The sequence below is a fragment of the Cibotium barometz genome, chromosome 18 (genome assembly GCF_041138505.1).
Source record: "Cibotium barometz isolate CiBa-2024 chromosome 18, ASM4113850v1, whole genome shotgun sequence".
Classification (NCBI taxonomy): Eukaryota; Viridiplantae; Streptophyta; class Polypodiopsida; order Cyatheales; family Cibotiaceae; genus Cibotium; species Cibotium barometz.
The window spans coordinates 48256809-48328897 of NC_141063.1; the positions used below are offsets into that span (position 1 = coordinate 48256809).

The following is a 72089-nucleotide window of genomic DNA, read 5'->3' on the forward strand; positions in this document are numbered from 1 at the left end:
CACTAAAGGATTTTCTTGTTTGCATCTGTGGTGTTCGATCTGCGTAGCCTCTTTATGGTGCTGGTGCTACTTGTGATAGTCTGTTCTGAGGTATCTGTGGTGCTCACTTACATGCATCTATGGTGCTCACTTACATGCATCTGTGTGTCTTCCCCACTAAAAGGTTTTCTTGTTTGCATAGCGGAGGAATGAATTAAGCAGTTTTTCTTTGAGGTGTTTCCCATCTGATAAACAATGGTGGTCAAGTATATCGAGCATTGTTTTATTTGAGTCTCTACTAGAAGATCAAAAGGACTGGGCAAGAGCTATTCATTCCATTATTAGTGAGCTCGTGTCTATGAAAAAGTGTTGCATCCATTGTAGGCTTTGGTGTGATCGTGGGGTGTGAAGAAGCTGTCGTAGCTTGAGAAAGATGGTGGAATGCTGCTGGGAGCTGCCTCTAGGACTGTGTTGCTGGGAGCCGCCTCTAGGACTGATCTGCAGAACACAAACAAAGGGCATCTCGGCCTTGATGGTGTAAGGTGACAAATACTCTTTGTTGAGTTCAAATTTATATTTGGTATACTGTGGTGTCATTTTCGGTGGATATTAGGAACCTGTGAATCACTCCCCTGCAGTTGTGAGCAGGTTGAATATGAGTGTGGAGGTGTTTCCAATCTCTTCCATCGTGATGTGTGTATATGAGAAAGCAAGTGTAGGTAATGTTTGAAATGGTGGGATTAATTCCCATGATATTGTGTTTACAGTTTTTTGGTTCTCGAAGAATGTTTATAATTGAGTGTAATTCCATATCTTTTCTTGGTTCTAGAGTGGGTGTAAGGTATCTATGAAATTTATGTTTCCAGCATCTTGCTGGTGGTGCCCCCTGTCTTTGTTGTGTTTTCCAAAGCTACTGGTGGGTGGGTAGTTATAGAGGTAGTTTCACTTTTCTAGCCTTCCCACAACGTCTGTCATTTTAACAATTAGATCTGCTCTTTTCAAATCTGGTTTACCCCAGTTTTCCCAACATTATTTTGTAATAATGCTCACCCCCGCTCCTCCATACAGGATAGCCAGTGCTTGGTACCCGTTATGATAGATTGGGATTGTAGCATTTGTGTCATCACTCTCATAATATCGGCCAAGTTGATTGACAGGTATTTTGATGAATCTGGGAGTTCTCACCTCCACATGCTCTAGGTTTTTCTTTGCTAGAGGTGACTGGGTCTCCTCTGCAGTGGACATTGGGTTTAATATTCCCTCTACCCAATCTTTTATGTCTACCCACCACAATGCCGAAGTATTGCATAACAATGGTCCCAATGGCATTTTAATGGTGGTGGACAGTATGGCTGCGAGACTACCTATGTCACTTGGTTCCCTGGGGCAAAAGTGAGGGCTCCTTTAATGTGTTTTTTGCATACCCACCCCTAAGGAATGAATGAAAGGATAAGTCTTGCTCTGCTTCCTCAAACATTCTTGCCATGAATTCACTGTGAGTCCCTTCCTCAAACTCTTCTGGAATTGAAGTAGGCACATCCAATTTCCTTTCCTTTATCAGTTCATTTCTTGGATACATTGTATCCCTAGCCCTGTTAGCCCTTAATTTGGCTTTGTGAATTCGTTGGCACTCCTCAACCAGGGCCTTAGTTTCTTCAAGCTTCCTTATCTCTTCTTCAGCATTTGGATATTCGTGAATCCCCTTAGGAGTTGATGGTCTGCTAATCGATGAGATCCACCACAACCAAAACACTATAGTGTCTCCCTTCTCATAGTTGAGTTTATGTCCTTACCTTTCCATTGTACCGTGGTTTGGAACATTGGCACTGCCGTGTTATTCTATAAGACATAAAACTCTGGTGCAATCTCCGTGGCCTCCTCATAGTAATCATTATTGATTTCTACCCCACACATGACTTCACCCTTGTCCAAGGATTCCTCAATCAACACCTGGTGATTTTAGGCTATGGAGGTTGTGCGGTAGAACAGGTGGCGCGGCAAAGATAACATGTTCTGTATCCAGAACATCCCTCTTGGTAAGTAGGCTGGGTTTGGCTACCCCACAGCTGCAATGGTTTGTACTAGTGGTGATGGTAAGGCTTGCGACACTCTGGGTGTCGACAGTTATGCTACAGGCTAGACCCTCAGATACCTTCACATGGAAGTGTCATGGTTCGCTAATCTCACACAATGAGCATAATAGAGTATCTGCCTTACTCTTAGTTGAGGGCATTCGGTAGTGGTGGTGTGATTCAGTCTACAAAGGGAGCACCAAACCATATCTCTCTGGGGGTAGAGATAAGCATGCCCTAATGATTCTCTCCCATCCTTGACTTTTAATTTATCCAGTATGGCATTACTAAGCTTATCCATAGTCATATTTCCAGTATGGCATTGCTGAGCTTATCCATAGTCATATTTCCAACTTGTTTGCTCCGGGTTCCTGTGTCCTTGTGACTTGAGACTCACGATGTTGTTGCTACTAAAGATGCCTTGGCATCTTCAGGTTGTGGCAATTCAAGCATATTGTCTTCATATTCTATTGCCAGCTTACAACATGCATCTAAGGTGGTTGGTCGGGCTAATACTAGATAATCATGCATTTTATGATCTCTAGAAGCAAGGCAATAACTGATCATCTATTAGCCTCTCTCGTAGCTTGCATCTTCAATTCAAGTGCTTGAGTTGAGATACATAACCTTGCATGGACTCATTTTCTTTTTGCTTGATAGTATGAATCTGAGTCATAGGACTCCATCTGTCACTCACCACTTCGAGTGAAGTTGACTTTATCCTCTCGGTTTAGGGTTCGATACCATTGATGAGCCTTTCCTTCTAGGGTCAACAAAAAAGCATGGATCATGGTCACATCACTCATTGGCCCACAGGTTTCGCAGATTGACGTAAAGATCTCAATATGTTGGATCGCGTTTCCCGTCCCCCGACAACTTTTGTACAAGCTTGGAAATGATATATCACTTCATTTGGGATGGTCTGGATTCTAGAGCGGTGCCTTGATCCCTAACCATTCCTTGGTCCATTTTCGCGGCCATATTTAGCAAATTCGTCCTTGTGACCGAGTTAAGATCTGCATTTGGATCCACAATTGGTCTTTGAGGAGCTACTCCCCCCCTACCTAGACCTCTTCCTCTTCTTGCATTGATTCTTCTATGTAATTTGGGTCTATGGCTAGGTCCAGCCAACTCCTCACAGCCTAGCTCATTATTAGCAGCCTCAGCTCACCTCTGTTGGATTAAGAGCTCCATGCCCTGCAAGAATGTGGGATCATTGATCATTTGTTGTATGTCCTCCCTTGTATAAAGGCTATCCTCATCTTCTGTAGATTCCCTAGGTAAATTATCCTCCTCATTTTGTGTATCAAGGCCTTCCTCTGCCCTTGCCTCTTCATTGATGGGTTCTAGAGTTGGTATTGCTCCTTCAGGCATGCCCATCCACATGCTATTTGTGGCATTTCTAGACATTTCTAGCTCCTTGCCACGTGTTTAAAATGGATTTACATTCTCCATTTTCTTTTGTTATGCCCTTGTTCGTCGAGTATCGAGCTCTTTTTTTCTTAAGCTCAATAATCGCAATTGTCGCTCCACCTCAACCCTCCTCAAGTCTATTTCTATTTCCTCCGATGTGGGGAAAAAGGCTTGACTTGTCCTGGCCGCACTTTCCTTATCTCTCCTAACCCTGGGGGTTGTTCCATTCATCCTCACAGTGTTAGGATCCCTAGAACTTGAAGGTTGGGTTGGTAATTCTGTTCTTAGACCATGTCCAACGCTGGTTGACAGGCCCATGCCCGCAAATTGCGTGTCATCTTATGTGTTGTGTTGAAGAGACCAAAAAATCCCCTAGCTATATCAAAGATTCCACTGGATCTTGTAGGGGAAAATGGTTTTTCTTCCTCTCCAAAGCAAGAGAGTCGTAGCCCTTCCTCCATAGACTCTTCACTACTTGTATTAATGGTGGTTAGATTCCTCTGGGCTGAAACACTCAATTGAGTGCATGCCGAATGGCCTGAACCAAAATTCTTTTGATAGGAAGATCCTGGGTGATTGGATGCACTTTCATCATCAGGAGTAATATTGTCTCCAATATGTTTCCCTGACCTCAATTGCATGAGAATGTGATTTGATAGGCTAAATCACTACCCCAATTCATTTTTTAGTGAACTAAGTTTTTGGGTCGTGAAACCGTAGACTGCGGTTCATGTCGTGAAACAGCAGATGCAACTCACGTCATGAAGTAGCAAAAAATGTAAATCGTTCACATCGTGAACTATTACCTCCACTTTCACATGTTTAGTAGACACTTCAGATTTTCAGGTCAAAGTTTCCTTGATCTAAGTCAGATAGACTCCAATTGTGCAATTAAGGTACTCCCCTAACTTTAGTCTGACAGCCCTTAGTTCGTGAACTAGATATGTAACTGACAGTTTACGCCGTGAAACCACAAAGGACAGTTCACATCGTGAAGAAGTAAACAATGGTTCACACCGTGAAACAAGGAATGGTTCACGTCGTGAAGTGCTGAAGGGTTCACGCTGTGAAACCAAAAATGGTTCACATCGTGAAGTGGTCAATGTTTCACGCCATGAAACAGGTTGTGTTTCATGTCGTGAAACACCTTACTACTATTTTACGGGATAAGATTCCTTCAATTTTGTTGATAAGATTCCTTCAATTTCGTTGTATCAGAGGTGTCAGGAAAAGGTACCCTATTTTTGGCAAGGTAATCTTGAAATTTGTGGCGCTGATTTGCGAAAGGTGGTTCACGCCATGAAGTAGCAAGAAATGGTTCACGCCATGAAGTAGCAGGAAATGGTTCACACCATGAACCGTTTTCTGCACTTTCACGTGTTTAGCCTCAACATCAACAAAATGAAGTTTGGAGTGTAATTTACCTATCTAAATGTTCCAGAATGGTTATGCTAAGGGATAGGAATGTAATGCAAGTTATAAGCACAACCATTGGCTCCTTGGTTTTGTAATTTTTGTTAAGAATTAAAAAAAACAAAAAATAAAGTATCACCCTACTCACTCACGGTAGTAAGTTTTGTGATGAAAACATCAAAATTAAAAGAAAAAACCAGTGCAGCTTTCCTCTAGGCTAAACCAAGTACTCACCCACACTCCAAAACACACGATTTCCCACAACTCCTCTTCCACTCAAATTGTATCTATACATTCTCTTCACAATGCACTTTCCAAATGCAAAGGCAATCATGAATCTTGCATAGTGGGAGCTGAAACTCAAAGAGGATGGAATAAACAATGGTGTTTCCTTGGCAGGCACCAAAAATGTTATGGGCTATCACACCTCCCAAGAAAGAACTCCACACAAACACCAGTGGGAGAAGCAATAGACATAATAATCGTTGGGTACTTACCAATGCTTTGAGCTCATGTCCCTTGAGGCTCCCCAAGCTTGCTTTGGAAGCTCCACTCCTCCGAACACCACCTCCACACTGTCACCGCAAAGTCACTCACACCACATACGCAAGGCAACCAACCTCTCACTCCCTCATACAAATGCATGCATGAAAGAGGCACATATACTAGAGCACTCTCTCTCTCTCTCTCTCTCTCTCTCTCTCTCTCTCTCTCGACAAAGTACAAGAGCTCTCATAGCACAAAGGGGGATTGTGTCTTTCCATTATGAGAAATTACCTTATATACAACTGGCCTTTATTCACACTTGGGCACCCAAAACTTACTAACTAAAGCCTTGGGTGGCCAGTATCTCATAATGTACAACTTTTATAGTGCCTTTGCATAACACTTATTAATGTCCTCAAATGGAGGAGCATATTTGTTAATCCAAAATGGGATTAACAAATGTGTGCGCAAAAATATGAAAATGTGCGTGTAGATATGAACATGCATGCATGGATATAAACGTATGTGCATAGATGTGAGCGTGTGTGCCCAACTCCAAATGTGCATTCTAAGATGTGAACACACGTGCGCAGATGAGAACATGCATGCATAATTTTTTTTTAAAAGAAGTGCCTTAGTGGTATTTTGACCACTAGCTACAATCAAGGCAATGGATAGTACCATGGAACAAGTTCTCACCCACCATGGTCCTCCTATCCTAAGATGTACCTAGAAGACCAATTATTAGAGAACCAATTTACATAAATAGTATTGACATGCCAGCAAACTTTCCTTCACAAGTCTCCATCCCTCTCCTTTCTTCTCTTTCTGCTTTCTTTTTTACCCCTTCTCAACTGCTTTCTTCAACTCTTTTTTTTTGCTTTCTTTGACATTTTTCATGAGTTTTTTTTATTGGTATCCCGCTTCATCTAGCACAGGTGAGGTACCTGTTTTTGGCCCACTTAGCGAGGCTTTAGAGGGAGGCCGATTGTGGTAGGGAAGTGGGTGTGGTGCAAGGTGGTGCAAGGCCAACTACATCATAGATTGTTGAGTTCGAGGTGGAGGAAATATTATATGTGGGTATGTTTAGAGAGGGTCATGGGCCTTGATGAATTTGTTAATTTTTACCTTACCCTTTACTAGGGTTGCACCTAGGATTTCCTGGTAGCCTTGGGTTGCCATTGCCATCTCTTGGTACTTTTTGTCATGGACTGAAGAGGTTGGGGGAACCGATGGTGTAACCTTAGGGACCCAATTTCTTTTGTTATCTTCATAATACCCTTGGGCCCACCATCTTTGGGTAGCACTTTTTTTTGGGGGGGGGCATCTTGTTCAATGGATCGGTGTGGATTGCGTTGCTTTGGGTAGCCAGAATTATTTTTGTCCAACATAGTAGCCTAGGGCATCCAATGCTAGACCTTCCTCTTAGGTACACCCAGATTTTCATCTACCCTTCATAGTAACCTTGTGCTCAAAGCATTACTTTTGGTACACCCACCATGGAAACTCCCTTCTCATGGAAACATTAGTGTTGTTAGGGATCGATGGTTGTGGGTGGTCTTAATTCTGCAAGGTTAGATATGTTAGCAATACTAATGTTAGTTAGGTTAGTTTTGGAAGAGGCTACTTATGTTGGGGGGTACTCGACGGCAAAGGTTGATGAGGGTGGTCTTGATTCTGCAAGGTTAGATATGTTAACAATATTAATGTTAGTTAAGAGGACTTTGATAACCCCAATACTTTTAAGTAGAAGAAGAAATCAAAGGCAAAGTGTTTCTATTATTTACGACAAGCCTGGTCATGTGGTTAAATCATGTAGATTGAAGGAAGCAGATGAGAAGAATGACACTTTGAATCCTTTAAAGGAATATGGGAACAATGCTAAAGCAGTGGAGTTGTTTGTGTGAAAATAGAAGAAAACTATGCAAAGGCAAAACATTCTTGAGCCTTTGATGGTTCATGGATCATCGACAGTGGAGCATCCCGACATAGGACTAGTCAAAAGGGCTAGTATACCTCCCTCAATATTATGGGGAAGTCTTTCTTGGTGGCAATCAAGAACGATGCCAAATGTCTAACTATAAATTTAGGTACCGTTTCTTTTATTTCTAGCAATGGTGATACTAAGGACCTGTTCGATGTCCTTTATATGCTAGACATTAAGAGGAATCTGTTGTTTTTATTGCATCCATAGCTAACCATGACTTGAATGGTCTCTTTGATAAGGTTAGTGCAATCAGCATAGATGCTAATAGCAATATCATTGGGAGAGAAATCTGACACAACTTATATGAGCTGTCAGCTTTTATAGCCTAAGCCGATGGGGACAAGCAAGATATAGTAGCATGAGAGATTTGGGCATTTGAGTAGTCTTAAAAGAGATGCAAAGGTCTAGGATTGTGTCACATCTACAAATATTTTTAGAGATGTCAAAAAAATGCCAACCACATTGGGTGGTTCTTCCTACTTCGATGACTTTAGTAGAAAAATGTGGGTGTATTTTCTTCAGGATAAGGCTAAAGCTCTTGGAAAATTCTAAATATGGCATAACTTGGTAAAGAATGAGATATGAAAGAGCTTGAAGAAGTTTTGAACATATTGAGGAGGAGAATTCACATGAAAGGAGCACATGATCAAGAGAGATTTGATAGTTGCTCATACTCCGCAACAAAATGGTGTTACAAAGTGCAAGAATCACATAGCTATGGAGATGGTGTGGAGTATGCTCAAAGGTAAAGGAATGAAAAATTCTTTTTGGGCCAAGGCAGTTAACACTATAGTGCGTATCCTTAACAGGAGTTACATAAAGGGAGTGAAGGGAATGGCACCTCAAGAAGCTCATTCAAGTAAAAAACCCTCAGTTACATGTTTTAGGACATTTGGATGCGACTGTTTTGTGCATGTTCTAGACTCATCCAGAATCAAGTGAGATTCTAAGAGTAAGAAGTGTATCTTCTTGGGGTACAATATGGAGTCAAAGGGTTACCGATGATACGATCCAAATGCATAGAAGATAATTATCAGCCGCTCGTGATGTGGTGCTAAAGGGACAGCCTTATCAGGTGGAGGAGAAGGCTCTATTCATGCTATCCTTCAACGAAGAACTAGCCCACCAGGAGACACAACCACCAATGATACCAACTCCACAAGTGACGAAGTGATGAAGAAGAGAAGCCAAAAATGATACCTACCTTCCCACTTCTATGAAATAGTGTACTAGTTACGTCTTTCATGTTTGTATGGTGGTGGGTACCATCACATTTATATGCTATGGCATTGCAAATTTGTAATTGTTGTAATATTTATATGATAGTGATGTGTGGACATAGGCTAATAATAAGTTGGCCCACTTTTCCCCTCTTTAGGAGGTTTTTTCCCCTCTTTAGGAGGTTTTTTCCCCCGAGCATATGTACGCACTCTTATGAGTGTGGAAGTGATCTTATCATATCAGTACACTTTTTCCCTCTTTAGGAGATTTTTATATATGCACTCTTATGATGTCACTACAATTGTACTTCACTCATTCTCATCAATCTACTTTGATTGTTGTGCTTCAATCTATCTCTCCTTGCTTGCTGCATCTACGTTGATCTCTAGTCCAATAATTAGTATAGGAGCAGGTTCTCTTGGATCTCACCCCCTTGTCATCTTCTCCTTGATTTGCTCTTTTTATTATCTCGGATTAAGCTATCCTCTTAGGTGGAGAAGGTATATTATATAATGTTTTGTTAACTACGTAACTATGTTAATATAGTTTTTGTGCATTTGAAGCATTTTCAGGGCTCGTTCACATGCTATAACATTTTTGTAGGCATCTTGGGGGAGTGTTAGTTTGAACTGTTTTTGTTCAATTTCAGGTTTTTTGCACAACAATAGGGAGCATTTGGTGTGCAAACAGTGTCATTGTCATCTTTGACATCGTATATTTGAATTTATCTTTTCAATAGCTTTAACAACGTCATCAATTTCTACAGTCCTGTTAAGTATCATTTCCACACTCTACACTTTGTAAATTTTCATACACTTTGCAAGTTTCATTAGTGATTTACTCGTATCCATTTGGTTGCATTCTCGGTTGCATTATGTGGGCATTGACAGTACCTGCAAAGAATATTTGAATTCTTTGTCTAGCATAATAGCATAGTATAGGTACTTTGGATGGTGATACCAATTCTGACTGTGGCATCATTCGCCTCTGTACCTCCCACTCTAGAAAAAGGTAAGTGGGACAGTAGGGATGCATAGGCATATGCATTAGTGGTACTTTCAGTGAAAAGGAGTATTATTTCTCATATTCACTCATGTAAAATTGCAGAGCATGATGAGTTCCTCATAAGGATTAAAGAACTCAAGGAGCAGCTAGCATAAATTGAATGAGGCTTATCCAAACACTTCTTTGGTACCTACTATTCTCATAGCTCTAACGGATTCATACCAAGGTTTTGCATCTACACTTCAGCTCATGATGATGAAGGGAAGCCCCAATGCCCTTACTTTGATAAGTTAGTTGCAGTGCTCTTGCAAGAAGAGCAATCACGACAAAACCAAACTAGTATGCATGTGGGAGATTAGGCATTTGTGTTGCCAATCAAAAAGGTAAAGGCAATGCCTTTCTCAAAGCGGCTATAAGACAAAGGCAGGATCAGCCCAATCTTTTGGAAAGGATGTCGAGAAGGGGGTGATAAGCCTAAGAAGAAAGGCAAATGCAACTACTATCAGAAGCCAAGTGATTACACCAATGAATGTAGAAAAATATTGGAGAAGGAGAAGAAGAAAGAGTCTAGCATAGTTGTTGCTGATGCATCAGCACCAAGTGCTAAAAAGAAGGAGTCAACAAACTATGCACAAGATGATTGGGCATTCATTGTGCACTGCAGTTACAATCCTTCTATCATGATGTATGCATGTCAGTCATGTTTGGTACTTTGATAGTGGTGCTAGCAAGTAAATTACTTCTAAAGCATGATTTATTTTCCTCATTTGAGTTTGCTCCTCAAGGAGAAAGAGTCACATGTGGAAATAACTCCTCATATCCAGTAAAAGGAGTTGGTAAGATTGTTCTCATTGCTGCAAATGGTGGGACAATCACTCTCTCACAAGTTTTGTTTGTGCTAGGCATAAAAAAGAACTTATTGTCAATCTCTGTCATTGCTCGGGCAAGCCTAGTTGGTCAGATTTGTTGATGACATATGTTCAATTCATGACTGGAGTGATGGAGACATCACTCTGGTAGTACCTCTAAGCCATGGGCTTTATAGAGAGTGGACAAGTATGAGAGATTGGCACATAATGCTTGTTTAGTTACTACCACATGTGCTATGAGTGAATGACGCTGAGCTATGGCATGCTCGCTTTGGTCACTTGAATTTTGGTAGTTTGTCGCACCTTAAAAGCCAAGAGATGGTGTTAGAGTTGCTAAAGATTGAAACCCTCATCAAACATGTATGTGAGGGGTGCATTTTAGGCAAAGATGTAATAGGCATCATTCCCGAAAGATGGATAAGTTAGGGCTTTCCAGAATTTACAGCTTATACATAGTGATATATGTGGTCCCATGAGGACACCATTAGTCAGGATACCTTACTTTGTGACTTTTATTGATGACTACTCCTAAGCACAAAAGTTAGAGGTTTTTACATGTTTTAGAAACTTTGTTTCTATGGCTGAAAATGTGTTTGCATGTAAAGTTGGCACCCTTCATACAAATTGAGGGTGGGAGTAAATGTTAAAGGAGTTCCATGTATATGGTTGAAAGAGACATAAAACATCAATGCATAGTGCCTTATACACCTCAGTAAAATGGTGTGATTGAGAGAAAAAACTGATCTCTCATGGAGATGGCACATTGCATAGTTAAAGGCTAAGATTTACCTCATGTTTTTTGGTTGGAGGTAGTTATGTGTTCTTTACTCCTCTTTACATAGAGGGTACTCTCAGTTGTTGGACTCTTGCAAAAACCATTTGCAACCAATTATTTATTTATCTTTTCATAACATGCCCTAGGAGCCTAGTTAAGGCCATATAAAAGCTTTTCTTAAATTGTACACTTTAGATTCCTGCCCCTTCTCAACAAAACCATGAGGCTAAGATACATAAACCTCCTCATACAAGTCACCATTTAAGAAGGCAGTCTTGATATCCAATTGATGTACATTCCAACCATGATGCACTACCAATGCAATAATACACCTAATCGTAGTCATACGAGATGTGGGTGCAAAGGTCTCATCATAATCTATACCCTTCTCTTAAGTATAACCCTTTGCAATAAGCCTTGTCTTGTAACATTATAAACATACTTTGTACCATTGGCCTTTTTACCATAAGGCAAATCTGCTAAATACCAAGTGTCATTTTTGAGGATTGAGTCATAGTCATCCTTTATGGCCTGCACCCAATGATCATTTTCCCATGCTTCCTTAAAGGAAATAGGTTCCTCTTCATTGTATATAATGGCAATAAGAGCATGATCCACAAAAGAATAAGATGCATGATGAGAACCTGCACGTGTCCTGCTAGGTAAAGGAGTAGCATTTGTTGTCCCACAATGTCTGCACTAGCCATTTTGGCTCTTGAAAGCCTATGTGGCTTGCCTTTCCTCATCTCCCAGCACTGCATCATCCATAATTGCCTCATCTCAATAGGTTGATATGTGGGTTGAAATTTGAGCTGATTTTCAGCTAGTATGGGCTAATTTGCAACACCTTTTTGAGCATTCATTTGCTCCATATATGGTTACCTACATTGTACAAAGGTTATTGTACAAAGGTAGGAGTGTATCGAAGATGTCTTGTGACATTTTGCCATTTTTTAAACATAGATTTCTATAAAATTTTCTCAAAATCTTGGTTTAAAAAACTCCTCCTAATGCCCCCTCCGCTCGAGGTGACCTTATCATGTCACTTTACTCTTAATGATCGCATGTAGTAGACTTAAAATATTTTTAAGTGAACCCCCGAGGTGATCTTATCATGTCACTTCAGTTATACTTCACTCATTCTCATCAATCTACTTTGAGTGTTGTGTTTCTATCTCTCTCTCCTTGCTTGCTACATGTATGTGTGTGTTGCTACATTAATCTCCACTCCAACAGTAATCCCTCATAGTTGGGTCCTATTTTCTCTAAGGATCTATGTAAACAATTATGTAGTTAAACTACGTTATCTTTATATCATTGTATCTCTCATGTAACTAATGTTTGCCATTTTATCTTGTGTATGGGGTTGTAGAATGTTCACACACACACACACACACACACACACACACACACACAAATATAATCATCTTAGCAATGGCTCCATTGGATGCACTTGTGTATGGGGTTGTCACACACACACACACACACACACACACACACACACACACAAATATAATCATCTTAGCAATGGCTCCATTGGATGCACTTTTGTTCATCAAGACAAGGTGCAAATATTGAGATGACTCATGGGTTCCATATCATGAACGAGTGCAACATTGAAGGTTTATGGTCTCCTCATTTCATTTGCCAAGTAGGGAGGTCGATACACCATAAGTGTCAAGGGTGAATATTTTTGACTACTCATGTTTTTGTTGGGCTTAAGGTACCACAAGATGGCATGCTTGTTTTGAAGTGGCTCCCTATTGCTCCCTCCCTCTTCGCAAAACAAACCACACAAGTCTCCCATGGCTAAAATTTAAAGACCCACCCTAACCTTCAACTTAAAGGCCTATAAAGATCCTTGACCTTTAGTATACTATTTTTGAACCTCGATACTTAGTAAGATTTTCTTAGAGTGAGTGCTTTTTTTGAAGGTAAAAAATATGCTATGATGCCTTAAGCAATCTTCAAGTTTTAGCATTGCATTTTCTCCACTTGCCACCGTTTGATGTCTAGTAGACTTCTAAAACCATTTAGCCTTCCCCCCCTCTCTCCCCGCCCTCCTCCTCTTCTTCTCTCTCCCAAAAGAGTATCCATGGTTTACCCAAGGCTCAAAACACTCTTAGCCTTTCTGCTCTCTCTAACATGCAAAGCCACCTTCTCATTTTGCTCTTTCATGGATAGTATAATCCACATAATGTGCAACAAGCCTTTAGAGACATGTAACCTTCCAAGTTCTGAATCTTGGGTACCATATTCGGGCTACAATGAATGCATTAGCGCTACGTTGTTGCCCTAAGGTTAAAACCTTACGGCCCTAACGTTAAAGCAAAATGAAATGTAGCTAGACCAAGTGAAAAAAAGCTGAAACAGAATGCAACGTAGGAGGAATTTTTTCGTTCGGATTGCTCTCTCTATCTCTCTTTTTCTCTCTCGCGCTAGAGGCCACAGCCTCAAATGCCAATGGCATAGTGCTGCCTTTTATTAGCACTTTGAGGCGACTAGGAAGAATTTGGAGATGTCTTCCAAATTCATATTTTTTTTCACTCCCTACACAATTTCATTTTTTCCTTTTTTCCAAACTTAAGGTTTACATTATAAAGTTCCCGCTCTCAAATTAATTAATTAATGCAAATCGAAATTTATGGACCATATAATATTGCCTAGACAAGGGACATGTGAGTTTTAACATCCAATCAACCATTAGCCTCCTCAAAAAGTTATACATCCCTTTCTTTTATTCACTGCATTGTTTTTACACGTGGCAAGGGTTCATTTTACTATCCCGGCTTCCCACTTTGCTGTGATGATCCATGGCCACTGAACCAAAGCATTCATCAACACCACCACAACCACCACCACAACAGTGGCAGCAACAAGAAGAACAGCAGAGCCATGCCTTAGATCGGCCCCTCAAGGATGGAGAGCGCCTGCTGGCCCCAACTCGTCGCCCCGATGGCACCATGCGCAAGCCCATCCGCATCCGCGCTGGCTACACCCCCCAAGACGAGGTCGCCATCTACCAGTCCAAGGGGGCCCTGGTAAGCCCTCGCCCCTCGCCCCTCGCCCCTCTCTCCTCTTGTCTGAATGGATTTTCCAAACCCTTAACTATTTTTGTTTCTGTGTTTGAGTAAGCCCTAAATTCTGTTAGGCTTTTGTTTATGTGCTTGAGTAAACCCTAAATTCTGCTAGGTTTTATGCCTAGTATATCTTCAACTACTTTTTGTGTTGCCCTTAACGGCTTTCTTAAAACCCTTTATTCTGCTAGTATTTTTTGTTCTCACATACTGGATAACCCCCCTCTAGCCAAATTAGGGTTGTCCAGATGCCCAAGTTTGGGTCCTCTAGTAGATGCATTTGCGAGACCCAAGATCCTCCTGTAGTTACTGCCCGCAGGCGGTTAATTATGTGCCGTAGGCGATGCCGCTGAGGAAGCACCAAGGGGGTTTTGAACCTAGGACCTCTTGGTCCTAGGCAAACACCTTCACCACTTGAGCTATCACCTCATTGGAGTTGGGTGGTTATTTATAAGGGTATATCTTAGTCTAAACGTACTTTAGCTGCTCATGTGTGTGTCTGGCTATATGAAGTGTTGGAACGCAACTAACACATACGATGTTGCATTATGAGATTTGTTTGTACTCACTTTTCTACCGTTGTTTTCAGTTTCCTTTATGAGATGCTTGATGGCTTATCCTTGCTTTTCACACTTTGGAGATTTTGAATGCAGTATAGAAGAGGGGTACCTCAAGTGCCACCAGGGTATGATCTAGTAGATGATGTGCCCCAAAGGTCGAAAACAAAGTCTGCTAAAAAGAACCAAAAAAGGAAGGAGAAAAAGCATCAGGTAGTTTTGCCACAGATTTGCATGTTTTGCTCCTCATGGTCGTTCTTATAATCATAAATTGAGATAAAGTTGGGTTTGTTGTTTGGGAAATTGTCAAAATGAGGGTAAATTAAAGATTGTTTTCTTTGTTGATCCAAGCTCGTCATTTGTGAACCCACATGTCAAAAGTAATTTGCTGCTTCGAATAGGCAGTAGGATGCCGCAAGGCTACATTTGAGCATGCTTTTTAGTATTACTTGGGCATGTAGTAAGTTGCATAAATGGTTTACTAGCTGGGAGAAAAGCATTATGAATTGCCAAGGAAGATCTTGAGCTTGCCTGAAGCTTTCAAAGGGTTAAGTTGGCCCTTCTATTACAAGTATCAATTCCCCAACCACAATCTAATAGCCCAAGCCCAACACACTTTGGGTGGAAGAAAAACATGTATTTGTTTAAATTTAAAGACCCAACATGCTGCATTTCACTTGACCATGGCCAGCCACTCCATGGGAATGCTTGTCACCTCCGATGGAGTGGGTAGGCTTAATTATTTGGAGGATCTCAACAATCAATGGGCATTTTATATGTGGTTCTTAAAGTTGTAACAACAATGTATACATGGCTAATTTGTGTAGAGAGAATTCTATTCCAAGAGAGTTGGGAGTCTTGTTGAGTGAGTTGAAGAGGCTTCTTGTTTTTAGGCAATTGTCTTTTTCTTGAAGTTTGGTCAAATGGTAGTGAACATGGCAATGTGTCATGTGTACCGTGCACTTGGGAGCTATATTGTCATGGGTGCACATGGACATGTCTAATCTCAAGGTTAATCCGTGAAGTTGGCAACAGATAAACAAGAGTTTAGGGCAATAGCAAGGCTTAGGTTTATGTAGAAGAATCCCTACAACCATCAACCATGTGGACCAAATGAAGTCGTGATGATTATATCTTTTGTGGGTTTTTGTCCTTGTTGCTGGCGACAGTAGGTTGGCCAATTGATGGGCATGTTTGGAGCCTATATATGGCTAGGCTAGAATACAATCTTTTCATCTGACCCCCTTTTGGGCAGGTCAAGAGTCAGGTCTTTAGAGGTCTTGTCACCATTTGGCCGCCCACGTGGTCTTCCCCTATTTTGTGCCAAGGTACGGGAGGCTAGGGAGCTTTGTGTCGCATGTATTGAGGCTAGGACTTGTGTCACCTACTACGAGACGCCAAGCCTTGTCACCCGTAGTGGGGCCAGGAAGTGGAATCCACTGTCAGGGTGGCGCCAACCTTTGTATTTTGACATCTAAGGAACCAGGAACAAAGGAGAATGCTCAAGGTTTATATTCCACTGTAGGGAATTGAGTATTCTAGAACTTGAGTGGGGTTGTCCTAGTTGTATCCGAAAGGAGCAACTTTGAGATTGAACAACACTAAATCTTTGTACAAGTGTCTTGTGTATCCCGCACTTGGATGTCACGTGGATGCAGGTGCAGGACGTGGAGTGGAAATTGGTCCCATGTGAGCCCTAGTCCGAGACGAGTCAGCAAAGGTTCCACTCTAAGTGTCCAAGGTCAGGTGTACAAGCCAGTACATGGTCGCGGTCAGGTGTGCATTGTCACGCACATGAAGCAGTGCTAGTCCGTACTATGAGTCTCCCTCTGGAATGATGTCAGGTGTCTTGAGTGTGTGGTTTGTAGCTAGATTCCAGGCATCTGTCTAGAAAGGGGGCAACCCTCTGGGCTACTTAGAAAGGGTATTGTATCCCTTGAATGGGAAAGGGGTAGGCCTCCTTAGGCCATTCCTAGGCCCAAGAGGCCCATGGCCTTGCCCACGACCCAAGGAGGTTGTGGCTTAGTTGGCCAGCCCAAGGAAGGGCTTGGCAGGCTATCGGCTAGTCCATGCGGGCTTGGCCAGCCAGCCGAGTCTAGCCCAGCTAGGCGGCCAGGGCATAATTTCTGCCCAACGCCAAAGCATGGCTTGGACAGCAGTCAATGGGGCGGCCAGAGCACATCATAAGGCTTAGATGTGAAAAGCGACTTTTACAAGTCATGGTAGTTTGTAGTGCAGGTCGATTGCTAATTCAGCAAACCGACTAGCACCTAAATGGCTTATGCGCAGCGGAGATGATGACCAAATCTGGGAACACGAGCAAAACGCAATGCAGAAAAAATAACAGCACAAGAGAGAGAGAGTGGTAGAGGCGTGTAACTCTGCTCTATATACACAAGAAGATCTTGAGAATGATACAAAATGGAATGGGGGCCATGGGGCCATTTTATATGGCCCCAAATACCCAGTCGGCCTGTGCTAAAGGCAGCTGGACTGGCCCTGAACCTCCACAACCACCAAATACACTCAGTTGGCCAGCTATCCTGAGTCGGCCTAAACAGATATGAGGTCGGGTTCTTGAAGGTACAGTCTGCCAGCACAAAGGCCCTCCTGCCAACATAGGGAAGCCACCCAAGCCATAGAAAAAATAGGAAAAATGGGGGAAAAATACGGAGAGGGGGGAAAAATGAGAAAACACCTAATAAGGGCAGGCACACCCACAACAGAGGCCCGGGTGTATAAAAATAGAGAGGAGATGACTTCTAACACCCCCTCTCAGCTCTTGGCTGGGAAACCAACCATAGGGAGATGGGGTGCCGCCTGAGCAAATCCTGAGATAGCGACTTCGTGAAGAGGTCCACCGTACTGTCCTCCGTCGAACAGAACTCTAGCAAGATGTCATCAGCAACGATCTGTTCACGAACAAAGTGCCTCTGGATGACCATGGTTCCTCCAGTGGTAGCCCAAACCTGCAATGCAACCTCTGCAACCTCACAAGCAGCAGCACAAGCAGCCCGGTACTCTGCCTCTGTCGTCGACAAGGCAAAAGATGACTGCCTCTTACTGCCCCATAAAACTGCTCCTGGGCCTAAAGTAGATCTCCTCGTGTCCGGATCTCCTCCCCAAACTGAGTCACTCCAATGGTGGAGTCGGACTCCATCCAACAATCCCCCTCCTATGTACAAGAGCCCATGATCCTTCGCATGCCGCAGGAACCACATGAAACACAATCCTGCCTCCCAAAGAGTCATCCGCAACCATGAGCTCAACTGCCTCATCAGGAAGCTCTTGTCCAATCTGGTGTCCATCAACCAAATCAATGAACCATTCTGCTTCTGAGTCAAAGAGGCATCACACTGCTCACAAGGATCAACACCTGTTACGGTGCAAAACCAAGTTCTAGAAACCTGCTGAAGACCACGCAAGGTCTTCTGAAACCTGTCAACCACTCCCTTTGAATCCGGAACCACAAAGCCTGGAGAAACCGCAAGTAATCAACTGCCACCTGCCTGGCTTTCCAAAAGGTCCTCGTGGAAAGAACATGCTCATCTACAGGAGTTTCTTTGTGTATACCCAGTAAGAATGTGACCAAAAAGCCCGCAGAGATCCTGTAAACCAGAACGGGAAGGAGTCATGTGCTTGGAAGCACCACTGTCTAGAATCCACTCCCGAGTATCCGTTGCGGAGAATTCTCCAATCTCCTCCCTGCCTGAAGAAAATAAAACATCGGTGTCCATCACCTCCAGGTGCACAAAAGCCGGAGTATTCATGATTGCTGCTGAGGAATCTTCACCCTTCTCGGTCTTCTGCTTGGGACACTGCCTCCAATAGTGGCCTTTCTCGCCACAATCATTATAGGTCCTCTCTGCCTTTAGTTTCTCGTGGTTAGTAACGGACTTCTTCTCAGAAGACTTCTCCGATGAAGCCTTCCCTTTGCCCATGTTACGGCCTTTCGACCGTTGGCTAGTTAAGGCCTCCGAACCTCCACCCCGAGGAGGGCTTGTGAATCGTTCCTCCTGGTCCAGGACCATGGGCACAAGCTCCTCCCACGTGATGGTGCTGAGCTTGCCACTGGTAATCAAAGACGAGTAAAATGCTGAATACTGAGAGAGCAAGTGTGACAGCAACGTTATGGCCATGTCCTCGGACGATATCTCCTTCCCAACCTGAAGAACTTCCTGCTGAAGAGCCTGCAACTTGTTAATATGCTCCCGCATCGTCGACGACTTTGCAAGGCTCATAACCCGCATCTGGACTTCCAAGGAAATCCTCTTCATGGGCGATACCCTGTTGTAAAGAGAGGCCAAATGGTGCCATATACCTTTGGCCAGCGTCATATGCTTTACATGATTGATTACCTGCGGTGTGCAGTTGAGAAAGATAAACGAACAGACCCTGGCGTTGACACGAACCACATCTGTGCCTGTGCCTCCCGGTCCTTTCGGATCGACGGTAACTCCCCTTCCTCTACTTCCGGCCGCGGAACCCCAACAACGATGAAATCAGCGAGGTCGTAAGACTCCAGAACAGATTCCATCATAACCTTCCATATGCCGTAGTTGTTCCCGTCCAACTGACGGTCCATCGGGAATGTGGGGAGTGTCGGGAACTTCACATGCCTCTTGGCCATCTCAAACAGATCTGCCATTGCGGGGATGTCCTCTGAAAAGGGTGGGTGGGTGGGAACAAGGAAGAACTAACACCTGCAAGCGGCTGTCCAGCAAATCAGCCCGCCGTTCTCTTGCTTCTCCTCTTCCCAAATAGTCCCGAACAGTCCACCAATCAGCAACACAACAGTCCCCCTCTTGCTCACACAAATCCCAAGAACTATCTAGAGCCTTGGCTTTGATACCATGTCAGAATGCGCAGCGGAGATGATGAACAGATCTGGGAACACGAGCAAAGCGGAATGCAGAAAAAATAACAGCACAAGAGAGAGAGTGTGGTAGAGGCGTGTAACTTTGCTCTATATACACAAGAAGATCTCGAGAATGATACAGAATGGAATGGGGGCCATGGGGCCATTTTATATGGCCCCAAATACCCAATCCGCCTGTGCTAAAGGCAGCCGACTGGCCCTGAACCTCCACGACCACCAAATACACTCAGTCGGCTAGCTGTCCTGGGTCGGCTTGAACAGATATGAGGTCGGGTTCTTGAAGGTACAGTTGGCTAGCACAAAGGCCCTCCTGCCAACACAGGGAAGCCACCCAAGCCATAGAAAAAATAGGAAAAATGGGGGAAAAATATGGAGAGTGGGGAAAAATGAGAAAACACCTAGTAAGGGCGGTCACACCCACAACAAAGGCCCTGGTGTATAAAAATAGATAGGAGATGACTTCTGATATGCTATAGCCAAGGTGAAGAGTGCAGGTTAAGAATAGGTCTTCAGATCTATAGATTTGCGTTATTGTACATCATTCTAATAAAGCAAATACACCATTCATGGTGAGGACCCACAGAGGAGATTTAGGATCCAATATTGTGTCTGACTCCCTCTCTCTCTACATCTCTCTCTATCTTGTGCATTATCTTCGTCGTGAAAGATTGCTGAATTCTGAACATTGAAGTTACCAATTCTATCCACTAAGCTTCCGCATGCTACATTGGTATCAAAGCCTTCTTCAAGTGTGAAGATTTAGCCAGAAAAACCAAAAAAAAGGAAGAAATCTTTTTTCTCGTGTGGTTGGTTTCTAGACTCTGTAGGGCCACCCCTTTTGGTGTGACTCCTGTCCCTAGAAAGATGGTTGGTTTCTAGACTCTGTAGGCCACCCCTTTTGGTGTGACTCCTGTCCCTAGAGAGACGGTTGGTTTTTAGCCTTTGGAAGCCTTCGGAAAGTCTCCCACACGCATAGTGGATGGTTTTATTGCGTTTTGGAAAGGAAGTGTATATTCCCACTATGGCGAGCTTCGACGAAGAGAGAGAACAAAGAACTTCAAGGAACACTAGGCAGTCCTTCAAGGGTGGCAAACATGAGTGTGCACGACATATTCCAGACGATGATGCGAGCAGTCGTAGACAGAGCACCAAGTTGGAAGAGCAGAAGGTGCAGATCTTGGCCTTGGAAGAAAGAATCCGTTTTCTAGTCCATTTTCTTTGTCTCCTTCTCTCTCCCCTTCTCTTTTCCACATCTTGAGAGCAAATCCTGTTCCTGACAACCCTTTTGAAGGGCTACCATCGTAGCTGAGTTCTACATTCGAGTTGCAGATGTGAGCATTGGAGATTCGATTGATAGAAGATCATGCGGCAACATCTCGTATTGCTTCTCAAGAAGACGCTAGGTGACGTGTGGAGCATGAAAGATTTCTTGCGGCTTTAGATGCGAGATTGACACCAGTTTCTTCGTGGAGTCATTCTCTCAAGAGGATGAACTTCAGTAAGTATAATGGTAAACTCGACCCCAAAGCCCTTTATTCTTGGCTGCATCAATTTGAAGCTTATTTTGCTATTGTAAGAAAAAATGATATTGACAGAGTGATCTTGGCTAGTTGGTATTTAGAAGGTGAGGCCATTCCATGGTGGACCCAGTGGGCTTATGCCCACATTTGATTAGGTATGGCAGCTTATGTTTCGGACGAGTTTGTCTTAGATCTTAAGCGGCGGTTTCTACCGCCCCATTACCTTGAGTGACTCGAGGACGAGTTCAGGGGGTGCGTCAAAACGCGCAACTAGTCCTACAGTTTGTCAACAAAATTTCGAACCTATGTTTGCGATTAGGCATTTCTGACAAGGACAAGAAAAGGCAGTTCCTTTATGGCCTTGATATGCAAATCCAGTGGGAAGTGTGTATGTTTCGGCCAGCCACCTTTGAGGATGTGCTTTTGCAGAGTGTTGAAATGAACTACAATGGCGGATAGCCCCCGAGTTCCCAGCGTTCCACCCCCAAGGCAACCACTTTGGGAGGAAAAGGCCAGATCCAGACAGGGTCTTCCCTAGGATAGAGCATGGGAGCCTGTGGCTCCAAGAACTCGACTAATGCGCCCAAGCTTCCTCCAGACCAGAAAGTTCAGGTAGGCAAGACCGGTGGGAAAGTGAGTGTCGAAGAGACAGCTTAGTACAATGAGGAGGATAGGTGTTTCTTTTTTCACACAAAAGGAGACATTTCTAAGAAGCGTCCAAAGATGAGTACAACTCCGGAGACTACTACCCTAGTCTCCACGACTTCCATGGTGAGCCGCGCTCCCACATAGACCTCAACGGTCGTCCCTAGCTCTTCGGACCCGAGTTCTTTGCTTGGTGCAATCATTAGCTGGGAGCTTGAAGATAAGTAGAAGGGTGCCGAAGACCAAGAGTATGAGCGCAACGAACTGCTCAAGACTTTTATCTACATAGGTGGCAAGAGAGTTGTTGTCTTGTTTGATAGCGGCAGCACGGAGGATGTGGTAACGGAATAGGCTGCTCTCGGCGAGCCCAGTTTCTATCAACTTCGGTTGTTAAGAAGGTTGAGGAATTTAGCACGGGAATGATGACGAGGATCAAGTATGAAGCTCAAGGTGCTAAGCTAGTGATTCAGGGTATAGAGTTTGTGCGCGACTTTATGGTTGCTCCACTTGTAGGAGTAGACATAATTTTCGGAATTCAATGGTTTCACAAGTTCCAGTCAGACATTGATTAGGACAGGCACACTTTTCGGATTACCCAGAATGTGTCCATAGCCCCAGTAACCATTAAGTGTGAGCTAGGAATCCCGAACTTTCCTCTCATAAGCCACTTGTAGGCTAAACGAGAAATACAAAAAGGCGCACGTGCAATAATGGAATCGCAGTTGGACCGCCAACTCCAAGAGTTGTTGCAATCTGGCTTCATATGCGCTAGTGTGTCGCCATGCGCAGCCCCGATATTGTTTGTCAAGAAAACGGATGGTTCTTCTCAATTGTGTGTTGAACTCAATAAGCTAACTATCAAGAGCAAGTTCCCGATGCCTTGAATAGATTACATTCTCGAGAGGTTGAATGGGGCCAAGGTGTTCTCGAAACTGGATTTGAAGAAGGGTACCTTTGGGTTAGGATTGTTGAGGGGGACATCCCCAAGATAGCCTTCCGTATGTGTCACCATTTGGCCACCTAATTGGTCCACCCATGCTTTCTCATCATGTATGCACATTGGGCTGGTGTCCATGGTGATAGATGTGCAGCGGAAGAAGGGAAAGTGGAAACACAGGGGAGAGAGTGAGAGAGAGAGAGATGGAGAGGGAACACAGGTGAGAACCTGCTCTCAATATCATCAACAAAAGGAATACATGTCCCGAGCAAGAGGGGAGGAAAACCTCGTATGTGAGGGACTGCAGCAAACAATGCTAAGCAAGCAGTGAATAATGAGGGAGGCAAGCCAGCTATATATATGCCCACATTAAGGCAGCCGACTAGGGAAAAGATCCTCCACGACTAGGGAAAAAAGCCCAAGACTCCATAAAATGGGGAAATATATGTGAGGGGTGACCAGCTCCCATAGCTAACATGGTCAGCCCTAGAGGCTAAAATAGGACACCAAACAAGGAGCCAGCAACAAGGAGATGATTCTTAGCACTGGATGCTAAGTGAACTCCAAGAAGCCAGAGACGCCATCCTCGATTGAAGATGAAAGACTGCAGAAACAGGTACCAGGAAAGCTCCACAAGCAATCTCCTCAGCAACTCAGTTACAAAAGCAACAGAACAAGCTGCCAGGTACACCGTTCCTCTGGAAGAAAACAACCATGTAGGCTGCGATGTGCTTCCCCAAATAAGGGTTCCAAACCCAAGTGTAAGAACACTCCCCGAAGTCGTATGTCCGGTATCCAGCCTGGAGAAGGTATGAAAAAATCTGGCTGCTCCTCACTGGAACCCTCATAAGAAAGAGTCAATCTGCTCTTAACTCTGTACCAAGAGTAGCCAAATGCTGTACAAAAGCATCCTCTGAAAAGGTCAGCATCGCAAGATGTAAAGACTCTGCAGAAAAGATGGGGTCCATCTATTCAAACTCCGTACCATGAGTTGCCCAATGCTGTACATAAGCACACTCCACTGAGGTGGGCATCGACAGATGAAAGGACTCCACATCCTCCTTCGAAAAAAGATGTTGTCAGACTGGTAGAAGCCCAACTTGATTTTGATCCAAATCCAAAAAATTCTAGAAGTACCACTGTGCCCTTGGCATGGTTAGGAACCATAGATCCAAAGCATCCCACTGGGTCCGAAAAACCATCCTCCAAAACAACAAACTTGCAGAACTGGCGGGGGGAGGGGCATCCTCAGAAGCATCACAAAGAGAGGCAGAGGTAGGTCCTCACAATGAGGAAGGGAAGCAGGAATATAAACTGCAATGGTAACAAAGTCCTCAAAAGCATCACTGAGAGCAGACGACTGTTCCATAAGTAGAATCAGATCCTAAGAATCAGCAACAAACAAGTGATCCATGTGAAAGGATCACACCTCACAGGAAAATCACCCTCCTTTCTTTGCAAGCACTGCAAAGAACAGAGGCTCGGACAAAATAAACTCTGCTGAGGATCTCTGAAAAGATCACTACTCTCCTCCAAAATTTGTAAACTCTTGTCATAGAAGAAAGTTTCCACAGATACAAAACAGCTCCCGAAACTGATTCTCAAGTGAAGTAGCCGGAGATTTCCTCCACCTATATGCATCATCCATACATGCTACAGCCCTCTGGTGAAGGTAACACAGCATTCATAAGCATTTACAGCATTCTAACACAGTTTAGAACTGTCCACTACCTTCTTTTCTCAGCCTCAGGTGTGTAGCCCTTCCTCATGCCCTTGGGAAGAGTGCATAGGCTCGAGATCAGTTCATTGAGGTGTTTCTACAGCCGTGTACAGTTCAGTTAGGCTTTCGATCCTCCGAGATCTTGCGTTTGGCTTATCTACAGTCCACAGTCATTCTCTCTAAAGAAATAAAGCAAATACTATCTCGTTATCGGGATAGGGTGCCCTTCAATGGGTAATTGGGGACCCAATCTGGTGTACAGTTCTCATATATCTCTCTCTCATCTCTTTAAAGTTTGAAGTATTAAAGTGGATTGCTAAACTCACGAAACTCAGGATATAGAAGACGGTGTGAGCATTTGTGTGAGAGGATCTTCCAATACAAGGACTTCCACTGCATATCACATTGGTATCAGATTCAGATTGTCCACACACACCGTATCCTAGCGTGGGGGCATCCTTGGATTGTTAGATTGCGTTCCGGCACGATCACCGACTTCAGCATCATGTCTACAGAAGAGAGTACTCATCAGTCGGAAGACGTCTCCCCCGAAGGAGACCATGTTCTTCCGCCTACAGCAGACACCATAGCTCTTCTTAGAGCTTAGAACTAGCTGCTCATCGAGTGTCTCCAACTCTTGGAGGCAACAGCAGCACGTCCTCCTCCACCTCCAGCAACACCCGACTATATCTCCCTCTTCTTTCAGATGGAAGAACAAAGGAGAGAGGATGAGGCCGAAGGAAAAGAGAAAAAACAGAAAGACGGGACTATGAGGAAGCCCAACGCAGGATCGACGAAGACCGGCGTGAGGCTGAACTCGCCTCTCGGGAACACCAACGTGAGCTTGATCGAGAACGTATGTTACTCGAGTACCAACGAGAAAAGAAGGCCATACACTTGAGGTATCAATAGCTCTCCTCAGTCTCCCCAGTCATAGGTGTCACTAGCCAGCCGTCCGCAACAGCATCAACCATCACCAGTCAACCAAACTTCAGTAAGTATGATGGTAAGTGTGATCATTCATCAGTTAATCAATTTATTCACCAGTTTAATGCTCATTTTCCATTAGCTAGGATCACAGACCCACAAGATAAAGTCCACTTAGCGGCTTCCCATCTCACTGGTGAGGCAGTCACTTGGTGGCAACATTGGTCTAGTATTCATACAGACCAAGCCACAAGTATCACAGCCTTTGACTAGGACATCTTTGTCCATGACCTGGAGACCAGATTTCTCCCGTCCCAGTACATGACCGGTCTGAAAGACGAGTTCTATGGACTCAGACAGAACGGATCCCCAGTGCTTCAGTTTTCCGGTAAGGATAATACTTTAGCACAGCAATTAGGGTTATCTGAGCAGGCTAATAAGCATAATGTTGTGGTGTCTGGATAGGAGGTCTGCTAACTGAGGGACTGAAGATGTAATGGATGCTACTAATGAGGGAGGGGCTGTTTGAGCACGAACATAAAGGAGTGCTCCTTCTGCTCCCTTGCGGATAGCTCGTCTGGCCTGGAGATGCGAAATCAATGGGATGCCAAGAATGCTTCTATCCCCACGAATCATGACAGGCTCAGGAAAACCTTTACAGATAGTAAAAGTGTCCTGCCCCCAATCGGGAATAGGCTCATATTGACGGAACCACTGAATTCCTAAGATCATGTTGTTAGAAGTCATCTCCTGTCTATTTGTATACACCAGGGCCTTTGTTGTGGGTGTGCCCACCCGTATATCATTTTTCCACACTCCCCGTATTTTTTCCCTATTTTTCCCATTTTTTCCTAGTGGCTGGAGGGCTGCCAGGTGAGGCCAGGAGCACCCCTATGCTGGCCGACTGGACTTTCCTCAGTCGTGTGCATCTGGGCTGCTGGCCTACTTGTTCTGACCAGTCGTGGGCATCAGGCTGCTGGCCGACTGGTATTTTCTCAGTCGTGGGGTATTTTTCTCAGTCGTGGGCACCTTCTGTAGCTGGTCGACTGCTCACATGGAGATGTATATATTGCCCCTCAGCCCCCACCACTTTCTCATTCAGTTTTTCGGGATCTTGTGTATAGAGAAGAGTTTACACACCTATCTCTCTGTGTTTCTTGTGCTGATTATTTTCTGCAGTCTACTTGCTCTTGTCTACCCAAGTTTGGTTGTCATTTCTGCTGCATATTCTGACATGGTATCAGAGCCCTAGGCTCTAGGAGATCTTGGGCGTTTTTCTGAGCAAGAGGGGGAGCAACAGGTTGCTGATCGGTGGACTGTTTCGGGCTGAACGGGAAGTGAAGGTGCAAGAGGAAGGCGGGCAAAGGGGCTGGACAGCCACTTGCATATTTTCTGATTTTCAGATTTTTCCCACCCACCCACCCTTTCAGGTTACTCTCCGAGATGGTAGATTTACTCGAGATGGCTGAGAAGCACGTGAAGATTCCGACTCTCCCCACGTTCCCAGTGGATCGTCAGTTGGACGGGTCCAATTACGGCATCTAGAAGGTCATGATGGAGTCAGTTTTGGAGTCATATGATCTTGCTGATTTTATTATCATAGGGGTGCCACGGCCGAAAGCTGAGGAAGGGGAGTTATTATCGACGAGGAAGGACCGAGAGGCACAGGCACACATGTGGGACCGTGTCAACGCCAGGGTCCGGTCGTTTATATTCCTCAATTGCACACCACAGGTGATCAACCATGTGAAGCACATGACGCTGGCGAGAGGCATATGGGAGCACTTGGCTTCTTTGTACAACAGGGTGTCATCCATGAAGCGGATATCCTTGGAAGTGCAGATGCGGGTTATGAACCCTGCAAAGTCTTCGACGATGCGGGAACACATTAACAAGCTGCAGGCCCTTCAGCAGGAAGTCCTTCAAGCTGGGAAAGAGATATCATCCGAAGATATGGCCATCACGTTACTTTCCCACTTGCCTGGTCAGTATTCCGCTTTCTATTCCTCGTTGATCACGAGTGGCAGGCTCCGCACCATTACTTGGGAGGAGCTTGTGCCAATGGTCTTGGACCAGGAGGAACGTTTCACGAACCCGCCTCACGGTGGAGGTTCGGAGGCCTTAACTGGCCAACGGTCGAAAGGCCGTAACACCAACAAGGGCAAAGGGAAGGCTTCACCGGAGAAGTCTTCTGAGAAGAAGCCTGATCCAGAACGAGAGAAGCTGAAGGCCGAAAGATCGTGTAATGATTGTGGCGAGAAAGGCCACTACTGGAGGAAGTGCCCTAAGCGGACAGGGAAGAGTGCTGATTCCTCAGCCTCAGCTGCGAAGACTCCGGCATTTGTGCACTTGGAGATGGTGGACTCCGATGCTTCATCATCTTCGAGCGAGGAGGCAGTTGGCTTCACCGCGAAGGATACCCGGGAATGGATTCTCGACAGTGGTGCTTCCAGGCACATGACTCCATCCCATGACTTCTTTCTGGATCTGAAACGGCAGTCAGGTCGTATCTTTATTGGCGATAACTCCACTATTCCGATTCATAGTGAGGGCCGGATGGAGATTATTCCTGACGGCAAGGGGGGCAAGCATGCTTCCCGTGTTCTTTATGTCCCTGCTCTGGGCTTTCATCTTTTGTCAGTGCATGAGGTATGCAAGACTGGCTTTCGGGTGGAATTTGAGGAGCATTCAGTTGCTCTAAGGGACCGTGAGACAGGCAAAGTTGTTTGGGAAGGCGGTGTGGAGAATGGCATCTACAAGCTCTCTGCACTCTCCTCATTGACAGGCTCTCAGGTCGGAGATTTGTGGCACTTTCGTTTTGGCCACTTAAATGTGGATGCTTTGCGGCGCGCCTTCCGGGATCAGATGGTGGTTGGCTTGCCAGATGTTGGTAATAGGCAAGGACGCTGCAGTTCTTGCATACGTGGTAAGCAGCACAGGGAATCCTTTCCGAAAGCAGGCTTCAAGGCGGGCTTCGAAACCTTTGGAGTTGATTCACACTGACTTGTGTGGACCACAGCAGATACCATCCTTGGGAGGATCTCTCTACTTCATGCTGCTTGTTGATGATTGTACCAGATTCACGTGGGTCTACTTTCTTTCACAGAAGGACCAGGCTTTTGCTCGGTTCAAGGATTGGCACGTGATGGTGGAGAAAGAGTCTGGATTTCAGGTCAAGACTCTCAGGGCTGACAAAGGAGGTGAATTCTCCTCGACTGTATTTTTTCGGTTTTGTGCAGATCATGGTATCAAGAGGGAATTGGCCAATACAGGATCGCCTTCGGAGAATGGAGTTGTTGAACGTAAGAACAGGACTGTGGTGGAGATGGCGAGGACCATGCTGGAGCATCGAGATCTTCCTCGTCCACTTTGGGGTGAGGCTGTGGCAACAGCTGTCCATACCATTAACCGCTCTCCGACGACTTCTGTACCCCATATGACTCCATTTGAGGCATATTTTGGCAGGAAACCCGATGTCTCGCACTTCCGTGTCTTTGGGAGTGACGCATATGTACATATTCCGAAGAAGCAGAGGGGGAAGCTTGACTCCAAGTCCCGCAAGCTGGTATTTTTGGTTTATAACTCTCTTTCCAAGGGATACAGGTTGTATGATCCAGAGAGGAACGAGATTGTTGTCAGCCGGGATGTGGTCTTTGACGAACATGTTCCAGCATCCACTGTCGAGGAGCCGCCACTTCTTGGAGATCCAGAGGAGTCTGATGGTGATTCCCAGTCTACCACTCCAGTTGATCCACCTCAGTCATCACAGGAGGTTGAGCCCGCAGCTGGAGTTGAGCCCCCGCGACCACAGGAGGCTCCACGATCTGTTCGAGTACCTAGGTGGTTGTTAGACACCCTTCAGGAGTCAGGTGTCACGGAGCTACCCTCCGAGTGGACCACAGAGGACGGCCCTCGAAGATCACATCGAGTCCGAGATAAAAGCAACACGGCGGAGCTTCTTCAGGTGAACTATGCTCTGATGTCTCGTATCATGCGGGATAAAGAGCCCACTTCCGTAAAGGAAGCCCTTTCACAGGATACTTGGAGGGAAGCCATGCAGGTGGAACTTGATGCCATCAAGAAGAATAACACTTGGGAGTTGGTACCGAGGCCGTCGAAGCGGTCAGTCATTGGTGTCAAATGGGTCTTTAAGACCAAGTACGCGTCTGATGGGTCGGTGGACAAACACAAAGCCAGGCTCGTGGCTAAGGGTTATGCGCAGCGGCCAGGCATCGACTACGAGGATACCTTTGCACCGACAGCGCGGATGACCACGATTTGGACCGTTCTTGCCCTTGCTTCTTCTCAGAGGTGGCCCGTGTACCAGATGGATGTAAAATCGGCGTTCCTTAATGGTGACCTGCAGGAGGAGGTGTACGTTGAGCAGCCTCCAGGCTTTATTGTTCCAGGATCGGAAGGGATGGTTTACAGGTTACGTAAGGCCTTGTATGGTCTTAAGCAGGCTCCGAGGGCTTGGAATCAGAAGATTGATTCCTTCTTTATTCGGACTGGATTTCAGAGATTGGTTGCAGATCCGAACCTGTATCTCTTTCGGGAACGCGGCATGGTCACACTCATCATCCTGTATGTGGATGATCTCATTCTCACCGGCGGTCATGTGGAGCACATTGGAGTGACGAAGGCTGCCTTGTCAAAGGAGTTTGAGATGACCGACTTAGGCTTACTCCACTTCTTCTTGGGATTGGAGATCTGGCAGACCCAGAGGGGGTTTTTCGTCTCTCAGCAGCGGTATGTTCATGAGTTGCTTGAGGCCTTTGGGATGGAGAACTGCAAGCCTATTACTTCGTCGATGGACCCGAACACAAAGTTAACCGTTACAGATCCTTGTGAGCCAGTTGATGCCTCGCAGTACCGGAAGTTGGTTGGTTCATTGATCTGGTTGCTGAACACCAGATTGGACTTGAGCTTCTCCGTGGGGCTGTTGAGCTCTTTTATGCAGACTCCATTGAAGACTCATTGGGACGCAGGATTACGGATCTTGCGGTATCTGCAGAGTACGAAGGATCTGGGACTCTTTTACACAGGAGGGAATGGAGTCAAGCTCCAAGGTTGGAGTGACTCAGATTGGGGAGGAGATCCAGACACGAGGAGGTCTACTTCAGGATACACTTTTACCCTCGGCTTAGGAGCAGTTTCTTGGAGCAACAAGAAGCAGCCAACTATTGCCCTTTCTTCGATAGAGGCAGAGTATCGGGCTGCTTGTGGTGCTGGTTGTGAGGTTGTATGGCTGCGGAGGCTGCTAGGCGAGATGGGGTTTCCACAGAGGGAGCCCACAGTCATCCAGTGTGATAACCAGAGTTGTATAGCTATTGCTCGGAACCCGGTTTTCCATGCCCGGACCAAGCATATAGAGATACAGTATCACTTTGTTCGTGAGAAGATCTTGGCGGTGACATCTTGCTACTTTATTGTTCGACGGAGGACAATGCGGCGGACCTCTTCACGAAGTCTCTACCTTAGGCTACGCTCAGGCGGCACTCCAGCTCCCTGGGGTTGGTTTCATAGCCAGGAGCTGAGAGGGGGTGTTAGAAGTCATCTCCTGTCTATTTGTATACACCAGGGCCTTTGTTGTGGGTGTGCCCGCCCGTATATCATTTTTCCACACTCCCCGTATTTTTTCCCTATTTTTCCCATTTTTTCCTAGTGGCTGGAGGGCTGCCAGGAGCACCCCTATGCTGGCCGACTGGACTTTCCTCAGTCGTGTGCATCTGGGCTGCTGGCCGACTTGTTCTGACCAGTCGTGGGCATCAGGCTGCTGGCCGACTGGTATTTTCTCAGTCGTGGGGTATTTTTCTCAGTCGTGGGCACCTTCTGTAGCTGGCCGATTGCTCACATGGAGATGTATATATTGTCCCTCAGCCCCCACCACTTTCTCATTCAGTTTTTCGGGATCTTGTGTATAGAGAAGAGTTTACACACCTATCTCTCTGTGTTTCTTGTGCTGATTATTTTCTGCAGTCTACTTGCTCTTGTCTACCTAAGTTTGGTTGTCATTTCCGTTGCATATTCCGACACGTCACATCCCAACACAGGTGAGACGATGAAATCTCGTTGAAATGAGGCCTTTTGAACTTCAAAGGCAAATTGTTGTGCCTTTTGGGAAATGTGGGTGCAAAGACCAGGTGTAAATCCGTCCACATCCAGATGATATGGGACTAATGTGCAGTTCAATTTATTAGCCAACTGGGGAGAGATGGCATCTTCAGAACTACCCATATCGAAAAGGACTACAAACTGTCAGCCCTGGGCAGAGCCATAAGCTCGGATGAGGCTCTTCTGAGCAGCATCGCTCTCACCCTCCTGCTTAGCATCAAATACCACGGATGGCATAGGATGCATAGAAGGTATAAGTTGAACTGCATTTGAGGTAGTAGGCGGGGTTGGAGGAGCTGAGGAGGCTATGGCAGAAGGAGCTTTGGCGGCTTGTGCCGCGTGCCATTTGTGGCAATCCTTCTTACCATGCCCTATAATATGACAGAAAAAACATCTATTTTCTGACTGGTACTTCCTTTTCTCCTCTGGAGAAAGATAACCTCCAATAATGCCTGCTTTAGCCTTTTCATCAGGGTTTTCTTAGGTTCTTTATCTTTCTTACCCCCTTAACTGGAGCTATTACTGCCGTCCTTCTTGGCATCTTTAGAAGATGCGTTATCTTTCCCTGTCTGTGCAGCTGATTGCTGTTGCTGGGGTTTGGTACTGGACTGTGATGACTGCTTGGGCTTGCTCCCGTTGAGCTTCATTTCTTCATTCTGAGCGAGAGTCAGAGGACGATCTCCCGCCTAGGCTCCCACCCTCTTGCCCTGAGGACCATCACATTGATTTGGTCCGTGAATCAGATCCTCCTAGCAGGTTTCCCTATCGTCTTTCCAAGACTTTAGAGGGCGAGTTAGAAAAGCAGTTATTTGAGCTTCTCCGAGTCGGATTCATTCGGCCTTCTTCCTCCCCATTTGTTGCACCTATCCTATTTGTCCAAAAGAAGGATGAGTCTGCACGCCTTTGTGTAGACTACAGGGCATTAAACAAACTCACTATCAAGAATAAGTTTCCCGTGCCAAGGATAGAGTACATTTTGGAGCGTTTCGACGGTGCTAATTTTTTCACTGAGATCGACCTCAAGAGTGGTTACCATCAGGTCTGCATTTTTTAAGTTGACATTCCAAAAACAGCTTTTCGGACAGAGCGTGGTCACTACGAGTTCGTAGTCATGCCTTTTGGGCTTACAAATGCACCTGCAACCTTCAATAAGATGATGTCTAGGATTTTCGCAGTCCACATTGGGAAGTGTGTTTTCATATTCCTTGATGACATACTAGTCTTCTCAGCACTGCGGAGCATGAGAAAGATGTGGAGAAAGTCTTGCAACTTTTGCGAGATAATCAGCTCTACATAAACGCCAAAAAGTCTGTCTTTGGTGTTAAGGAAGTTCAGTATTTGGGCTACATTATCGGTTCCGATGGGATTAGATTGGATCCATCAAAGGTTAAGGAGATCTTAGATGGAGACATTCCTAAGACTGCCCAAGAAATCCGTTCATTCGTAGGTCTTTGTCAGGCCTATAGTACCCATGTCCATCAATTCTCCAACCTTGCAGCACCTCTTACCGACTTGCTCAAGGGGTTGAAGACTCGTAAGTAGAAAGCCTCAGTTATGTTTGTCACATGCACTCTGCACTCAGTGCATGGTGACAAATTGACTCATCATCAGCAGTGCAACATTTGTACAGTATTAGAACCCAGTAGGATGATATTTGTCGTACGCCGTGACCCCATTGTACATCCTCAGTCCAGGATAAGTCAGGCACGAGCTACGTAGGTCATTTCTCAGCCTTAGCGGGTCAGTTAGTCAGTTTGTCAAGTCCCTTAACCCACTTGGAGAGAATCATTCATGCATGTAGAGTCAGTAGAAGCCTTAGGGTTTGCATCAGAAAGCACTCTGCATCCTGCATAATATGCATTCATATGCCTGTGCATCATTTAGAACATCCCAGAAGCCTTAGGGAATTTACTAGGATTTATCTGGTATTTTTCTCATATTTTTTGGTATTTATTTAGCATTTATTGTCATTTATAAATATAAACTTTATTAAATAAATGACCAGCCAACTTGACCAGCCTCTAGTTAGTATAAATAGGCTTGCATAGGGCTTAGTTTCTCATTCAGTCTTCAGTGTGCTAAGAGCTTTCCTCCTCAGCCGTAGGAGTTCCCTTGCCTTCAGCACTAGACTAGTCTCATCCAGCCCTTGGAGTGTTTTCAGATACCACTTAATTGCACAATGAGGTGTCATGTCGGGCATGGTACCACTCACTGCTGGGTCGGGATAGATATGTCGTTCAAGGGGTTTGGTGAGCGCCTTATTTAGCGTAGACAAGGGTAATAAAGTTAACTCATGGGGGGACAACACAGGACAATGCCGAAATAAATCACACTTCCACCTAAGGCAAACATTGTTAGTGAAGGATCATTAATCTCACACTGAAAGAGGTTAGAGCATAACAACATACTCTTAAACTCACAAATTCATGGAACTATTATTAGTGATACAATCATAGAGACAACAAAGTTGAGGCCACCAAAGGGAAGAGCTTGCAAAGGTGAGCTTCTCTAGAAATTTTGGACTAGCATAACTTATAAGCCCAATTTGAGTCACATTTGATGTGTGTTTCAATTAGTTATTGTAAAGTACTAATAGTTCATTATTATTTCTGCATAAAAATGTGGTTTACTTTTTCTTATTTACTGCATGATTATTGATTTCCATGATTATAGCATGGCTTTACCATTTCTAGCAGCTTCAGTGTTTCAGCAATCTTTGTATTTCTAGTAGACTCATGCCAATCCTAGTAGGAATCTCAGCCATCACCTCTTTTGAAAAAGTTTGGCCCTACTTTTGCTTTATTTCTTTAGAGAGAATGACTGTGGACTGTAGATAAGCCAAACGCAAGATCTCGGAGGATCGGAAGCTTGGCTGAACTGTACACGGTTGTAGAAACACCTTGATGAACTGATCTCGAGCCTATGCACTCTTCCCAAGGGCATGAGGAAGGGCTGCACACCTGAGGCTGAGAAAAGAAGGCGATGGACTGTTCTAAGCTATGTTAGAATGCTGTAAATGCTTATGAATGCTGTGTTACCTTCACCAGATGACTGGTATATGCCTGGATGATGCACTGAATGCTGGATACTGATGTAGACTGATGAATCTAGGCTGAAACTGCTGGAAAATTGCAAACGCAGGGCTGTAGACCTGATTACTGGTGTAGGACTGATGCTGGACTGAAACGCAGACTGTAGGGGCTGCTGCTGGACAGAAATGTAGACTGTAGGGGTTGTATACTGTGCAGAAAACACAGAGATGCCTGCTGAATTGGGGCCTGGAAGGTGCTGAAAACAGGCACCTATGTCGTGAATAGTTGCGCGTAGCTCTGCAAGGATTGTAGGGACTGCTGAACTGCATGCGTTGGAGAACCAGGGCTGGCTGAAGCAAACTCAAGCACTCCAATGGCTGGATGAGACTAGTGTAGTGCTGAAGGCAAGGGAACTCCCAGGGCTGAGGAGGAAAGCTCTTAGCACACTGAAGACTGAATGAGAAACTAAGTCCTATGCAAGCCTATTTATTCTAACTAGAGGCTGGTCAAGTTGGCTGGTCATTTATTTAATAAAGTTTATATTTATAAATGACAATAAATGCTAAATAAATACCAAAAAATATGGAAAAAATACCAAATAAATCCTAGTAAATTCCCTAAGCTTTTGGGATGTTCTAAATGATGCACAGGCATATGAATGCATATTATGGAGGATGCAGAGTGCTTTCTGATGCAAACCCTAAGGCTTCTACTGACTCTACATGCATGAATGATTCTCTCCAAGTGGGTTAAGGGACTTGACTGACTGATTGACCTGCTAAGGTCCTAAAAGGGGTTTTTACTTGATTTTTTTCGGGATTTTGGTCTTGTGTTGCTGGCCGACAGCCCCTGCATTGCACTGGGCCGACCAACGGCCCAACCCCATCTATATATGCATTGTTTCATATTCAGCAAAAGCACAACACATCACATCATCAACCAATCTGCTGCCAGCGCTACCTCTGCAACAGTAGCAGCATCATCATTTATTATCTACAGCATTCGTCGGCTCCATCCTTTGCGCTTAGCAGCAGCTAGCGTTTCTGTCCATCCTTGTGTGCTATCGGCTCTACCCTCTACAGCAGCTGCACTCCATGAACTGATACCTACAACGCTTAGCCCTTGATACCTGTAGCAACATATCATTCTCCATCGACTTGGGACAACAACCCTCTCTACTCATCATCACATCGCCTCGGAAGAGTAGCCCACTCTCTGCTCATCATTCATCAACTTGGGGCAAGAGCCCTCTCTGCTCATCATCATTCGACATCGGGACATTAACACTCTTTGCTCATCATCATTTGACATCGGGACAACAACCCTCTCTGCTCTTCACCACCCCTCAGGTGTATTGCAACACCCTTGTCACCAGAGCCTGCACCACTACACCTTCCACTACCCACTACAGACATCTACCACCTCAGAGTGCCTCTGCAGCCACCGACACGAGCCTTCGACACCGACCACCTCAGAGTGTCTTTGCCTCACATCGACGCGAGCCTTCGTCATCGACTGTGCTTCAGCTCCGATCTCGTCTTTGCTTCTTCGCCAGTCTACTACTTAGAGTCAACTCACATCCGAGGGCCTCTTGTACAAGATTTCATTCACCATCATGTATACACTCATTCATCCATTTCATGCTGTGTTGATTTGCTCTAATCTCTCGCACATCTAGTCCTTCCGTCCTTTTGTCCTCACATGGTGGTCACAGGGAGATGAATTTGACTTTGGAGAAGCTAGAAATGCAATTCTGTTGGCCAAGAATGAGGGGAGATGTGTTCACTCACGTGCAACACTGTGACATTTGTCAGAAAGTGAGAGCTTCTCGTGGAAAGAATATAGGGTTGTTATAGCCTTTATCCATTCCCGAAGGATCTTTCCAAGATATATTGATGGATTTTGTAACAAATCTGCCTCTCAGTCCGGTAAGCGTAATACTTAGTGCTTAACTATTGTTGATAGATTTAGCAAATTTGTTATGCTTATTCCATGGAGGTCCAATGTGACCGCCGAAGATGTTGTCCATTTGTTCATTTGGCATTGGTGTTGGAGGTGGCAATTCTCGTAGCTACTCTCAGGTTATCACATGAGTGAAAGTTGTGGTGGATTATCCCATATGCAAGAGCGTGGGAAGTCGAAGAGCCATATATAGGGTGTGGTAGCACCTTGTCATAGATATCTCCTCCGGCCGGGTTTTTGGGGAGCAACGGTTGGGAGATGGGAGCCCAGCCGCCGCTGACGTTGCTTAGTGCCCTAGGGTGGTCTGCGTGCTATTGCTGCGTACTTTTGACATGGTATTAGAGCTCGACCTGCGTGGTCTTGGGCGGTCCCAACCTCTATTTGATCGAGGTGCTCGAATTGAAGGAGGGTGTTGGAGGTGGCAATTCTCGTAGCTACTCTTGGGTTATCACATGACTGAAAGTTGTGGTGGATTCTCTCATATGCAAGAGCATGGGAAGTCGAAGAGTCATATATAGGGTGTGGTAGCACCTTTGTTATAGATATCTCCTCTGGCTGGGTTTTTGGGAGAAGCAACGGTTGGGAGATGGGAGCCTAGCCGTCGATGTTGCTCAGTGCTCTAGGGTGGTGTGCGTGCTACTGCTGCGTAACTTTGACAATTGGTACCCAATTGGTGGGATTCCTAGGACCATAGTGTCAGATCGAGATGCCAAGTTTACCAATCATTTCTGGAGGGCGTTGTTTAACAAATTTGGTACTAAACTAAACTTTTCCAGTGCATTTCACCCATAGACTGATGGCCAGACAGAAATCTACATACAACGGGTTAGTCTTCTATGTGCTGAAGTGTTATGTCCACGATCAGCAAGGTAAGTGGGAATCATATTTGTCTTTAGTCTAAGTAGTTTTGAATGATTCATTTTCTTCAGCTATTGGCTGGACTCCTTATGAAGCAACGTTTGGAAGATCATTCCAATCGCTATTGACCAGAACCTCGTCTTCGTGTGACATGTGAGGTCTTGTAAACACAACCTTAGTCTAACTAAACTGCACTTAATGATGCTTAAGAAAGATAGATAGTGTCAATGCAATGCAGTGCAGCTATATTAGATGATGAATGCGGTTACAATGAGATCCAAATGGATCTATGCTGTCCTGGATGATGTCTACCCCTGGAAGAGAGGGAAACATGCTGAAGAATGAGGAATGAAGACTGATCCCGGCTCCAATGATGAGGTAAACCCTTATGCTGCTGGTTGTCCCTCTCTGTAGGAGTATGAGAGATGTCTGTATGTTGAAATCTGAAGATGAATGCGGAAGATGATGGATGCACTGCTGTTCCCAGCCCTCCTGGAGTAGAAACGCTGAAGAACACACTCTTGAATGCTGAAAAATGGACTTGAGTGCTGGAATGATGAGGCGCTTGCTTATATAGGTAGGAATGCTGCTGGTCGGCCAGCATAACTGCTGTCGGCCAGATGCAAATGTCCATGACTGCTGAATAAACCTTTTCCTGCTGGTCGGCTGCCCCATAAATGAGCCTAAAAATTGCATAAAATAAACCATGTGATGCAGATGATGTGTACACTGTTGTAGGTGCCATTCCAGCCCCATACAATGATGTACAAGCTGAAATAAATGCTTTTAATGCCTGATAAATCCTGATGATGTTTATGATGCTAAAATGATGCCATGTTATTGTACACCTGAATGGTGTGCACGTGACACTTCGGTACCTGAAGCGAACAGATTGACGGAGTCTTACCGGGAGTTTTTGTCACGTGCACACCCGTGCCATGGCTAATCTTCAGCAGGAACTGGCTTAATCTTGATTAGTAGAGCAGTTAAGATAAGCATTTAGATCACCATTAGTAGTGGAAGTATTAACATCAATATTAGAAGCATCTTCATCAGTATCAGGACCATCATCATCAGGAGCATCAGGTCATAGTCGGCACCATGTGGACACCTCCTATCATCAGTCGGCCAGCATTAGATAGCAACCAGAACTAGTCAACCAACATATTATGGAGATCTAGCATTGTATGCCACGATGCGTAGCATTATATGTTAGTTTAAGCATTTTTTGGGACTTTTCAGCAGGCCGACATCTTTACAGCTGGACGATTGCTGTCCCATCCATATATATAAGCACAACTCACAATTCAGCATAACACAAGTCATTAGTTAAGCATTCCTACATCTAGTTTCAGCAAGAAGCATGTAGAAGGGGCTAGGTCATCCCTATGGGGCTGACCATAGCCCTACATCATGTACAAGCATCCAATCACCTTCCCCCCCCCCCAATGAAAAGATCTTTCATTAGTTATAAAAAAGCCCAATGGACTACAAACCCTCTCCTGCTCATAAGAAGGCAGAGCAGAGACCAATCAAGGCAACTAGGGAGACTCTCCCTAGGTGCAGAAAAGTACAAATAAACTGAGAGGCTATATCATACAATAGAAGGGGGGAAAGTCCAAACAGGTGGCTTGTAGTGCTAGCGGGGGATATCCGCGTGTAGAGTATAGAAAGGGCCGCTGCGCCAAGTGGTGTGGAAAGCCTGGCGTCGCAAGATCGCTCGATCCGAGTCGCCCCGGATGCGGTCATACTGTCCTCGCAGGGTGTGAATCAACTCTTGCCAGACAGCCCGAACAGTCTCTGTTGGTGGCTCCAGTCTCCCCTCAAAAGCCCTGAAACAACGGGCTCTCCAGGTGAACCATATGGTGAGGCTGCTGAGGAGCTCCCATCGTAAATCCCTCTCCTGTGTCCAGCCGGCTGTCGAGGAATCCAGTGAAGGAACAAGGCGAGGCTGGCCCCCAATGAATCTGATAGCCTGGCTGGCCTGCGCCGTCTCGTATCCCATAGCTAGCCCTGACGAAGTCGACCAAGCAGCGGCTCCCCACGTATACATTCCATGAGCCAAAATGCGCAGAATCCTGAGCCAAATCTGCTGCGCCTGTGGACATTCCCATAGGCAATGTCGCTGTGTCTCCAATGGGTGGCCGCATCGGACGCAAGCCGGCGGAAGGCCACTGTAGACAAGCCAGGTGCCAACTGCAGAGCCCCTGTGGGCAACCAGCCACTGGAAAGCCGAGATCTTGCGTGCTTGTCTGCTAGCCCAGAGCCTGGTCCAAAAATCCTCTAGGAACTCCTGTGAGAGTCCCTGTAGCCGCCAATGCTCCGATGCAGCTGGAGAGACCATCCTCTTCGCAGTCAAAATATGCCCCCCCCAACCGAATAGTGTATTGGAAAAAGGTGATCTCTGTGGCCTCGGGGGACGCATAAGGATCATGCCACTCGTACTCGCCAGGGTCCCACTGGAGCCGGGCCAAGGGGCGTGCAACATATGCCCATATGCGCCAATCAGAGTCCACATCTGTAGGGTCTGGATCAATATGCCACTTCCGAGAAGCGGCGGCCACTACCCGTTTCCTTTGACAGATGCACTCTGCAACCAAAGGCGACTCCGCCTTCACTCTCTGAAGTCTGCCCTCATCCTGTATCTCATAGTAGAGGCATCTACCATCCTTAGTGCAAGCTCTGACAGCATTCAGGATCTCCAACTGTGTAAAGGCTCCCATCCACTGTGGGGCCGTTGGCTCGAAAGGCGTGAACCACTCCTCAGTGAGTGCCTCCTGAATGTCATCCCTCATAATCAGCCCCCCTCTGAAGTGACTCAGCCTGTCCGCCTGAATCTCCTCCGGGAGACTGCAAAAGGCCTGCCAATCTCCAAAACTGCGTGCTGGGCTTGCTGTGCCAATGGTCCCCAGGCTAGACGAGGCCGAGAACCCAGCATATGACCCTGCTCTGTGCGTATCGCGGGGCTCCAGATGAGCGGCTGTCTGGCCCGCTCCTCATCACAAGTGGGAGGTCTTTGAGAAAGCCCTGGTCTCAGCAACTCTCAAGCTCGCAGGATGCTCAAGGCAAATCTGTCCTCCCATCCTCTACTGAGGCTTGTCCTCCTCATCTCTATGAAGATCCACCGTATCTCTGGTGCCCAAGTGCCCCCTGCTGGGGGAAGCTTGCAGCCGCTGAAAAAGAAGCTCCTTCCAAGGCTCAGCGCCTGGAAGCAGCTCCCGAACAATAAGCTTCCCCAACAAGGCTCTACTCTGATCAGCTGGATCTATAATGCCCAAGCCCCCCTCGGCCAGCAGAAGAGTAATAACTGCCCAAGCAACCTTTGCTCGGGCTGGCTGACCATCCTACCCTGACCAAAGAAAGTTCCCGATCAGCCTCTGTACGTGGCTGATGCAAGAGCTCGAGAAAATCCAGCAAGACGTGATATACCACATAGTCGCTAAAAGCACCTGATTTGTCACCACCACCCTCCCAGCCAAGGAAAGCCGAGTTGTACTCCAATATAGAAGCTTCTTCTGAATGCTCAGAAGATGTGGGGCGATGTGCTGCTCAGGTGACAAATCAAGTCCAATCTGGCATCCCAGATACCGCACTGCTGTGCTAGGAGGAATCCATCTAAAACCCGGGTCTGGGCTCCATGCCGGAGCTACTGATCCAAAAAGCCACTGTCTTGCGCCAATTGATCAATGCTCCCGAAGCCACACCATAAACCTGTAGAGACTGCTCTGCCCTCTGTAGATTGGCCTCCTTGCCATGCAAAAACAATCCGTGTCATCAGCAAACTCAGAATCAAGCAAGTCCTCACCTCGGACTGGAAGCTGGAGTCCTCTCAAGCCAACCTCCTCTGCTGTCAGATACATGCTCATAACCTCTGCAAAGAAAAGAAAAAGGAACGGAGCGAGAGGGCATCCCTGACGGACTGATCTAGTCAGCTCAAAACTCGGCCCCCGTCCTCCTGCCATCAACACCTGGCTACGAGCTATGGAATATAGAGCTGCCACTCCTCGAATCCAGTCTGGGTCAAAACCCAGGCGAAGCATAGTGCCCTCCAGAAAACCCCAATCGACTCTATCGTATGCCTTCTCAAAATCGAGAAGCATAACGACCAAGTCCTTGTCGAGAAACCTAGCTCGGGCCGTCGCCTCCCAGAAGGTGAAGATGTTGTCAAGGATACTGCGCTCCTTGACAAAGCTTGTCTGGGTAGCATGAATCAAATCCCCAAGGAAGGGTTGGATCCTCAAACTCAAGGCCTTGGCTAGGACCTTGTAGATAGTATTGAGGATCATAATAGGCCTCCACTGCTGAATATCATCTGACACTCCCTCCCCCTTGGGGATAAGAAAGATCAAGCCCTCTGAAAAACTTTGTGGCATCACCCCAGTGTCCAAAACATGCTGAAAACCCCTGCGGAGGCCTGGCCTCAAAAGGTCCCAATCGCGCATAAAAAAGGCAGGCGTCAAACCTTCCTCCCCAGGGCAACTATGACGCGGGAGGGCCCTCAAAGCCTCAACAAGCTCATCCTCTGAAAGGGGCGCATCCAAAGCTGTGCGCATACGATCTGTGACCCTCCTCTGCACATGGGTCCACACAGTCTGTTTGCAAGCATCACGTGTCCCCGTGGCTGGCTCCGCTGAAAGCAGGTCTCTGTAGAACTCAATGGCAATAGCTCTAATCTCCTCGGGCTCAGTGGCTAACGATCAGTCTTGCCTCCTAAGCTGGCGTACTCCTGCTCGAGCATGGCGGGGTCTGGTGATCTCAAAAAACTCCCCAGTCACTTTATCACGAAGCTGAGTCCACTGAGAGGCCTGCCTATGATAGTAAAACTCGTGTCTCTGCTCCTCTGCCTCTCGAACCTCCTGACGTGCCTGGCTCAGCTGGGACGCCACCCACTCACATGTGGGCTGCTTCTCCTGAAGGCGCTGGAGCGAAGCAAGGCTACGTCTCAAGCGACGCTCGCGCTCTCGTGTCTCTCCTAGCCGTGTCAAGGTTGTAGCGTGCAAAAAAGAGCTGAGCTCGATGAGCCCCTGGGCACATTGGCCTGCGGCATCTAGGTCAGAGCTCTGGCTATCTTGCCATATCCTCTCAATGTCCTCAAAAAGAGTGGGGTTTGTAAGTATCCTCTCTGGGATCCTCAACTGCAAGCTGGTCTCCCGTGTCTTCTCCTCAAGAGTCAAAATAAATGGCGCATGGTCTGAGAAAGAGGTGCCAGGGAGAATGCCAACGGAGCCACCACGCATAAATTAGTCCCTCCCTACCGACGATCCGACCGAGAAAAACTAAGACTGTCCTGAGAACGGGAGAAAGCCTCATGCTGCCATGCATCAGTGATCTGCAGTGTCATACAGAATCGCTCCCAAGCTGCAAGCTCCGTGCCGTGCACTGTAACATGACTGCCTCCCACTCTATCGGCCGGGTCCTCAAGCATGTTGAAGTCTCCCCCAACACACCAATGTGTGGCCTCGGGCAATGCATCTGTAACAAGGGTCCACAACTCTGCTATGGCGCATAGACATTGAGCACACCAATGTGCTCATCGTGCATCCTCAGAATAACATGCTGTGCTCTACCAGGCACAATGACCCCGCGATCCACAATGGCCATGCATCCGCAATGACCATACATACTCCTCCCTGCGCTCCCAAGGGGCCAAAACTTGCAGACCAAAAATTGTCCCATCTACCAGGCATCACCGAACCATATCTCCGAATCCTGCTCTCACTCAAATGGTGCTCTTGCATCATCAAAATATCAATACTGCCCCCAACCAGGCATCTCTGAAGCTCCTGCCTCAAGCAACCACGATAACGTACATAGTGTGCGCCGCCAAGGCCATGTACATTCCATGAGATGATCCTCATGGATGACCTGCTGAGGCGGAGGCTGTCTCAGCCATACGGCGGGCCTTCACAAGCGGCTTGGATGGAGAGTAATCCCCATCCGAGCGACTACGAATTTGCCCACCCGGTGTGTTGCAAGAGTCTCGGACCAGGCACCAGTGGCTGTGTCCCATAGCGACTGCCTCCCGCTCGGAGAAAGAATCCTCATGTATGCATACATAGCCAGGGTCTCGCGCTAGGTCTGCCACTATGTGAACCACCAAGTGTCGATTCGTGGAGGCATCCGCACTCCCGGTATCAAAGAAATGTGCCAACTCCCAGAGTCGGCCTACCATGTCTGTAATCTCCCAAATTGCTCACATGGTGAGAAAACTCAACTGCTTGTGTCTGCAAAATACTAATAGCAATATCCAGAGTCCACTCCCGATCGCTAGTGCCGCAAAGAGGGAAGGAGAAGGCCACCGCTGAATCAAGTGCCTCCTCCCCTCGGGCCGGAAGTATCACCACATGAACTCTGATAGGTGCTGGCTCATGGGGGCCCTCCGCTCCAAATAGGCGTGTAAAGGATTAGTCGAAAGCCTCCGAGCGCTGTCTAGTGTCGAGACTACTCAGCCGACTGCGGATAGAGGATATCCGTGAAGCACGAATCGGCATGGTAGGTCTCCTCTACGGTACACGAGCAAGGTCGGTGCTCAGTGCACGCCGGACTGCAGGTGAGCGCCAAGGCACTGCCAGTGCCTCCCGGGGAGCTGAGGCAAGCGGAGGGGGAGGAGGGGGGGGGAGGAGGGAGTGGGGAAGGAGATGCTGAAAATGCGGGAGCGGGAACGGGAGGAGGCGAGGGTGGAAGCGAGGCGGGAGGGGGGGATGGGGGAGGGGGGGGTGGAGGTGAAGGGGGGGGGGGGGCGCTGGCATCTCCTGATCGTTAGTCTGCGTTGGGGTCTCCTCTTGGAGGGGAGCAAAGCTGTTCCTCACTGGAACCTAATGATGCTGAGGCTGTGTCTGCTGCTGCGTCGATCTCGGGGCATGCTGCTGTGGCTGTCTCCCTCTACGGCGCCCCTGTGCAGGCTGCCAATCAAAGGTCTCTGTGGGCTGAGCAGCTGTCCTGGAGACTGCCTGCCGAGCCGCTCTGTGGACGGGCCATCAGAGGTCTGCTGTTGCGGTGAAGATCGGGGTCTCCTGCGAGGGCAGGCTTTGGCCAGGTGGCCGACCTGCCTGCATATAAAACACTGGTTCGGGAGCCCTGAAAACTCCACACTTTGATCGATCCACCCCCCCCCCCCCCCCCATCCTAGGTAATTGAATGACCTTCGGAAGGGAGGAGATGTCAGGAACCAAAACTCCGACCGAAGGCAAGCCCGCTGCTTTAGCCACCACTGAAGCTGCTGTGGGGCCAGTCTCAAGCACCGAGCCCACCAATGATCCTATCCTGGAGAGGAGTGGAAGGTACTCGCGGCGAAGTCCAGGAAAGCAAACTGTGACATGGAATAGGCGCTCTCCCTGTTCGACCGCTGCTGGGTCGAAACCATGCTGCCAATGTCTGAAGAAGGCGCTGAGCGCCCCTGATGTCAAGGGGATTCATGGCTAGGACCTGGGCCACGCTCTGGGTTGTCTCAAACTCAATCTGGTAATGGCCGCGGCCCAGTAACTGAACGTCCACGATCTTGCCCACATCTGCAAGAAGGCGGGCTTGGAGAAGATCCCGGATCTCCCTTCTGCTGGGGCGGGTGCCAACTATACGACAGATGGTGGAATGTGCCTGGAGGCGTTCCACCTCTGCGGCGAGGCTCGCTTCCTCTTCTGGCGAAAGAGAGCTGATGGGGGTATCCTCAGGGGCGGGCGAGGGGGTTGCGACAGAGTCCTTGTGAGGTGGGGCGGGAGGGGCCTCCATCAGAGTCTGACGCTGAGTCGAGGGCGAAGCGGGACGGGGGGAAGCACGGAGCGGGGAGGGAAAGACCGAAAGTGAGGGGGGGAGGGGCGGATGACAGAGGGGGGGGGGAGGCGAGGGGGAGCGGAAGGGCGCGGGGAGGGGCGCGAAGGGGGGGGGCAGGGAAAGGGCGAGGGCAGGCAGGCGTGAAGGGGGGCAGGAGCAGGCGGGCGCAAAAGGCGGGCAGGGGGGCAGACACGTGCGAAGGGGCAGGCAGGCACGAAAGGGGCAGGTGGGCGCGGGGGGGGGCAGGCGGACGCGAGAGGGGGGGGGCAGGCGGGCAGGGGGCGGGACGCGGACGGGGGCGAAAGGGGGGCAGAAGGGGTGCGGAAGGGGGCGGGGGGGGCAGACGGGTGTGAAAGGGGGGCGGGCACGGCAGGGGGGGGGGGGGGGGGGAACGGCGCGAGCAGGCGGGACGAAGGTGCGAGCAGGGGGGAGGCGAGAGCTTCAGCAAGCACGAGTTCGCATCTAGTCACCTTTTTGTACCATAGTAATACAAGAAAACTTGACACCTAATCTCTCTCTCTTCTTCTCTCTCTTCTCTGTCTTAATCATAGTTGTTTGCGGGATGCGTACCACATCAATCACATCAACCGCTCGTAAAGTACAGGACGAACCGAAATGACTTGAACGAAATGATTGCGAAACGGTTTTTTTTTTCGATCAGCGTTTCACTCCTGGCGTACGAAACGAAAGTACGTTTCGTATTGTACGGTACAAAACGGTAGCAAAACGAATCTGTAAAAAAAAGCGTCGTTTTCGATCGTTTTTTTCTACCCGTTTTTTATCTTTTTTTTAAAAACCCGTTTGTTGTAGCCGTTTGGGTCATGGCTTTAGGCTCCCTTCACCTTGGTGCTTGTATAAGATCTCTCTCTCTTATGGCACTGGATGGAGTTAGACATAGATCTACATAGCATGCTTGTACTACCCCTTCAGCATACAGAGATGCATCTTGCCTTAGCACTCCATCCACATCCCCACCCCCCTTTATATTGTTTGTATATGGCCTCCACCGATCCATGATGATTCACAGTTGTATCTAGACACATGCACACTTTTTCTTTTCTTTCTTTTCCTTTTCTTCCAATGACCGGAAGAACACAGTTGTATTATTTTTTGTCTCATAGGCCGACTTTGGCCTCTCGTAGACGTTAATATCTCTCTCTCTCTCTCTCTCTCTCTCTCTCTCTCGGCTCAAGATCTCAAGCTTTCTCTCTCTCGTCTCAACTCTCAAGGGCCAAGGCTCAAACACTCTCTCTCTCTCTCTCCCTCTCCCGAGTCCTGCCCTCTAGAGCCTAGGCTCTAGCCTCACCCTCTCTATCTCTCTCTCTCACTTTAGACTTTGGCAATGAGGTCCGGAGGAAAGGAAAAGCATGAGGCTTTTGCCTTATATACCACTACATGCGAGAAACCTACCGGTAATTCGGGGTCATGCAAATGGACGTGAAGTACTCGCTCATCTGCAACCAAGGCAAAGGTGGATGTGGGGGAGCTTCCATGTCCGGTACCTCTGGATTCGTGACTCCTTCGCTCGTCCCATTCGGCTTCGGCTCCGCCCCGGGCGTTTCCAACTTCCAATCAAAGAGGCCAAGGGAGGAGAGCTCTCCGGCAATGAGACAAACCGCCATCGGTGCAAACACTAACAACCTCACCTATGTGAAGGCGAAGATTTTAGCCGCAAATGAGGAGATTGTACGCACGGTCATTGATTACAGTCTCTCCTTCCATGTGCTCAAGGTTTCACAATGGCACAAAATGGTGAAGGCCATTGTGGAGGTGGGGCCATCCCATGGCGAATGGCATGGTATCACCTACCATGAGACGCGCACCACCGCTCTTGATGACGAGAGGCAAAGGATCAATGACAAACTCACACCCTTGCGGGAAGGATGGACGAAGTATGGTTGCTCTATCCTCTTCGATGGATGGAGTGATTGGAAGAAGAGGGGTATCATGAATATCCTTGTTTCATGCGCTCTCGACACATACTTCTTATGCGTCGTGGATACCGGAAAGGCGGGGCAAAAAACATTGTGGGACTTTATCTATCGTTGCATCCGGCAAGCTATCATAGAGGTATGTACTATGTCACATGTGCATTGCGATTTAAGTTTTAACTCTCAGGTCTCGACTCTCTAGTATCTATGTTCAAGCTTTTAAAAATATCATTGCATTTGCCATTGTGTTACATGTAGATTGGACATGAAAATGTCATTCAAGTCATCATGGACAATGTGTCCAATTGCCGCAAAATGGGGCGCTTGGTAGAGGTGGAGTTCCCATCCATTGTATGGACTCCTTGCTTCTCCCATTGTCTAGACCTACTCATGGAGGATGTGGGGAAGCTAGAGTGGGTGAAGAGGGTGGTCGCACAAGGCCTATCCATTGTGAGTTTCTTCACAAAGAAGGTAAAGGTGCTCGCTATGTTTTGCGAGCAAAGCGACTTGGAGCTTAAGAAGTGATCTTCCACACGGTTTGCCTACATGTGGCTTCTCTTGGAGCGGCTATACGATATGCAACCAAAGCTCCAGATGACTGTGGTCTCCCCGCATTTCGTCGCATGGCTAAGAGAGGAGATGGTGACTAGTGCGGACGAGGCCCGAGCTGTTCAATGGCTGTGCATGAGGGAGTCCTTTTGGCGCGAGGTGTGTGCCATTGTCATTGCGGTGATTCCATTGTATAGGGTTTTGCGTATGGCCGACATGGAGGGCTCCACAGTGGGGCTACTCACCCACTTCATGTGAGAGGCTCTAGCGGAGATTCTTGCCACCACCGTGCTTGATGAGGAGGACCCCGACATTCCTATGGAGGGGATTAGGTAAACCCATGTTCCATGTTTTCAAATCTCGTTTTCACATCTCTTTCTAGTTGCTTAACCTTAAAGTGACCTTTTTGCATTCTAGGGATCCATCGATCCTCCATCCACTCTAGACGCGATTCGATTGGGACGCTTGTGGAGAGGAGGTGGCGATGGATGCATAGACCTATCCATGGTCTTGCGGCCTTGTTGCATCCCGTCTACAAAGTACCAAGGCTCTTCGTCGATGAGGAGCTACTTTCCGATTGGGATGCCTACTTGCCAAGGATACTTTCCGTCCACGAGCAAAGAGACTTCCTCCAAGAGCTCATTTGGTATAATGATTAAAGAGGAGCCGCTTTCACGAACTCACTTTACTCGAGTAGGGAGTCAATGGTCCGGCCACTGTTTTGGTGGGAGTCATTTGGTTATTAAATGGCTCACGTACAAAAAGTGGCTTTGAGAGTCTCGTCAAACTGGTGACTATTGAATATTTAAGACTTTTAACTTTAAAGTTATAGTATATACTCTAGAATAGTAACTACTAACTAGTTCTTACATTCTAACTCTCTATTATTTTTACATAGGATTGCTCTTCGGGGGTATGTGAGAGAAACTAGAGTTCCTACTCACTCATACACACAGATACGAAACCGTCTCAACACCATGCAGTTAGAGCGGCTTGTATATTGCTGTGCTAACATGCGCATGGTGGAGAAGATGCATGACATGGAGATCTCCAAACAGGTAGAGATCTCCAGAGTTCAAAGTTCGATTCATTAATGATGATTCATAGCATGTCATGAATGATGAGTCATGACTAATAGTTTATAAATGTTTGAACTTTGCTTACAAGTAAATGTCGACGAGTTTAAGTTGATAGTGGACACTCTTAAGAGTGTTCATAGGGAGCGAGATCCAGATGAAGCGGCCATATATGCCGATCTCTACAGGGAGCTAGAGGAGATTGACTGTCGTGTTTCTCGTACTCGTAGATGTCGTGCAACTAGAGGTGCCGGTGCCACATGAATAGAAGGCCGCGGATGCATTGTTCGGCGTCCTACTTTGACCGCGGTGGCTACATATGTGAGGCGTGGCTCTGACTCGACTTCAAGGAGCACTTTAGCACGTGTTGCTGAAGAAGAGGATACTCCTATTGCAGACATTAGAGAGCCCGAGTACGATGGCGAGGGCAATGTCCTTAGCAAGGGTAGTTTTGGGTTGGCCTCTAATGATGGGAGCAACTCTAGCGAGGGCATTCCTTCCCCTAGTGATTTCTACGAGGAGGAGGAATAGAGTCTAGAGTCTAGACTCTAGACATTTTTGTACTTAGTGTTGTGACTAGTCACAACACACTGTTTTGTATTTTCTATTGTAGGCTACGGGCCACGACTCTTATTTATGGCATGCCGTATATGTTTAGTGTTCATTGTTCATGACTCTTGAGTCTTTGTAAATTGTACTAGTGTTTTAACTTTTTTCTAGTTTATGACAAGTTACAGCTTCTCTAGACTTTGCATCTCTAAATGTGTACAAATATCTTTTTTTCAAGTGTTCTTTAAAGTGGATTGCATCTCAATTGAATTGATCTTTCAAAATTTAAAGGTCCCGTACCGGTATCGTTTTTTCGTATCTTCATTTCGTACTTGACAACTATGGTCTTAATCTTGTGTTAATTAGCATCAATGTTCTTAATCATGCTTATGGCTGTGTATCAATACAACAAGGCTTCCATGCATGCAACAATTTTGGAATTAGTCAAGACTCAAAAGACAGGTTGGCTAAAGCGTAAGAGGCCTACACTCCACAGGCCAATAAAGACCGAAGGGATGTGAAGTTCTTGCAAGGAGATTGGGTTTATCTTCGGATTTTGAAGCAATGACTGAAATAGGTGGGCAAGCGATGGCGGAAGTTATCGTTCAGGAGCTTTGGACCTTTTCCTATCCAGAGAAAGATCAATGAGATATCAATATAGTTGAAGCTACCTCTCCGAGCTAGACTATGTACGATGTGTTCCATATCAGTTGGCTAAAATCATATGTAGGTCCAATCCCTTTAGAGATTAAAGACGAAGCGGAAACAGACATAGTTGACGAAGTTGAAGTGATGGTTCTCGAGCAGATCCTTTTGCACCGCTTCAAGCATGGCTCCAGCCGAAGACAAAGACAATTCCTCATGAAGTTCCAAGACGAGGGACTCACGAAGCGGTTCGGCTTGACAAAGACTTCTTCCAAGACTATATGGCTTTATTGATGGACTATTTGGAGGCTATGCAGCTTTCGTCAAGTTAAGTAGAAGGGGATGTCATGTGCATCCTAGACTTGGATGCCACTTGGACATATTTGAATAGTAGGTGCAGGACCTGGAGTGGAAATTAGTTCCATGTGAGTCCTAGTCTAGGACAAGTCTTTCATGTGTCCCGAGTGTTTGGTTTGCAACCAGATGCTAGGCATTTGTCTAGAAGCATGTAGTTGCATGTAGAAAGGGGGCAGTCCTTAGGGCTACCCTAGAAAGGGGTAGTGTATCCCTTGAATGGGCAAGGGGTAGGTCTTAGGCCACCAAAGGCTCAAGAGTCCCGTGGCCTTGTCCACCAACCAAGGAGGTTGTGGCTCAGTTGGCCAACACAAGGAAGGGCTTGGCAGGCTGTCGGCTAGCCCATGGGGGCTTGGCCAGCCGGCCGACTTGTCTTAGAGGCCAGCCCAGCCAGGTGGCCAGGGCATATTGGCTGCCCAGCAGCCAAGGCATGGCTTGGATAGCAGCCCACAGGGCGGCCAGAGCACATCAGAAGGGCGGCCAGCCTTAGATGTGAAAAGCGCTGCCCAATAGGACTTTTACAAGTTGTGGGAGTTTGTGCTGCAGGCTGACTGCGAATTCAGCAAACCGACCAACACCGGCTTATAAATAGCCAAAGCTTGAATTCAGTCATTTCATCTCAGAATTCACAAAGGGTTGCTGTGTTCCAAGGGTCAGGACATGCAAGGGGAGTGCTACAGCCACGGTGAAGAGTGCAAGTCAAGAACGGATCTTCAGATCTACAGATTTGCGTTATTGTACATCATTCTAATAAAGCAATAATTCTTTCTATTTGTTATGATTCTTGGTGCTAAGCTTCATCATGGCCACGTTTTCCCTCTATCTCCGGAGCTCTGACCGAAACTCAGCACACAGACCTTTGTATGAATGTATGCTCTGTGTGTGTGTGTTTGTGGGAGCATATATTGATACCAAGTTCTACACCCACTACTAGGCATTGATGACGTTAGTAGGGGATGTCATAGTATCTAGTCCATACTATGCATGATGGAGTTGATGGTTTATTGTCTTGTGGATGACTAACATGAGGTTATAAATTGCACTTTCTTATAAGGTGAATTTGGATATGTTCTTGGATTCATCTAGGTATATCATTCTAATAAAGCAATACACCATTCGTGGTGGTGGCTCTACAGAGGGTATTCGAGACCCAATACTATGTCCGACTCTCTCTCTCTCTCTCTCTATTTCTGCACCTCTCTCTCTAGCTTGTTTGTTATCTTCGTCACAAAAGGTTGCTGAATTTTGAACATTGAAGTCACCGATTCTATCCACCGAGTTTCCGCATGTTATAACAAGAGTCATGGGACTAGCCATCTCATGGAGGCATTGTTTATCAGTGAAGGAAATCAAAACTGAGTACATGGATATGAATACTGTTAGTCTACCATAGTCAGGCATTGACATGGGTAGTTGGACTACAATAGGAACTGGTGTAAAAACCAAGAAATTTGTGTCAAAACCAAGGAACTGTTTGTGCATTCATTTGTTTATTTGATTTATGCTTGTGAGCATATTTGTGTGTGCGTGCCAAGGGTTGGAGACGTCCGGTTAAACCCAAGGACTGGCATGTGTGCATGTGTTTGTGTCTTCTGACATATAATGGGTGCATGCTGATCTTGTCAAGAAGAGAATCATGCTGGGAAACTCTTACCTGAGGGAGACTATAGAGGTGCAAGGGGTGGGAGTATCTGCCAGAGGCCAAACCCAACGTTACTTTATGTCTAGGGTAAAAACGGTGAGGGCAAGATGCTTCCCAAAGCCAAGCACAAGAGAAGAAGAGAACATTTTGCATGAAGAACCATGTCTCAAGAGCCGGAGAGAGAAGAGCTAAGCTCACCAAAAAAAGTAGAGAAAAGCAAGACCTAACAGTTGAGGAGAACTATTTAATAAGTTGGGGGGATGTCACCGAAGCATCAAAATAGCTGATCTGTAAAAACGCAACGCGTGCAAAAAAAGGGGGGAGAATTAGATTTTTTTGAAAAAAAGTGGCGTGGCATTGATGATGGGGCGATGGTGATGTAGCATTGACAGGTGGCAAGAAAGCAGCGCAAGGTCACCTTATAGGTTTGGAATGATGTGATCAGCTTTTTGAGAGCAAAAGATTAAAAACTAAAAAGAGAACTTTTATTATTAAAGCGGTAAGGAAATGTTGCTGTTGCCATGGCTTCGATACAGAATGTCAGGGGTCCTTTTCAAAGCAAACCCTAACCTTAGGTGTTGCCTCACCTCAAGCACTCTCCTGAACAAGAAGATGGAGCAGCCCCCTAAAAAGCAGCATGGCATAGATTGTTGAGGCACCCATCCATCTGTATACCAGTGACGTCGAGCATCCAGTGTGAACCTGACCGGCCGCACCATACTCACGTGCCCTGTGTCCCTCTGGTCTTCCATTCTACACATCACTGAGTCCCTAGGCATAATGGCTGTCAGTCAAGAACCCTGTCAATATGGACAAGTGTTCTCATGGATTCCACACTTTTCAAGGCTCTGATTGTTGGGATCATAACAACCTATCTAGCATGTGCCGAGTTATTTGGTCCTTTGGTGCCTTCGGTCTAACTTTATTAAGGCGACCACCAATGGCCTTAATTTACAATTCTTTTCTAAGTTGCTGGCTGTCCCTCAACTGTCATTGATGATGGAGTGAAAGGCTGCTTTCATAATTGCGTCTTGCTGTAGGTCTAACCTTTCCCCCTTCTTTGCCTGACTTGTAGATGAGGGGAGTGGGTAATACGTTGACTTAGGACGCGGTATCTGAGGAGGATTGTGCTTGAGATGGACATACAGGAAGGCCTTTGCATTTGAGGCAGGCAGGATTCTTATTTAAGCAAGTAGCCATTCTGGCAGTCTGAAGAGGTCATGTGCAGATGATGGCAACCTAGACAAATGGGTGGCATTCATGGAGTGATTGGACACTTCTAGCAGCTTGATGGTGGGACAAGGAGGTTGACTTGAAGATGAGAGTTGGTAAAACCTTGAGGTACGGCACATAGTTGTGAGAGAAGACTCGTGCAGATTTTGGGGATTAGCATCACCTTTCAGCCTGATAGTCAGGCAAGCAAGAAGGTAATATAACAGGTTTGAAGAGGTCCCCTGCAGATAACCTAGACGTGGTGTTGGCTTTACCATAAGAACACATTAGAAGGATATTTTGATGTTTTATTTATTGATTGTTGATTTGGGTTCATTCGAATTTCCTAGTTCCAATGGGATGTATTTGCCTGTATCTTTGTATTTCAAGCCCTATGGTGTGCTGTGCTTTTATTTACCATCAGCTTATGCCCGTGTTGATAGACGGGAAGTACATCATCAGTGGCGAATGGAGAAGCTGCAGAATGCCCTATTTTAGACCAAATCAACGACTCAGGCTCACAAGCTAGGGGCAGAGAATATATAGAGGCTTTGGTCCAACAAATAGGCTCATTGTCAGTTTCTAACAACACTTCAGACAAGACTGATGAGAAAGAGAACAGCCCCGAGAAGGTTAACGTGGAAAAGCGCATACGAGCTCTGAGAAAAAAGGTTGTTCATTGAACATTCTTTACCTCTAAAAGGTGCAGATGATATCAAAGAAGTTTGTTTGGTAGATACTGATCTCCAAAGGATTTTACATGCTAGGTTCGTGCAATCGAGTCACTGCAAGTGTCCTTAGCAAGCAAAGGGCCTATGAATTCTGAGCAAGCAGAGAAGCTTTCAAGGCTAGAGATGTGGCGAAAAGAGTTGGGGGATCTGGAAGCTCTGAAGGGATTTTTCTGATCACCCTGCTACTTGTGTATTGTAAACAGCACATCATCTTGTAGAATTGAACACCTGTAATGTAGCAGAGATTACATGGTTGATAGCAGAGTTTGTAGAACGATGTCTGATTAAACAAAGGTACATTTGTAGAGTTAACTTGAGCAGGCTTATCGACTGTTGAGAACCCAGAAGGCTTGTTCTGCTTGTGCCTGGTGTTATGGGCAGGTTGTGTTTAGGAGATGATGGCAGCCAGGGCCCAGAACCCAATATCACTGGTTACACATTGAAATACATGCCATGTAAAAACTAATTGCAGCCTTTGACTTTCAAGTCGCTTTGCCTGCACGTTAGCCCACAAAATGAGTTCCAACTTCGTGCTATCGTTAAGGGCTGGGGATGCCCGAACTACATGTAGGACCATACATACAAACTTGGGATTTCTTCCGAGAGTTGGGAGCATTTTAACATCGTTTTGTTTTTCTAACTTGTTCTTGTTGCAAGTACGAATTTCATTCTTGGCTTCATGTTGTTATGAATGTTGTTGATGTTATTTCCTTAATCTTTTTTGTATAATAGTGATTTGATTCCGAGATCCCCATTCTGGGGTTTCAGACCCCTAACTACATCTTTGTGGGATTAACAACTCCATGGTCTCAATATAGTATCACAAGAGACCACCACTGAGCTTCCTACACGATCCTGTACACTTCTAGGAGATTTTGGTTGCACAAAGAGAAGTACAGAAATGGCACAAGAAGAAAATTCAAGTACGATATTGTAGGCATGAAATGAGATGGATGGGGAGACTCCCGAGTCCTGGTCTATGCTCTGCTACTCCCCGCCCATAATAGAATTCTTCCAGCTTCTCCACTGGTGGGAGTTATGTCACTATCCACTTAGCATGAATGGTTGGGTAGTTGAGCTTTACTAAATAGTGCCTAAAAAGGTTCACTTGAAAGCTTGCACTCATAATATTTAACCTGCCCTGGTTGCAAGACCTCTTCCAATTCATTCACTTCTTGCAGACCCTCAAATCTCCGGATCCACTTGCCCTACATACTGTCTTAAGAGGCTTACAGTAAAAGCATTGTGGATCCTCTAATAACTTGGCAAATACTTCATTTTTAGTGGACACTCTAATGACTTCGCAAATATTTCATTTTTAGTGCGAAGGATGGTAATAAAACTACCTTACTATAGGTGTTTTTAAAAGGGGTTTTGCCCGTAGATGCATGCACAAAACTAATATAGGTGAACCCTACCAATGGCAAGTACTTCTCCCACGAAGTTTTTTGGTATGCAACATAGCATTTTGAAAAGATATTATAGAGTCTAATTTGCAACTTCGCTTTGGTCATCTGTTTGACATGTGCAACCTCCAAAAAAGAAAACCTTTAAAAAGACGTGAAAATGCAACACTTAATAAGTTGTTAAAGGGGTGTGTGTTGTCACTATTGAAAGTGGCTCCAAGGAGAGTTTTTAATGCATTAAAGGAGAGTTTGATGAGAAAACCTACTCAAGCCTCTGTAAAGCAAAGGAAAAGATTGGGTCGAGTAGAAACTCACCTTTGTGGCCATATTGCTAAAAGAGGCAAAAAGTCTAGGGATCTTTGTCTCACACAATAGTATTTGGCATTTCAAGATGTTTGAACACATGCGACTTGCAAATACAAATAGGTGTTCAGTATTGATGGTCTTCTTGATCCGCAAGGAATGTACTTGCTTGCTAAACTTGTCCACGATGATCCAATGAGGCAAATCCATGGTACAGTCCACAATGATACTTTCCCAAGCTTAGTTGAGAATAGGCAATGGTTGCAGTAAACCCGAAGGCTTATGCCTACCAAACCAGCACACCAAGCATTTGTGTACATATGCCTCAATGTCCCTTCTCATATTTGGTTAATAAAAGTCTATTTCAATCATTTGAGGAGTGGGAAGTATGCCTCGATGATGTACATAAGGAGGGGCATGGCATTCATCCATTACTTAATGCCTCAAATCTTTAATCACACTAAGTAGTCATCTTTCATGAGGTATCCATCCTTCGTAAAAGTCTCAATCATTTGAGTAGTGGCAAGTTTACCTCAATGATGTACATAAGGCGGGCGGGACATGGCATTCATCCATCATTTTGTCTCAAATCTTTGAGCACACATAAGTTGTTATCCTTCATGAGGCATCCATCCTTCATAACAAAAGAGGCATGAGTTGTCTTGGCTTGCAAATCAGCCCATATGCATGCAAAATCACCATGCAAATGATACATTTTCTTTCATTTTAGACTACTCTTGATGATTGGCCAATAAAAATTGCATCCACATGAGGTTTTTATGACAAGGCATTGGCAACCACATTCTTTTTCCAAGGCATATGTACAATTTGAAAATGGAACATAGAAAGAAAGTTTTTATGATAAGGCATTGGCAACCACATTCTTTTTCCAAGGCATATGTACAATTTGAAAATGGAACATAGAAAGAAAGTTTTCCATCCTCCTGTGCTTTTTTGAAAACATGGTTTGCGTTTAACCTTGACCGTAAATTCAACCCGCAAAAGGTACTATTTTGTAAGGGCATGAATTGTAGCCAACATTTTTTTCTCATAATCCATGTTGAGATCAAATCACACAACTTTTGACTCTCATAGGCCATTATTAGCATGGCTTGTTATACAATGACAAAGCAACGTGTGCAAAATGCTTTATAACTGTGTGTAATAGGAGCATTGGCCCCATCGTACTTCATGTACTGTTTTTGAGTTCCGGCCAATTTTTGATAATTTGAATCTTGGTGGGGTCCATGTGCACGCCTTCACATATGATTTGAGTTCGGCCAATGCTTGATAACCTGAATCTTGGTGGGGTCCATGTGTATGCCTTCTTTTGAGGCTATATGTCCTAAATAGTGAATCTTTGGTAAGAAGGATTCACTCTTCTTGCAATTCACATAGAGCTTGTGGTTACAAGCTCTTTGAAGACTATGGCCAAATGTCTTCTATGATCCTCTTCAATCTTTGAGAAGGCAATAATATCATGAAAGAATGTTTTTGTAACCTTCTTATGATTTGAGAAAATCTAGTCCATCATCTTGGTTAAAGTATTTGATGCATTTGCAAGCCTGAATGGTACACCAAGTACTCATATAATCCAAATGTGGTATGAAAGGCACTCTTATGAACATCCTATTGTATAACCGTGATTTGATGATAGCAACTTTTCAAATCAATGTAGCTAAACTGTACAAATCCATCCAATTCGTCCAAGATGTCATCAATTTTTGGTACATGGAATTGATTCTTGATGATTATTTGTTAAGGCACAAAGTGCACACAAATCCTGTGTGAGCCATCTTTCTTTTGCACTAATCATCATTATCTCCTCTTGTTGGCTTGCACCTACTGTGTATGCTTGCCGATTGGGTGGTGAGTTCAAGAAGTGACATTAATGACATGCTCAAGGCCTCTATGTATGAAAGATATCTTCTTGGTTCTACACCCAGTATTAGGGTGAATGTGAGTGCTATGGCAATCCAAGTAATACATGATCAATCCCTCCAAAGGTGCAACCTTAAAGTTCTCATGATCCAAATATCCTAGTATATGAATACGAAGCTTTCCAAAATTGGACTATCTTCTTCGTGAAGGCAAAACATGCATGCATATCTTGTCCCATACGTGAATATTCTAATTCCAAAGTGGGAGCCATCTCCTTGTATACGAAATTAAGTGCAGGGCAATAAAAAAAAAAAGAAAACTGCGGATTGATCAATGCCTTCAATATCTTCTTATCATTGTGTGCATGTTCCCTTGCACATCGAGAACTACATTCACTCACAATGAGGTCCTGCTGCTACTGCTGCTGCATCCTAGCCAAAGCTGTCCCCTCCCAGAAAGTGAAGAAATTGTCTAGAATGCTCTGATCCTCTGCATTGCAGATCTCAGGGTCTTGTATGAGGCTTTTTGGAATCCTAGTGCTCAAGTTGTCGTGCCTCTAGGGGGTCCAAGGATAGAATGATAGGAGCATGACCAGAGAAAGTGGTGCCTACCAAGATACCAATCATGCCCCCATGACCGCTCTGAGTGTGAGAGTAAGCATACTCTGAACTCCATCAGTCACAATGAAGGTATTGGTAAGAGGGGGGAATGGGTACTACAACTGAGATATGAAGGAACACAAAGAGCAGCACCTCCAAGCTGGAGGACACCACTTCCTCGTCCTAATCTCTATGGCATGAGCCTCCTAGTTCCATCCAAGCCAGGGGCCAAAGATGGGTGAGCATGCCGATGATGCGCAGATCATGAAGATGGTGCGAAAGCTCTAGTGCCTCCCCATGGATGGCGATAGCCACCGACTTCGAATTCCAATGTGTCCTTGGGGTTGGGAAGGAGAAGATTATTATGCCACTCTCTGGCGTGGATGGCCTGGAATGATGGAACACTACACAACTCCGAATGGGAGCCATTGTCTCAAAAATACGAGTTCTTTCCACATGGAGACATTGGAAGAAACTATAATCCAGTGTGGCAGCCCCAGGATCCTAGGGGGGCCACTTGGTGAATCTGCCGAGAGAGCCCTCACTAGGGAGGCGACGATGGTCATCTCTACTAGCTCCGAGAAGCGACGAATCAATCGACGGATGAAACTTGCCACTGGTTTCCTCTCACTCTAGCTCATACGCTATCGGAGGGTGGCGAGAACGCTTAGGAGAGGCGCATGGAAAGTAGGAGTGCATGCTAAGAGGAAGAGGACGGGGCAAGGGGACTGCGGGGGAGAGTCGGAGGCGAGGGTTGAGGATGAGGAGGGGGGGATGGGGAAGTTGGGAAGAGGGAGATGGAAGCGGCCGGGATCCAACGGAGAGGGAGGGTGCAGGGAGGGGCTTGCGGGGGGCTTGGTGGGGCCAGCTTGCCTCACTAGAATCTGAGAACTTGAGGAGGAATCTTGACGGGGTGACGGCCTTAGAACCAAAGCAGATTGTCACTCATCATAGGAAAGCCTAAAACACCAGCCAGTGGGTCGAATGTGGGATTAAAGCCATGCTGCCATCTCGGAAAGAAGGCCTGGGTTGTACATAGTGCGACTGGGCTCAGTTGCACGACTCTTATCTGATGCTGCTGGCAAGTCAAACTCAACCTGGTAGTAGCCATGCTCCAAAGGATGAATATCAGTGATCTTTAGAGGCACTCAAGGAGGCTATCCAGTAGAAGATCTATAAGTTGTCTGCACACCGGACGGCTACCAACAATCTTGCACACGAGAGTGGAGGCCTCTAGGGATGCAACTATCAAAGCGAGGAGCTGGAGGTTTGCTTCTGAGAAGGATAGGAAAGGGACGATGACCTTGATCGAGGATGATGGAGAAACTACCATGGAGTCCTCCTGAGGGTGAAGACCAGAAGAGGTTGAAGCTTGCTGACGAATGATAAAATGCCAAAGAACTAGAGAAGTTGCCAGATGAAAATGGAGGGGATGGAGAGTCGGAGCCGAAGGGAGGTGGGGGGGACTGGAAAGGCTACGATGGAGGGAAGCGAGGGAGGGGGAAGGTTGGGGGGCTACGATGATGAGCTAGAGCGAGGGAGCATAGGCGAGAGAGAGGGGGTACTCATAGGGGCAGAGAGAGAGAGAGAGAGAGAGAGAGAGAGAGAGAGAGAGAGAGAGAGAGAGAGAGAGAGAGAGAGAGAGAGAGAGAGAGAGAGAGAGAGAGAGAGAGAGAGAGAGAGAGAGAGAGAGAGAGAGAGAGAGGTGCAAGCGAGGGCGGAGCGGAGGGAGGAGAGGAGGGGTGCAGGCAAAGAGAGGGGTGTAGGTGGGGGACAAGGTGAGAAAGAGGGGGAAAGGTGGGGAATTGTGAGAGAGGAGGGAGGTGCAAGCGGGGGCAGAGCAAGAGAAGGAGGGAGACAAGTGGAGGGGGGGCACATGTAGACATAGGGGGCGAGAGGGGGCACATGATGAAAGGCGCGGGGGGTGAGAGGGGGCGTAGGTAGAAAGGGGGGCGTAGGCGAGAAGAGGGGGGGGGAGAGGGGCACAAGTGGGACAGAGGGGGCGAGAGGGTGCATAGAGGGATTCGAGGCAAGGAGAGGGGGCATAAGCGAGGGGGGGGAGAGGGGCGCAGGTGGGAGACAGAGGGCGCGAGAGGGCGCACAGAGGGATTTGAGGCAACGAGAGGGGGGTGCAAGCGAGGGGGTGGAAGGAGGAATAGGTAGGGGGTGGAAGGAGGAGGAATAGGTAGGGGCAACACAGTTTGCTGGGGGGGTGCTCGCAGCTCCTACTCAATTTCACAGTTGCTTCCGCAAACAACTACCCATGACATTATTCTCTTGCCGGATAGCTTTTTGGCCATTCACCAATTACTTGCCACACCCTTAAGAAGCATCCCGGCATGGTTAACACTAGTCTTGTAATTGAGCCACAAAAGTGGCTATAGCCACAAAAGTGACTCATGATCTCATTTAGGTAATCACAAGTAGGAATAGGTAACCATATTGAAACTTAGCAAGTAGCACATAGATGAGCTCCCCTAACAAAGTGCATCATATGGGAATTTTGTTTTACCCAAAAAAGTAAAATTTTAAAACTACAACTTTACTAAAAATAGTAAAAGCCACAAAAGTGGCTAAAATATTTAGTAGCATGCTCTAATAAGAGGGCCAAATTTTTGTCAGCTTTGATTCTATCATCATTTTAAGTGAATACATACATTGTGTACACATTGATACATTTTTCATGGGATATCTGGCATGTGTAAAAAATATTTAATTGGGTTTTGATAAGATATACAAACATTTAGTGCTACTTGGTAGGTTCTACCTAGTTTATTACTATTGAAAAATAATATTTTTGATTCATTCTTTATAGCTCTATTTTTTTTTCAACTCCCTATATGTGTTAAGAAGAGTTTCCCAAGAGGATTTTGTTTGAAACTCAATAACTTTAGATATTTGAAACCTTCAAAAAGCCACAAAAATGCCTTTTTTAAAACAATATTGGTGTTAAGCTTTGACTTCTTTGTGAAATTATCTTCCGAAAAAAGACTACTTCAAATCTAGCTATGAAAGATAAAGCTTTATTGGAATCAAAATCACCATGAAAATACTCAAATTTTCATCACCCGATTTATTTTGGTGATAAGTGTCCTCCTTCTTGTCCTCTCTTCTGTTTGCATGGTGTAGTTCAACATACTCTCCATGAGCTACTTGGATAGACCATGACAAGGCTTCTCCCTGAAAGAAAGGTGGATGGAAAAGAGTGGGGACTAGGGTATGTGCTTGGGCCTTTCCTCCCCTCTATGATACTACAAGGAAGTATGATCGTTCCTATCATGAACCACTGTCTTAGAGGCACTTGATCCAAGTTAACAAGGGTTCTTCACCTTGATGATGAGGGGAACTGACTTAGAATCCTCACAATGAAGGAGAAGTTTAGGATTCTCAAAAACCTTGGGATGAGAAGTAAGGAGTTGGGAATTTTTGAATCATAGCTTCCTACTTACATCAAGTGAGTAAGAGAGAGCCTCCGCATGCTCCTCAAATGTAAACTTCTCCAACAAACCTTTCTTCTTGGCCACCATAATAAGATGTTGAGCAAGCTACAATACTTTGTTCTTCTTGGCCACCATAATAAGATGTTGAGCAACCTGCAATACTTTGTTCTTGTTGTGTCTCATGTTTGACCATAATGAGGCTAGCATAGAGGCTAGATGGACAATTCATTATAGTTTGATCCAAGTTTTAGTTGTTCACACCATGAAAATACATAAACAAGGCTATAAAATTGTGTTTTTGGCTCATTTATGAGAGAGTTACTTTGTGTGACTTTGACCTTTGGAGAGGGACTACTACTTAGCCCACTTGCTAGGCACATCAGTGATGTTTGTGAGGATTGAGAGTGCGTGGTAAGGGACACATATGCCTTGAGGATTGTGGCTATGGTTGGGGTTGCATTGGTCTCTGTTATGGCTCACCCTAACCCTCCTTGAAACATATCCAACAAAACATTACCTAGTGAACCGCAATTGTCGTCGTGAAGATCTTTCCAATGGTGGAGCTCGTAACCCTTGAGGTCTCCAAGCTCTACAACTCCTTGAGAAGCAATTCCACCGCCCCTCCCACGAGCGTTGTCACACCATGGCATTGCACTATGGGTAACCTACTTCACTCACACACACTCACTAGCATGCATTAGGGAGATAGATTAGCAAGAGCAAGACTCTATTGCACAATGGGAGAGTATGCTGTATTATGAGAGAAATTCACTTATATACATGGCCATAAGTGTTCACACTCACTTAAACTGTGGCCGGTAAACTGTGGCGGGCCGGGCACTTTAGGCTCATAAGAGGCCTAATGCTATTACAACAATGACTACTCTCATAATATACCATGAAGTACATCACTTCGGACTTCATCCTAACTTGCTACCACACGCTCTTGAAGCGAAAATCACCTTAAGTATTCCATCACACCATTACGGGCGCCTGCCCAAGTTGTAGATTTGGACACCATTGCTTCATATCTTGAATGTATGGCTCTTTGGTGTATCTACCTTGACTTCTTGATGTAAGATAATGGTGGTAGTTCTTGTTAACCTTAGGAATGGGTCAACATTTCTCCCTTCCTGTTGCAGATCGCATCCTCGTGATCACGTTGAAGACCTTTGTGTGGGGAGAATGGACAAGCTTTGTCGATGGCTTTGATTTTGAATGACGTTCAATGGTCTTTGTCCCTCCGGAAGGAATAAGAAAATCTAGTTAGTGAATGAAAAGGTTAGTGGTTTATTGGGAATTCCTAATGGGGTGGGGGTGGGGGGGTGGGGTTTTTTGCGAGTGATTGCATTTTTTATATTTTTGTGAGCAATTTTTTTTTTTGGGCTCACTTTGTTTTTGGCAATCATAAGCAAGGTTACATGTGACATGTGTTAGTGGGGACGCTAAGAGATGTTAGTAATGGGAGAGAAGAGAGGGAAGGATCTAGAGAAACGTAGATATAATCATCAGAATGAGATGGTGATTCTCAGTTCCTCATTCGATTCATTGAAGCGACATTCATCATTTTAAGAAATTGGCCTTCGATGAAGTCCCTTTGTGTGGCAGGATTCTTGTCAAATGTTGTTGAGTAGGACCTATTCCTGCATGCTTCTTCCCATGTGCTTTTTATGTTTTTATGTATATTTAAGTACTCTTAGGAAGCAAATATACATGAAGTACAAGAAGTGAGTCATATAGACTCTTATTGAACTGCTCTATGTTGAAGTAGCCACTGGTTGGCGAGAGGATTGAAAGAATTATGTCGACTTATGAGGCTAATATAGATTTCTTCACTAAGGATTGGAGATCATTGATTTGTGAAGATGGTAGCACCGTTTAGAGAGGTTTGTAATTTGAAAAAAAATTCCAGGCGATGGGTTGTACCGTTGACTAGGTTTTCGCCCACCATGGCTCCCCCATCCAGAGATGTACTTGGAAGTTGTTGATGGTGAGGCTTTGTTGCAAATATTCTCTAGTGCATGAGTATGGATATGTACTCATGGAGCCGCAGCTACATTAACATAGCCCCAAAAGAATAGTAAGCTAAAATATAATGGCTATTGAAAATCCTTGGGAGTTGCTTGTGATATTTATCACTTTTAGGTAGGCCATATGTGTGCCTCCCTTGTGTTTGTGTGTGTGTGTGTGTGTGTGTGTGTGTTTTTTGGGTTACCACCTTGCAAGCAACAGGTGCTTATGGATACTCTCCTTTTTGAGAGAATAGGTTCTTATGTCTGCTGTGCAGCTTCTGCACTTATGCTTCATATCCAGAGGGGTGAAAAGAGCATTTTGTGAGATAATTTTGTGGGGCTTTTCCTTTGAGTTCCTTGTTAGAGATAGATAGTTGCGCGTGGGGAATTTTTCGAGGAATAGCTATTGACTGTGAGGTTTTGGCATCGAACTTCGTTGTGGGGTTGAAGGAGTAGATGCTTTATCGGAGTCGGTCCATTGACACATATGGTAGGTCATTATGTAGAGGGCTTTTCGTGGAAGAGGTTTGTAACTTTTTGCATTCAGCATCATAGAAATCCATTAGGGTTGGATACTCTTCCTTGCAATATGGTATTGTCAACTTTGTGTCGTTGACCATCATTGATAACCCTATCATTGGCAAAGCACAGCGGTGCTTGGGTAGCAATAGTCCATTTACGTCCCAAGATCAAATATGCTCCAACACTTAATCACAAAAACTTGCAAGTAAGGGGGTTAGTTTCAATATACATTGTATGTTCAAAGTATCCCAAATATGACATGTTCAAGTCTTGTGTAAAGGGAATTATTTTAGGAGTCATGAGTGTTGGTTGACTTAACAAATCCCATAACTCAAGGGTTATGAGATTGTGTTCTCGTGTTGGATAAAATTGTGCTTGAGCTGTGATGATTTTATTGGAAAGTTCGAATCCAACCAGAATCCTAGGGATCTTTTTAGTAAGATATATTGGAAGTTCCAGCTCCTCCCAGGTCTCTTCCTCTCATAAAATAGCAATTGTACAATGCATGCAGGAGTGTTGGATTCATTAATTGAATACAACGAGTCGCGTATCCAAGTTCCACTAAGGACGACATCATACTCAAGGGAGTCTAGGATAACATGGAATGTAAATTCCACATCTCCACCGATTGTTTGAGTAGCATAGCTAAAGTAATTGGGAACTTCAATGTTTTGTCCATTGGCTCCTCTTGCAAGAACATTGTTTGCAGGGATAGGTTGGCCCAATGATACCCAAGTGTCTATTGTCAACATCATTGCCTATAGGGAAATCTAACCATACTATGATAAAATCTTCAAAAGAGGAACCATGGATGTTTCAATTTGTGTTTTAGCTTTAGATCCCGTTTTTGTTTCATATTCCCATTCACTTTCGTCCTCTTTTTGGCTCTTAGCTTTTTCAAGAGTACCCAATGTGTACACTGGCACACTTGGTCCTCTGACAATTCTAAATCAGGTATGTTTGAAAACTTGGGAATCCTTATAGTCCTCTTCTATGGAGCTCTTTATATCTTGGTATAACTCATGTTTCGCCCTTAAAGGTACAAGTGCTGATGCTATGCTGGCTTCACCCATGAGAGAAGAGCATTCCTCCAAATGAGGCTTGGACAGATTGCTTTAATTTTGTAAGAGAATTATCGAATTCCTCATGTGCTTTCTCAATTGCATAATTTGTGCAATCTGTCTCTAATGACTCTTTTGTAGAGAGTATGTTTACCTCTTGAAAGGGGAAGCGGTACACCTCTGGGTTTTGTATTTTGGTTACTTTTTTAGGATTAGAATTATTAGGTTCAATCACAACCGGTGATCTTGTAAGACACTTAACCATGCTAAGCATGCTCTCATGAGCTTGCCTTTTGCGTTCCACATATGTCATAGGATCAAGATTTTCAATTTGGGGTGGTTAGGTGGGTTCTAGTTTTGTGATTGGTCTATTAAGTGCACCAAGTCACGAATCAGAACTTGTTTTATCCTCACTTCGTGACGTACTAGAACTTATTTCATCTTATGACTTTCTTTGGATCGTCAAGTTTTCATTATGTTTGGCCATGTGATGAGAACGAACATTCTTTTGAGCTTTTGTATCTTGTGTTGCACATATGGGTTTTGTGGTTTGTGTGGTGGCCTTTGAGGTGGATGCTTTTGCATCATGTGTGTGTAGCTTTTGGATCTTTTAGGTTTATGACCCCTTTTGGATTTATGTCTTCCACAGGCTCCTTTTCACTCTCCTCTCTTTCAACTTTGGTTTCAATAGGTTGTTATCCCTTGTTTTTCTTGGGTTTAGAAGGTTTTGTTTTCTCTTTTGGTTTCTGCCTTAAGGCATGTTCTTCTACCCATTTCGAAGTGTTATCTTTTGCATTCTTTTTTACAGTCTCTCGTGCCTTGGCTTGTAAGCGTGTAAGCACATTCAAGGGTACTATGGACAGTTGCCCGTTTTGTACTTAAGATGTTAAGAGTTGTATTTTGTGAGACAAGTTGCATTGAAGCAACTTGTCTTGGGAAATCTTGGAACATGTGATTAATGCCATATTGGTCGCACATGGGCTGCAAAGTGTCAGTGACTATGGGCATGGAAGTATTCCAAACTATGTAGTCAGCCACTTTGTGAGGTCCACAACAATAGAAACACTGAAATGTTCGATTAACTGCATCTTGAGTAATTTCTACCCTTTCGACTGTTTGTGCTTGGTGAGGTTTTGAGTCAATTGTTGATGAATCAGGACACATTTTAGTATCATGACCAAAGGATTTACAACACATGCATTACAGAAAAACATGTACCTTGTATGCACAATGGGGATTGGGATGGTCATAGTGATTGCACTGAACACAAGGCAGTTTGCTCCTCACTTGTAGGCATTAAGGATGTTTGGCTTTGAAGGATTTCATCCTCTCTTAGAGATGTCAATTGAAAGCTTTTAATCAGGGCTGCATAGAATTCGGGGAATGACAATTCCGAGATCGGTCATTCTTTAGCCATTGCTTCACTTGGTTTAGATGAGGAACATCTCGTAACATGATCATCTCCCATCATGTTATCATCTAAACATGCTTCTTTACAACATTGATCAAATGTTTCTAGATTGGATACAATGATCAAGTTGTGTAAGTTGTATTTCGTTAAGCCTATTATGAAACATCTCTTCAATTGAGAATTGTTTAATTTCTCCCATGACTCACATCGTGAGTCTAAGAGTTTTATCCGAAGAAGGATAAAGTCTCTAATGGTTTCATTTGGTTTACGCTCAATTGAATAGAGTTCTTTCGCTGCACTCCGTTGATCACCTTATCTTGAAAAGCCATGAATAAAGACTGACTTCAAGGTTTTGAAGTCTGTCTCTTGATTCGCCAGCATCAATGTGATGAACCATCAACTAGCTTTTACCTCTAAGCATAGGTTCAACACATGTACCTTGGTGGGGCAGTTGGGATTTCTAAAGGCTTCACATCTTTGTTCAAACATTTGAATGAATTGAATAGGATCAGTTGTTCCGTCGTATTTGCCCATAATTTTGGAGATCTGTATGACTATATTTTTGTACGATTCACTGAGGCCGTATGTGAGTGCTCTTGATGGTAGGGACTCACTGAGTCCTTGGGCTACCCCCTTCCTAGACTAGTTAGTATGTCCAAGGTGTGGGCATCCAGGGGTTGGTACCTATAGGATTCGTGGAAATGTTAGGTAAAGAATCAAAGCCTGGTGGGATTGAAGTGACACGGGGTGTAAAATCCGATGACACTCTTATTGTTGGCATGGCAAATGGTATTGGGAGTTGCAGTTGGGGCATAGATCTCAATGACTCGAAGATGTTAGATATTGGGTTCAGTGAGGGTGTCGGCCCACGTAGTCCCTCTATCGTTGCAATGTCTGATTGCCTAATTGCTCCTTAATGAGCAAGCATACATGTTTTTTTTCTTTTTATATTTTCTCAATGCCCGTTTTAATAGCCTCAAGAGGCATGGCGTACTCTTCGTTGGGTCAAACGAGTGTTTGTTTGCCCTAATTAGCTTAGACACTACATGCACGTGAACGACCTCTTAGGGATATTTTTATGAAAAAAATCCATGCTAGTAACTTCCTAGATAGAAGAGGAGGTCCTAAAACCTATTTTCCGTCATTATCTCAAGATGAAAATTTTTTATGGAAATTTTTGTCCTGTTTCGCTGCACGTTTTTGAGGGTATTCCAAAAGGAATTTGGAAAAACTCTGCATGAGAGAGTAGTAGTATTTTTAGAGTACTACAACTTTGTCTCCCTGAGTCGTTCGTGATTCCCTGAGTCGTTCGTGATTTTAGCATTTAGAACCTAAAAAAGTAGCCCGAATATGGTCCGAAGTCGTTTTTGTGCTTTTTTTTGGGGTGATTTTGTGCTTTTGGGGATGTTTTTTTACCTCAAATTTTGGGTCGAATTTTGAGGCTGTTGGTCGGAGGCCAAAACAATCGATTTTGACTTTGAACGGCTGAGACCAAAATTAAAGAGCTCGATATCGACTTTTGGATGAGTACTAGAGCGCCCTCATCGGATTCACGGTTTAGGAGATACAAGCTAGAGTCTTTTTCTTTTGGGCCGACGGACCCCGTTTCATGTTATGAACTAGTAGGATATAATTTATGGTGTGAAGTGAACTTTATAGATTTTATTAAATTTGATTTTTTTTGGGATTGTTTCACACCATGAGATAGTGTTTTTTTTATTTGAATTTTTTTATTTGGGATTGTTTCACATTGTGAGATAGTGTTTCACGTTGTAAAATGCTTAGGGGTTTATGCCGTAAACAGAATTTACAAAAAAATTTAATTTAATTTTTTTGCACATGGGGACTACTTCACGCGACGAGAAACACTCACATCACTAGTTCACGTCCTGAACCGCTTAAGACGTGAACCGCTTAAAACGAGGATTTTTTCACACTATGAAACACCTCAGGGTTCATGTCGTGAACCGCTTAGGACGTGAACTGATTTTTTTTTCTTTTGGCGTGAATCCTTAGGACGCGAGTGCAAAAAATGGTTCATGCGTGAATCATTTTTAAAAAAATTATATATATATATATATATATATATATATATATATATATATATATATATATATATAGGAATCTAGTGGGAAATTCAAATTTCTTTATTTGGGGGGGGATATTTTTTGAATTTTAAATTAAGGAGATATGGGCATTTTTCCAAAAAGATAAGTAGGAATAAAAAAAGTCAACCTTTTTATGACACCCCCTTACACCCTTCATAAATGATCCCCAAAATGGACAATTTGATAACTCATGGGTATCTACTCATTGAATGCTCATTAGTCTTAATGAATTATGTAAAAAAGCGATTAAAAATTAATCAAATATTAATTCTTTCACTAATCTTTTTCTCTTTTATACTAATCAAGGACTCTAATTAACCACTAAACTCGAATTAATTTGCACAATTGAGCACATCATGTTGCCATATATATAGGCAATGATGTGTGTGAACACACGTCGGACCGTCGGGGCACTTTTTCCCTCCTTAGGAGGTTTTTTCCCCGGCTTGTATATACGCCCATCCTTCTAGGGCTAACTTATCTTTGTACATTGACACAATCTAATACACTGTGTGTTGTGTGCATTCTTGCTTCTTCTTCTCCAAGCTTTGTGTGCTTTCTTGCAACCCTAATTCCAACAATTGGTATCAGAGCAGCAGGCATCGGCTCCCAGGGCTACGCCGCTAGCACCCTCCGACTCACGTTCTCCGATTGAGGCAAACTTTCACGAGCGCTTGCAGGTCCCTATACTCTGTAGATAATCTCGTAGGGCTTTGCATTCTCAAAAATTGCATCGGAGGTCGTTTCGGGCTTCGTTTTTGTATTACAAGTTTTGTACAGGTGTTTTCGTCATTTTATGCAAAAATTTTGATAGTACAGTTTTCTGCAAAACAGGTATACGTATTCTATTATGGACCATGCTACATAGCACGAGTTGTTTTCTGTTCTGTCTTTGCTCCATTACAGGTAGCTTTTGCATCAGTTTTAGTCAGTGGCCATGGGGCTGATAACAGCAATGATGTATTTCGCAGGTTGTCTGCTTCTGATAACAAACTGGATGGAGATAACAACTACCCACTTTGGGTATACATGATGCAGCATGTTTTGGTTGCAAAAGGAGTGTGAAACATTGTGCAGGGTATGGATGTACGTCCAGGTTCTGTGGATGTGATCTGTCGAGGATGTTGCAGGCTCTAGCAGCTCTACTGTTGCTGTTGTTTTATCCACTACTGAACAAGCTCGTTGGGATGGTAAAGATGCGTAGGCTCATGCCTTGATTGCAATTTCTGTCAAACGTAACATCACTCCACATATTCAGTCAGCTAAAACATCAAACCATGCTTGGGATATTCTAGCTGGTTTGTATGCAGGTCGTAAACGAGGCAAAAATCTCTTACCTGCGTAAAGAGCTAGAATCGAAGATTATGCAGGAAGATGATGACATGAATATTTTTCTTTGCTGAGATTAAAGATCTCAAGGAGCAATTGATTTCTGCAGGTGAGATTAAAGATCTCAAGGAACAGTTGATTTCTGCAGGTGAGATTATTCCTGATCATTCTCTTGTGCAGACTGTTCTTGATGCTTTACCTGAGTCATATCAAACTTTTGCTTGCACGTGGAGACTTGTTACTGAGGAGACAGACCTGATGTTGTCAAGTATGATACTTTAGTCTCAACAAGCTCTTGCAAGAAGCGCAGTCCAGGCAAAACAGGGCTAGGCAGCATGTAGTTGATCAGGCATTTGTTGCTGTCCTGCAAAGAAGAAGTGGTAAGGCAGTCCCTTCCACTATTTCTTCTCCTATTAGTAGGTCTACAACTTCTTCTCCTTCCACAGGTAGCAACAATAGGTCTGAGAAGGCTCTTGATAAAGGTAAGAAAAAGATTAGGTGGAACTATTGTAAGGCAACTGATCATGTCATTAAGAATTGCCCTAAGCTAAAGGCTAAAGAGGCAAAGAAGAAAGAGTCAAATGCAGCCACAATAACGGATGCTTCTACAAATGCAGATTCTGTAAATGTTGTGCAGGATATAGAATGGGCGTTTAGCATGTATTGCCAGTATGGCCCATCTGTACACATGATGCATGTTTGGCAGTTTCTGTTGACTTTGATATATGGTATTTTGACAGTGGTGCTACAAAGCACATTACCTCGCATCGTGATATGTTTACTTGTCTTGAGGCTATCTCTAATGGGAATACTGTCACATGTGCCAATAATGCTTCTTACCTAGTGAAGGGCGTTGGTAAAATTATGCTTACTGCTGCAAATGGCAGTGCTTTCACACTTTCAGATACTTTGTATGTGCCAGGGATAAAGAAGAATCTATTGTCTGTCTCTGCGCTTGCTAGACTTGGACTTGTAGTCAAATTTGTGGATGACAGATGTACTGTTCATGATTTGACTTCTGGTGATACGATTATTGCATCTGGCACCTTGTTTCGTGGGTTGTATAGGCTCAATTCTTATGACAAGTGTGTGGAAGATTCAGCAAATGTAGTTTCTGTGATAAAAAGGTAGTTTCAGATGCAAAACTATGGCATGCTCGTTTTGGTCATCTAGTTTGCTGCGTTTGCAGAAATTTGATATGGTTGCTTCATTGTCCCCTCTTGAGGTACCATTGAAACATGTTTGTGAAGGCTGTATTTTGGGCAAACTATGGCATGCTCGTTTTGGTCATCTGAACTTTGCTAGTTTGCTGCGTTTGCAGAAATTTGATATGATTGCTTCATTGTCCCCTCTTGAGGCACCATTGAAACATGTTTGTGAAGGCTGTATTTTGGGCAAAATGCAGCATTTTGTGTTTCCAAAGGATGGTTCTGTGCGGGCCACTTGCAAATTGCAACTTGTACATAGTGATGTATGTGGGCCTATGCAAACTTCGTCATTTGGTAAACACTTGTACTTTGTGATTTTCATTGATGATTACTCAAGGCATGCATGGGTATATCCACTGAAGGTAAAGTCTGAAGTCTTTTTGTGCTTCAAATAGTTTTTGCTTATGGTTAAAAATGTATCCAATTGTACTGTGGGCACCCTCCATTCTGATCGAGGGGGGGATTACATGTCTAAAGAGTTTGATGCATTTCTGGCTAGTCGTGGGATAAAACACCAATGTACAGTGCCATATACCCCTCAGTAAAATGGTGTTGCTGAGAGGAAAAATAGGTCGCTTATGGAGATGGCACGATGTATGGTCAAGAGCTAAGCCTTGCCACATGCGTTTTGGCTTGAGGCTGTCATGTGTGCTGCATATGTACTCAACAGGTGTCCCACTAAGGCCTTGCAGTCTGTTATCCCATACGAAGCTTGGCATGGCAGGAAGCCTTCTATTGGTCACTTGCGTGTCTTTGGTGGTTGCTTGGCCTATGCTTTAGTGCTTGTGCAACAATGTAGAAAATTGGATGATAAGGTTATCAAATGCATTTTTGTTGGTTACAGTGCTGAGAGTAAGGGTTACAGATTGTATCATCCGCAGTCAAAGCGTATCTTGATTAGTCGA

General features: G+C 45.2%; 1 protein-coding gene across 1 annotated transcript; it reads left to right on the forward strand.

Annotated features, from left to right (window-relative positions):
• The first annotated feature begins 13979 nt into the window (after positions 1-13979).
• On the forward strand, positions 13980-54544 carry LOC147629428 (partner of Y14 and mago-like). The gene is made up of 4 exons (XM_086812700.1): positions 13980-14261; positions 14951-15067; positions 53617-53844; positions 53941-54544. Exons 1-4 carry the CDS (start codon positions 14034-14036, stop codon positions 54076-54078), a joined length of 711 nt encoding a protein of 236 aa, XP_086668826.1. The 5' UTR covers positions 13980-14033; the 3' UTR covers positions 54079-54544.
• The last annotated feature ends 17545 nt before the right edge of the window (positions 54545-72089 follow it).

Bases quoted from the DNA above. Each gene is read 5' to 3' on its own strand.
- LOC147629428 (XM_086812700.1), top strand. From the start codon at position 14,034: ATGGCCACTGAACCAAAGCATTCATCAACACCACCACAACCACCACCA. The intron at 14,262-14,950 runs GTAAGCCCTCGC...TTTTGAATGCAG, and splicing joins ACCAGTCCAAGGGGGCCCTG to TATAGAAGAGGGGTACCTCA. The intron at 15,068-53,616 runs GTAGTTTTGCCA...CCGTGTTGATAG, and splicing joins GGAAGGAGAAAAAGCATCAG to ACGGGAAGTACATCATCAGT.